At 40.2% G+C, this 61,268-nt stretch overlaps 1 protein-coding gene and 1 long non-coding RNA gene across 2 annotated transcripts; both read right to left on the reverse strand.

Moving 5' to 3' along the window:
- Window positions 1-218: 218 nt before the first annotated feature.
- Window positions 219-58,438, reverse strand: LOC115106852 (protein phosphatase 1H-like). Its single transcript, XM_065008126.1, has 10 exons — window positions 58,043-58,438; window positions 39,105-39,273; window positions 35,230-35,586; window positions 30,455-30,567; window positions 26,596-26,680; window positions 26,195-26,313; window positions 9,688-9,760; window positions 9,424-9,531; window positions 6,574-6,725; window positions 219-6,373 (listed from the first exon to the last, which is right to left on the reverse strand). The coding sequence occupies exons 1-10, from the start codon at window positions 58,270-58,272 to the stop codon at window positions 6,226-6,228; spliced, it is 1,554 nt and encodes a 517-aa protein (XP_064864198.1). The 5' UTR covers window positions 58,273-58,438; the 3' UTR covers window positions 219-6,225.
- LOC115106853 (uncharacterized) lies at window positions 21,406-23,078 on the reverse strand. Its single transcript, XR_003860113.2, has 3 exons — window positions 22,570-23,078; window positions 22,267-22,365; window positions 21,406-21,798 (listed from the first exon to the last, which is right to left on the reverse strand). It is a non-coding gene; the product is annotated as an uncharacterized LOC115106853 (long non-coding RNA).
- Window positions 58,439-61,268: the final 2,830 nt, after the last annotated feature.

Genomic DNA, 61,268 nt, shown 5'->3' on the forward strand with positions numbered 1-61,268 from the left:
TGATTTGTTTTTGTGCCTCAGTGCCATTTTAATGCCACTTCAGATTGATTTGTTTTTGTGCCTCAGTGCCATTTTAATGCCACTTCAGATTGATTGATTTGGACTGAAACTTAATGCTTTCTGGAACTATTGATTTCTGGCCAGGGCTGTTAACAGTCTCAAGTCCCAATAGACGTATCTTGCATTATTAGAGGACAAGACACATATTTTGGGTTCAAGTGTTCACATTTAATTAAATCTTTTATTCTCTGAAAAAAAAACACAAGGTAAAACATTTCCCCAAAGTCGTCATTGCACATAAATACATACCATAAACATTTACAAATATTATTTGAATGAAATTACCTATAGTTTACAAAATAAAGGTGTAGGAGGGTAAAATAAATTAGATTAGTCAAATTGTCATCAAAATGTGTAGTGTTTCACCACTCTCCTTAATTTGTTCCGAGAAATACACAGACATTCTTCAATCTTCTCATCACCAGGGAATGGCCTCAATTCCAGTCCCTTTCATTATCAGTCACATGGATGAGTGTGGGTTTGAGAGATGATTTGGAACAAAACAACAGCAACTGGTAGGCTACTAAAATATACAGCAGCAGGAGAGGCAAATATAGCCTGGTACCAGCCCAGTTTGTGCTTTATAACCAACTCCACTGCCGTGTAAGCAACAGTTTATGGCATACAAAGACTGACAGAGGACTTGGATTTTAAAAAACATACGAATCTGCTACCAGGCTAGGTTAAATATATCTGATACAAAGTAATAATGTCAAAATGCACTTTTCGTTTCATACCCTCTGTTTGACTCTATTCTACTCTAGAAAGTGTACAAATTCATATCAAACAAATACTTCATATCAAATAGTCCAAATAGCCTTCAGCAATGTATTCATTCCAGTACAGCTATTATATTTTTTACTTCCAAACTACCAAAAACTTGAGTTGGTCACCATGCACAGGTGTGGGTGGCACAGTCTTCATTCTTTCTTCCCATTCATCTAGTAGTTAAGGCTTAACACATTAACTATACATTCATACCACATAGTTAAGTATGAACAATCCATAAATAGGTTACAACTTAAGTTATATTACAGTACGTTAGTCAGTCTTTCTGGACACTTTGGGATAATAAATACAATACTGCATATCCAATTTCCACACTTTCCAAGTGTGATCACTTTCTTTGAAACCCCCATTCCTAGAAATACCCCCAAAAAACATACAAAAAGAAAAATATATTGTGGATCATGTTTTAGTCACTCAAAAGGATATTTTACATGGGAATCAGAATGATTGTTCAGGACTTTAAATCATGTTTTTTATTGTAATGGTTTATATGCAGTGGGGCAAAACATTTATTTAGTCAGCCACCAATTGTGCAAGTTCTGCCACTTAAAAAGATGAGAGATGCCTGTAATTTTCATCATAGGGACACTTCAACTATGACAGACAAAATGAGAAGAAAAAAAATCCAGAAAATCACATTGTAGGATTTTTTCACCTCACCTTTACTGACAGTTCTTGAAAAAAGCCTACAGTTGAAGTCGGAAGTTTACATACACTTTAGCCAATTACATTAAACTCAATTTTTCACAATTCCTGACATTTAATCCTAGTAAAAATTTCCTGTCTTGGGTTACTTAGGATCACCACTTTATTTTAAGAATGAAATGTCAGAATAATAGTAGAGAGAAGGATTTATTTCAGCTTTTATTTCTTTCATCACATTCCCAGTGGTTCAGAAGTTTACATACACTCAATTAGCATTTGGTAGCATTGCCTTTAAATTGTTTAACCTGGGTCAAACGCTTTAGGTAGCCTTCCGAGTATGCTTGGGATCATTGTCCACTTGAAAGACCAATTTGCAACCAAGCTTTAACTTCCTGACTGATGTTTGGAGATGTTGCCATTTATTGATGCCATCTATTTTGTGAAGTTCACCAGTCCTTCATGCAGCAAAGCACCCCCACAACATGATGCTGCCACCCCCGTGCTTCACAGTTGGGATGGTGTTCTTTTGGCTTGCTTTTCCTCCCCCATTTTCCTCCAAACATGACGATGCTCAACAGTTCTATTTTTGTTTAATCAGACCAGAGAACATTTCTCCACAAAGTACGATCTTAGTCCCCATGTGTAGTTGCAAACCGTAGTCTGTTTTTTTATGGCGGTTTTGGAGCAGTGGCTTCTTCCTTGCTGAGCGGCCTTTCAGGTTATGTCAATCAATATAGGACTCGTTTCACTGTGGATGTAGATACTTTTGTACCTGTTTCCTCCAGCATCTTCACAAGGGCCTTTGCTGTTGTTCTGGGATTGACTTTTCGCACCAAAGTATGTTTCACTAGGAGACAGAACTCGTCTCCTTCCTGAGCGGTATGACGGCTGCGTGGTCCCATGGTGTTTATACTTACGTACTATTGTTTGTACAGATGAACGTGGTACCTTCAGGCGTTTGGAAATCGCTCCCAAGGATGAACCAGACTTGTGGAGGTCTTTCAAAAAATGTTTGCCGGTCTTTGCTGATTTCTTTTGATTTTCCCATGATGTCAAGCAAAAAGGCAAAAAAAGGTAGACCTTGAAATACATCCACAAGTACACCTCCAATTGACTCAAATTATGTCAATTAGCCTATCAGAAGCTTCTAAAGACATTACATAATTTTCTGGAATTTTCCAAGCTGGTTAAAGGCACAGTCAATTTAGTGTATGTAAACGTCTGACCCACTGGAATTGTGAGACAGTGAATTAAGAGTGAAATAATCTGTCTGTAAACAATTGTTGGAAAAATGACTTGTCATGCACAAAGTAGATGTCCTAATCGACTTGCCAAAACTATAGTTTGTTAACAAGAAATGTGTGGAGTGGTTGAAAAACGAGTTTTAATGACTCCAACCTAAGTGTATGTAAACTTCTGACTTCAACTGTATGTCAAGCAACATGGACGCAGTGTTGCGGTGAGATTATCTCAAGTAAATTTGCTGGTACACAAAGCAATGGCACATGGTTTCACAAAAAATGCTCCTACAGACACTGAGTCACATGGCTTGCTATATAAAGTAGGCAGACAGGCATTGAGCCATTCAGTTTCTGTTCAATTGAACACTAGAATGTGCAAAACAAGTGACCTATGCAACTTTCAGCATGGTATGATCATCTGTACCAGGCGCACCGGATCCAGTATCACAGAAACGGCCGACCCTACTGAGCTTTTCACAAACGAGTGTCTAGGGTTTACCAAGATTGTTGCAGCAAACAAAAAATATCCAGTCAGCAGCATTCCTGTGGGCAAAAATAGCTTGTTGATGAGAGAGGTCAAAGGAGAATGGCAAGAATCGTACAAGCTATCATGATGGCCACAAACAGACAAATAACAGCGCAGTCCAACAGTAGCGTGCAGAACGGCATCTCGGAAAGCACAACTCGTCAAGGATAGGCTATTACAGAAGATGACTACACCATGTTCCACTCCTATCAGCTAAAAACAAGAAGCGGCGGCTCCCGTGGGCACGCCATCACCAACACAGGACAATTGAGGAGTGAAAAAAACATCCTCTAGTCCGAGGAATCCCAGTTCAGGAGTTGGCGTAAGCAGAATGGGTTTATGGACCTATCCTGCCTGGTGTCAACCGGTACAGGCTGGTGGTGTACTGGTGTGTGGAATGTTTTCCTGGCACATATTAGGTTCCTTGATACCAATTGAGCAACGATTGAACGCCACAGCGCATCTGAACATTGTCACTGACCAAACCTGTTCACAGCATGAACGTACCACACGTTCCGACGTCCAATCTGCTGCAACTGCGTGGTGCTGTCGTGTCAGCATGGACCAACATCCATGTGGAACATTTCCGACACCTTGTGGAATCTATGCCCCAATGAATTCAAATTGTTCTGGAGGCAAAGGGTGGTCTGACCCGGGACTAGATGAGTGTATCTTTTTTTTTTTTACTGTCCAGGGAGTCAGGCAATGTCCATATAGCATGACTATTAACGATAGTCAAGAAGTTTAGATGAATCTCCCGTTTGACATGTGTAATTACTTGGGTTTTGGGGAACCATTCCCCCGCTTTTGTTCCATGCTGGCTGAAGACCGAGCCAACCAGTTCCTAGCTAACACCAGACACAGATGAAAGTACAAACCAAAGTATATTTGCCTTAGATGAATAGGGGAAACATCATTGTATTTGCAGACATGCTGCAGTCAAATTGTAGCACCACTAGACTAGCTACCTAAACCACTCCCCTCCGCGATATTGGTTACAAGGCGATACCTATTTAAATTGGTGTATTAAAATGAGAGGATTTTGTAATGTCACAAAAAGCCCTTAATAATCCGCCTCCTGAATCCAAATGGGGGAATGGACCAGTAACTATATGATCAAACTTTCATCAATGTAGAAGCAATAGTCATTTTTCCTACTTTGATCTGGTTTCATCCAAATATCATCAAATTTCATAAACATGATTTGACTGTGCAAGACCTTTCAGGCCTATTCAATCCGTTTCAGCGTAAACCTGCCATTCCCGACAACTGCATAGCAATTTCTTTGCTTTTGTTTAGATGTCAGCGGTGTAACTGCGTTGGAGCAGCTCTTCTCACCATGTCACAAAACCACACCTGTCTATACAACCCACCCGCATTAGAAGTTCAGAATGAGAAAGTGTAGGCTATATAGAAAGTGACACTCAAATTGAAACTCATTAAACAAATGAATAAGGATTGATTTCAGCCTAATTGGGGTGTAGATTACAGCACACATTCCAGTGTTTGAGCTTGAAACAACAAGGCTGCATGGGATTTATACTAATGCGACTCGTGCATCCAATGGCAATGTCTGCGATAGGTATAATGCCGGGAGTCACTTGCTGATTTGGCAGCTCCAACGATGTTACACCTCAAAAATAATCCAAATAAAAACACAAACTGCTATGCAGTTGTCAGTTATCGTGGGTTAAGGCAGGTCTGATTGGAAATAGCCCTAAATGTAGCACATTGTATGATGGGTAGATGGCAGAGTCAAGAGCCAGAACTTAGTATATCATGTTAGGACACCATCTTTGAGCACGGCATCTGTGAAAACTTCATCCAGAACTTCAGCCACCATCAACAATACATCAAAGCTGACAATGTCACCAAAATATACAATGTAACATGTAGGAAATTATAGAGTATGTTCACATCAATTCATATGTTTTATCAATGGTATTTATGAAAATAATAAAATAATGGTGCAGTATGACATAAGTGGAATACTGGCACTGAATTGAAGGATCAAGTGTGACAATACATCATAAAGTATAAATAAATCCTCGTACAATATTGAAAAGTAAAATACGCATGGAATGGCACAGACTGAAGTGGCAATGGTGTAGGCCAACATACTTAATATTCCATTGAGTATATGAAACCCAAAAACATCCGTCAGCAAAGACATCTCTTGTCTTTGGGTTCAGTCTGAACCACTATATCTCCATCAATTTCCCAAAGCAAGCAGCATTACATGCAAATAAACATCTTGAACATTATCAGGCTAAAATAATGATCTAACAGAAATAAATATACAGCTACATCATAAGATTTGTAACAGAACGTGGGTCTTGGTCTATGAATACATTATAAGATAGAACTCTTAACTTATTGTTTTTTGAATGACTATGGCCATTTTTACACCAATGAGAAAAAACAAGATCAAGTCATACACAAACAGTACCATAGTAAACTATTGCACCTTGCTCAGTCAGATTATGGTGAGGGATACAGAATCTTCATTACGTAGGCTACACCAAGTCAAAAAATGTGATCTTCACTAAGTTCAGCCTCTCTTTCCAGTTGAGACGAGTGAGATGTTTTAGAAAACTACATACTACAAAAACGACATACTTTTAGTAAAAACCACTTTCTGCCAGACAAACACCTGTCTGTACTCAAACTTGGTAGGTCTGAAAGAAACACTGTACTTCAGGAAGTGACTCCTCTGAAGCCACACTGTGGCAAAGCAGGAAACAAAGCTTCACAGGTCAGCATCATATGACTGGGATCTTAGGTCACATAAGACGAAGAAGGGAACATTGTAACATCTTGAAGGATTATCACTTATAGTACAGCACTGAGAGGTGGGTGACACAGAGAGAGAGAGTCAAAAAGAGAGGGGTACAGTACTGCTGGTTGAGGAGGGAGCTTGCCATAGAGATGGGAGTCTGCTCCATTCATGGTCTGTAGGTGGTTCTAGGGCTGGCGGTTTCCGTACATCAGAGGGATGATGTAACAGGAGATGTCGTCTCCAGATCCCAGCCGTTCATTAGTGATCCGCCAGCCTCGGTCCTTCAGTACTCCCCGCGCTCTCATCACCAGATCCTGAGCAGCCATCGTGTACCTGGTCACAGACATGAAGTGGAGGGGTGTTGTTGGCAAAAATGGTCCACTGTCAATAGTTGCATTTACTTTGTAAGATGTTGGATGTTTACTCAATTTACAAAATTGCATAATACAATGTGCGAAGGATGTCATGGAAAACTATTGAAAAATGTACTTTTACACGCACGCAGGTCCACTTGCACACAGACACACACCTACCTGTATAAGTCGTCGGGGTCACAGTTGGCCAAGAAGGTGGAGACTGATTCGTTGACTTCCTTGTTGGAGAGGACGTCCCAAAGGCCATCTGTTCCCATCACCAGGACGTCGTCAGCACCATGCTCGTATTGGTTTAGGTTGTACACCGTCACCTAGAAAGAATAACAACAAAAATGGGTCAGGTTGTGCACAATGACAGCAATAGCAGACTGAGTTAGCACCATGCTCGTACTGAGTCAGGTTGTACACCAGGGATCATCAACTAGATTCAGTCGTGGCCCGACTGCAAATTGACTGCAAGAAGCCCGAACATTTATAAAACATAATCATTTCAAAACTTGCTTAAATTTGTATACGATCACGTGTATCTCTATTATACTTGGGAACAAATTTCCCAAATTAAATCATCTGGAGCTAATTTCCTGGTGTTTTTTAAAGTCTTATGTCCAACAATAAAAATGGGAAAACTTGGCGGTGCCAGATAAAACCACCCGCGGCCTGCCCACCAGTTAGGGAACCCTATTGTACACCTTCACCTGTAACAAACAACAGGGTCTTATTCAGGAGAGAACACCAATTACATATAGGATCTCTGAGTCTGATATCAGACAACCTTGGTTTGACCACAACAGAGGAACTGTGGTACTGTACACCCTGAACCCGTAGTGTATGTGCTTTAGCCAACTCTTCTATCATCATACCATACAACTGTGTGGGAGCAGGCTACTGTAGCTATTCTCTCTGCCTTTGATCTAAAGACGATAACACTATAATAATGGCACCATAATATGAGAGGGAGAGAGAGAGGTAGAGAGACCCTGGCTGAACTGCCTGTGTAATGAATAAAGAGCTGCAAATAATCAGACTGAATGAGATGGACTCAATGGATGGATAATGAGTGAGATGAAGAGCTGTGAAACTACCAGGGTCAGGTGGGCAAAAGTACTCCAGGAACCAAGCAAGGCCCAAAATATTATGCATCGCTCTTTCCTTCCTTGAACTATTTACGAGTCTGATAACTTTTGTCTTTACTCGCTGTTACAAACCCAGTTAGCCAATCCACTGAAAAAACAACACTTTCACTCGGTCGAGTTACTTGGATAATAAACTGAGCTATAATGTGTGCACAAGGCGTGAGCTGGATACAGTGGCTTGCAAAAGTATTCACCCCCCATGGCATTTTTCCTATTTCGTTGCCTTACAAACCCCCCAAAAATCTATTTTAATTCCAGGTTGTATCATTTGATTTACACAACATTCCTATCACTTTGAAGATTGAGTGAAACAAACAAGAAATAAGATTTTAAAAAATCTAACTTGAGCATGCATAACTATTCACCCCCACAAAGTCAATACTTTGTAGAGCCACCTCTTGCAGCAATTACAGTTCCAAGTCTGTTGGGGTATGTCTCTATAAGCTTGGCACATCTAGCCACTGGGATTTTTGCCCATTCTACAAGGCAAAACTGCTCCAGCTCCTTCAAGTTGGATGGGTTCCGCTGGTGTACAGCAATCTTTAAGTCATACCACAGATTCTCAATTGTATTGAGGTCTGGGCTTTGACTAGGCCATTCCAAGACATTTAAATGTTTCCCCTTAAACCACTCGAGTGTTGCTTTAGCAGGATGCTTAGGATCATTGTCCTGCTGGAAGGTGAACCTCCGTCCCAGTCTCAAATCTCTGGAAGGCTGAAACACGGTTCCCTCAAGAATTTCCCTGTATTTAGCGCCATCCATCATTCCTTCAATTCTAACCAGTTTACCAGCCCCTGCCGATGAAAAACATTCCCACAGCATGATGCTGCCACCACTATACTTTACTGTGGGGATGGTGTTCTCGGGGTGATGAGGTGTTGGGTTTGTGCCAGACAGACTTTTCCTTGATGGCCAAAAATGTTAGTCTCATCTGACCAGATACCTTCTTCCATGCGTTTGGGCAGTCTCACACATACCTTTTGGAGAACATCAAACGTCTTTGCTTATTTTTTTCTTTAAGCAATGGCTTATCTGGCCACTCTTTCTTAAAGCCCAGCTCTGTGGAGTGTACGGCTTAAAGTGGTCCTATGGACAGATACTCCAATCTCCGCTGTGGAGCTTTGCAGCTCATTCAGGGTTATCTTTGGTCTCTTTGTTGCCTCTCTGATTAATGCCCTCCTTACCTGGTCTGTGAGTTTTGGTGGGCGGCCCTCTCTTGGCAGGTTTGTTGTGGTGCCATATTCTTTCCATTTTTTAATAATGGATTTAATGGTGCTCTTTGGGATGTTCAAAGTTTTGGATATTTCTTTTATAACCCAACCCTGATCTGTACTTCTCCACAACTTTGTCTCTGACCTGTTTGGAGAGCTCCTTGATCTTCATGGTGCCGCTTGCTTGGTGGTGCCCCTTGCTTAGGGGTGTTGCAGACTCTGGGGCCTTTCATAACAGGTGTATATATATACTGAAATCATGTGACAGATCATGTGACACATATTGCACACAGGTGGACTTTATTTAACTAAAAATGTGACTACTGAAGGTAATTGGTTGCACCAGATCTTATTTAGGGGCTTCATAGCAAAGGGGGTGAATACATATGCTCGCACCACTTTCCAGGCTTTTATGTTTTATAATTTTTTGAAACAAGTCATTTTTTTCATTTCACTTCACCAATTTGGACTATTTTGTGTATGTCCATTACATGAAATCCAAATAAAAATCCATTTAAATTACAGGTTGTAATGCAACAAAATAGTAAAAACGCCAAGGGGGATGAATACTTTTGCAAGGCACTGTACAAGATTGTGTGTGTGTGTGTGTGTGTGTGTAGAATGGTGCCAGGATGCTACACACAGTGCATCATCATTGGATTTACCTCTGGACAGCAGGACAGGAAAGGCTTGATGTAGATGTTGGAATCATGGACTTTAAGATCATGGTCACCAAGACCTCTGGTCACGCCTATGGTGGCCATTACTCTGGCCTGAGGAAGAGATTTAAAGACACCAGTTAGTGTACTATTAAACTAAGATATACATACTTTTTTCCTATGTAATAAACTCTGTTATAAATTCTGTTCACATTCCACATTTAAATACAGACACACACACTCTCTCGCATTCACGCACGTTACACACACACAAACAACCTTTTTCCCTTCGCCGTAGACTAGTGGGAACCTCAGGTCCTCATCTTCTATGGTTTTATATGCCCTGTGTGGAAAGAGGAGACAATAATGGGTTTTTATTTCATGGTTTATTGCGCTGAGCATTACACACACTGTATTTGATGGTCCTCATTATACCTGTTGCTAAAGGAAGGAGAGGGAGAGCGAGGTGGAGAGAGAAAGCGAGATGACGGAGAAAGAAACAGTAAAAATCAGCTGAGAACGAGGGAAGCAGATGGAGACCTCAGAGAGATATTTCAATTATGTTAGAGTTCATGTCGTTTTTCCTTATTTCCTTTATAACAGGCCAGGGAGCCATTATGGTTCTTCAGAGCCACAGTCAGCAAGTTTAATCATGACCCTTCCTCTAGTTTCACATACACACACTGTGGTCTAAGGCACTGCATCTCAGTGCAAGAGGCATTACTACAGTCCCTGGTTCGTATCCAGGCTGTATCACATTCGACCGTGATTGGGAGTCACATAAGGCGGCGCACAATTGGCCCAGCGTCGTCCGGGTTTGGTCAGGGTAGACCGTCATTGTAAATAAGAATTAGTTCTTCACTGACTTGCCTAGTTAAATAAAGGTTAAAAAGGAGTTTCTGTGAATTTCACAGTAATTTCCAGGTGGCTCACTAGCAAGTAAGTTACTGTATTTCATATTGCAGTACAGGTATTGTAATCTAAATACTCAATACAAGCACTGTGTAATGACACACATTACAATACCGTAGAATTGACTGTATTATGCTGTAAAAAGTAAATGTGACCATAATCCTAATAAATAAATGGATGAAATTGAGGGGATTGGTGTTTGTATGGTGCAGTATACTGCTTTCAAAGTATTTTATTGTTGATAATACTCCAAACCAAATTGCGGGTAAAACATTTGATAATATCCCAAACCAAATCGCTGGTAAACCCCCCTATGGCGGAGAGAAACATTTGTTTTAAAGTTAATTTCCTGCAGTTCTACAAATTTTGTCATGGGGCAGACATTTTTGGCAGTTTTACAGCAAATTTCCTGCAATTCTACCCATTTTACCATGGAGGGAGTGGAGAGTTGTTTTTGCAGTTTTAATGGCTAATTGAGTCACTGTCAGTGACTGGTATGAGATAAAAAAATATAAAAAACTGCTGATGCACAACCGAATTTCAAAGTTGCACCCTGTATATTATACTATTCTAACTCTCTGCAATAAATGGAGACCTCGACTGACTTCCAAAAAACTGTCGTCGGCGACCACTTAGCGACCGCTTATGCCTGTGTTTACATTGAATTACATTGTCCACTCGTTTTGTCACACAAACTTTTGTGATAAATGACAAACTTGCTCAAACTGGTTTTCGCACATGCTCTCTAGGCAACAGTTCGCTGATAAAGTGGACACGGGATGGATAATTGTTTGTTAATGGCAGATAAGCATCGATCATCATACAAATTAAGACCCTTGATATTTATTGGAAAGGAGCATTGAGTTCATCACCGTGCACTTTCACCAACCTGTAGCCTAAACTGTGCATGCTTTTTCAATTCGCACACAAAGTAATATCACGTGACTGCAAATTTACCTTGAAATGATTGTGGTTCTATGTACATTTCGTTGCATTATTAATTTTACCTACACAAAAAGATCATGTCGAACGAAGCAAATTGTCTGTCAACATTTATGAAATTGTACCGACACTTCCTGTTTCCATTACACGTCTTGTTTTTTTCTTCTTCTTATATGCCAGGAATTTACTAGCATAAAAACGGTGGAGGAAATGTGGTTAGTGACTGGGAGGCTGTTATGAGGCCTTGTTTACTACTGTGACTGGGACACAAAGAACATTGCAGTAGTACACAATACCGAAGATGGAATAGAAATAAAGAGAATCTCATTCTATTCCTCTATTCCTACACTGGAAGGGCAGATCATGTTGACTACTTCAATAATAACAATAACAATATAATAACATTTAATGTGACCATAGAGAAACTGTACCATCCAGAGCAATAGCTTCAAAAAATACCAGTACACATCCATATAATGGAGAGCGATACTGAACAAGTTCCCCCTCCTCGTCTAGCCGCTATTGAACCTTCCTGAATCAGCTCACTGTGGTAATGATAATATACTGTACTCTCAAAACATCAAACAGCATATTTAAACAGACAGGCTCTGCTCAGCCCACATCTCTCCGTTAAGTCTACCTTTCTCTCGTGCAAGACCCAGGGCTCTGGGTACACTACAGAGATGAAGGTGAAACACTGTCTCACTCATTATAACCACTCTGCCTTCCCAAGGACATTAATTAGTGAATGGAGTGCGTAGACGCATGTACATCCCAGCAGAATGCCGGATCTCTCTAAACCAGCAAGATCTCACGGTCTCACTTCAGTATTGGCGTTTGTCCATAAAAGTCAAAACTCAACAGTTAAGTTAAGGCATTCGTTCCGACTGGTTAAAGTAAGGGTTAAGGTTTGGGACAGGGTTAAAACAGAAAAAATACAAACGAGGGCCTCGCACTGGGATTGAACCCGCAATCCTCTGAGCTGTAGCTCATGGTTTAGAGACGGTTAAAAGGGGGATTTCACCCTGGGGGACCATGGGTTGGTTTTGATCATGTCCGAGGGATTTCTAGGTCAGTGAGATGTTTCACAAATAAGTGTCCACAAACAATGCACCCTATGACAACTTTCCGTGTATTGGAAGGGGAGTTGCAAGATCTGAAAAAAAATCTATTCATGCTTGTGGCTATTTTATACTGATCGCACTGATCGCATGGTCATGTTAATGATATGAGAACTGAGGATAGACGAACAACATTGTAATTACTCCACAATACTAACCTAAATGACGGAGTGAAAAAAAGGAAGTCCGTACCGAATAAAAATATTCCAAAACATGCATTCTGTTTGCAACAAGTCACTTAAGAAATACTGCAAAAAATATAAAACAAGTTGTCCACTATCGGCATTGTAAGGGACTGCGTAACTGGCGGCAGGGAAGTCAGGCGCAGGAGAGCAAAACTGGGTAATCAACGGAGCAGTTTTATACATAAAACCACCGGAAACCAGAACAATAAAAAAATGGGTACAAAACCCGTTGCGCACCAGAGAAAATATGCACATGCACTTACAATAAACAATTCCGCACAAAGACATGGGGGGAACAGAGGTTTAAATACACAACATGTAATGAGGGAAATAAAGACCAGGTGTGTGAGAAGACAAGACAAAACAAATGGAAAATGAAAAGTGGATAGGTGATGGCTAGAAGACCGGCGACACCGACTGCCGAGCACCGCCCGAACAAGGAGAGGAACCGACTTCGGTGGATGTCGTGACAGGCATATTATTTATTATTGGCATCAAAATGTTAGCTCTTAAAATTAGATCCAACAATAATATTAAGAAATTAGAAATCTGTGGCTGTACGCTGATGATTCATGTTTTCTTTTAAAATCCCTCCACAGACTCGTAGAGAATCTAGATTATTTTGCTAACCTTTCTGGATTATAAGTGTACTATATTACTTATTGGATCACAAAAAAATTCAACTTTTACATTACTGTGTAGTTTACCAATAAAATGGTCTTGTCACGTTCTGACCTTTATTTCCTTTGTTTTGTCATTATTTAGTATGGTCAGGGCGTGAGTTGGGGTGGGCAGTCTATGTTTGTTTTTCTATGATTTGGGGATTTCTATGTTTCGGCCTAGTATGGTTCTCAATCAGAGGCAGGTGTCATTAGTTGTCTCTGATTGAGAATCATACTTAGGTAGCCTGGGTTGCACTGTTTGTTTGTGGGTGATTGTCTATGTTGATTGCTTGTTTCAGCACAGTTCGCATTAGCTTCACGGTTGTTATTACGTTTATTGTTTTTGTATAGTGTTTCAGTGTTCAGTGTTTTCTTTATTAAAATTAATGATGAACACCTACCACGCCGCATTTTGGTCCTCCGATCCTTCTCGCCTCTCTTCTTCAGATGAAGAGGAGGACGACCGTGACCGGTCTGACGGGGATGTGGGCATACTCAGTATACATGTCCCGAAAGAAAGAATGAACTCACTCCAATACATTTTTATAGAAAGTTAACAAAAATAGATACGATCTTGCTACCATGGAAAGGAAAATATACCTATTTGTGGAAAAATCACCCTGATTAACTCTTTAGTCATATCACAGTTGACCTATTTGCGTATGGTTTTGCCTACACCTAGTGACCTGCTTTTTAAATTATATGAACAAAAAATATCCAACTTTATTTGGAATGGCAAGCCAGACAAAATTAAAAGGGCCTAATCATATAACGAATATGAATTCGGAGGGCATAAATCATTAAATATTAAAGCTTCTCACTAAAGGCATCAGTCAAACAAAAGTTATACTTAAATCTGAAATAGTTCTCTAGTAAATTAGTAAGAATGTCTCACCCCATGTTCAAGAATGGCCTCTTTCATTTTATTCAGATTACAACGGCTCACTTTCGGTTATTAGAAAACGAAATCTCCAAAATATCGTTCTTTTTAAACAAGCCTTAGAAAGTTGGTTGCAAATTCAATTTAATCCACCTGAAAAGACAGAACAAATATTACAACAAATATTGTGGGTAAACTCAAATATGCTAATTGATTAAAAAAAAAGTATTTTTCAATCTTTTTTTTTTTTTAAAGATATCATTTTTGTAAATGATATCATAAATATGACTGGTGGAGTTATGCCACACATGCAGCTAACACAGACATGGAAATGTCTGCTCTACCCAAATTTTCAACCATCAAATTGCAGCATTACCACAAAGATGGAAGAGGCAAGTAGAAGGGGGAAAAGTAAGGAACTTGTCTGTCGGCCCTGCATTAAAGAACATAAATGGTTAAAGAAAATTGTGATGAATAAAAATATATACCAATTTAATTTAAGGACCAAAAAATTGACAGCTGTATAAACCATATAAATTGCAAAACAGTTGGGAAGAGATTTTCAATGTACCGATTCCATGGCACGTGGTTTATGAATTGACACGCAAAACAACAGCTGATTCAGAACTTCTTGCAACCAATAGAATGTTATATATATATGGATGATACAATCTTCCAAGCTCTGCAGATTTTGCTGCGAGGAGGCAGAGTCATTAGATCATTTATTTTGGTACTGTCCATATGTAGCTTGTTTTTCGTCACAGGTTCAGGAATGGCTGAAGAATTGCAACATTTACCTGGAGCTAACTCTGCAAATAGCACTGCTGGGTAATTTAAAAAGTCATAGTCAATCGATCAATAATATAATAATACTCTTAGCAAAACATTTTCTTTTATTTACAATATGTAAAATCTGAGAATAGAAAGGTTCAGAACTTTTGTGAACCATCACAGCGCGGTTGAAAAATATATGGAAAATAGAAATCAAACATGGATGGTGTTCAGATATACAGTGCCTTGTGAAAGTATTCGGCCCCCTTGAACTTTGCGACCTTTTGTCACATTTCAGGCTTCAAACATAAAGATATAAAACTGTATTTTTTTGTGAAGAATCAACAACAAGTGGGACACAATCATGAAGTGGAACGACATTTATTGGATATTTCAAACTTTTTTAACAAATCAAAAACTGAAAAATTGGGTGTGCAAAATTATTCAGCCCCCTTAAGTTAATACTTTGTAGCGCCACCTTTTGCTGCGATTACAGCTGTAAGTCGCTTGGGGTATGTCTCTATCAGTTTTGGACATCGAGAGACTGAAATTTTTTCCCATTCCTCCTTGCAAAACAGCTCGAGCTCAGTGAGGTTGAACAGCAGTTTTCAGTTCTTTCCACAGATTCTCGATTGGATTCAGGTCTGGACTTTGACTTGGCCATTCTAACACCTGGATATGTTTATTTTTGAACCATTCCATTGTAGATTTTGCTTTATGTTTTGGATCATTGTTTTGTTGGAAGACAAATCTCCGTCCCAGGCTCAGGTCTTTTGCAGACTCCATCAGGTTTTCTTCCAGAATGGTCCTGTATTTGGCTCCATCCATCTTCCCATCAATTTTAACCATCTTCCCTGTCCCTGCTGAAGAAAAGCAGGCCCAAACCATGATGCTGCCACCACCATGTTTGACAGTGGGGATGGTAGGTTCAGGGTGATGCGCTGTGTTGCTTTTACGCCAAACATAACATTTTGCATTGTTGCCAAAAAGTTCAATTTTGGTTTCATCTGACCAGAGCACCTTCTTCCACATGTTTGGTGTGTCTCCCAGGTGGCTTGTGGCAAACTTTAAACGACACTTTTTATGGATATCTTTAAGAAATGGCTTTCTTCTTGCCACTCTTCCATAAAGACAGTGCTCCTTAATTTCTCAGAACAAAAATAGACTGATGAGTTTCAGAAGAGAAGGGCTTTGCTTCTGGCCATTTTGACCCTGCAATCAAAACCCACAAATGCTGATGCTCCAGATACTCAACTAGTCTAAAGAAGGCCAGTTTTATTGCTTTTTTAATCAGGATGACAGTTTTCAGCTGTGCTAACATCATTGCAATAAGGTTTTCTAATGATCAATTAGCCTTTTAAAATGATAAACTTGGATTATCTAACACAACGTGCCATTGGAACATGTGATGGTTGCTGATAATGGGCCTATGCAGATATTCAATTAAAACTCTGCAGTTTCCAGCTACAATAGTCATTTACTACATCAACAATATCTACACTGTATTTCGGATCAGTTTGATGTTATTTTAATGGACAAAAAAGGTTATTTTCTTTCAAAAACAAGGACATTTCTAAGTGACCCCAAACTTTTGTAAGGTAGTGTATATATTTTCTATACATAAAGTACCACTCAAAAGTTTAGACACCTACTCATTCAAGGGTTTTCCTTTATTTTTACTATTTTCTTCATTGTAGAATAATAGTGAAGGCATCAAATCTATGAAATAACACATATGGAATCATGTAGTAACCAAAAAAAGTGTTAAACAAATCAAAATATATATTATATTTGAGATTCTTCAAAAAGCCACCCTTTGCCTTGATGACAGCTTTGCACAGTCTTGGCATTCTCCCAACCAGCTTCATGAGGTAGTCACCTGGAATACATTTCAATTAACAGGTGTGCCTTCTTAAAAGTTAATTTGTGGACTTTCTTTCTTAATGTGTTTGAGCCAATCAGTTGTGTTGTGACAAGGTAGGGGTGGTATATATAAGATACCCCCCCCCCCAAAAAAAGTATTGACTCAGGGGTGTGAATACTTATGTAAGTGAGTTCTATATTTCATTTTCAATAACTTTGCACAATTTTCTAAAAACATGTTTTCACTTTGTCATTATGGGGCATTGTGTTTAGATGCGTGAGGGAATAATAATAATTGAATCCGTTTTGAATTCAGGCTTTAACACAACAAAATGTGGAATAAGTCCAAGGGTATGAATACTTTCTGAAGGCACTGTATACAAGGTGACAATTGTTTTTCCAGTCTCTGAAAGACTACAACTCCTGTGGTGCAGTGCCTCCTGATCTGGACCCGTCCCTCCCCCAATACAGGCTTTGTTAAAAGGGAGGCAGACACAACACAAAATCCTTTGTGAAAAACAAATTACTGATCAGACAGCAATGGCTTCAAATGATTCCTCTCAACACAAATTTGACGAGGGAGTATTTTTTGATATTCTATTGACATTCAAATTATTGTTCTGTTTACTAACTTAGGTAGGTAGCTAGTCTAGTTAGCTAAGTTAGCTAAACAGCTACCGGTAGCCATATCTATGACTGAAAAGAGAAGAGGTTTTTACAAATCGGAGATCTATTTTATCTTGATTGTAAAACATATATTTTTTTTCATAGAAATTGCTAGCTACTAACATTACAACCAGCTACCTAAAGCTAAGTTTACCAGTAAATGTTAGCTTGCTAGTTTGCCTGGTGCCTGCTAACTTGCTATGTGCCAGCCTCGCATTTATAACCTGTTAGCAAACATGTGTAACATCAACAACTGTAAATAATTTTAATAGCTAGCTATGTAACATAATTGACAAAGGTTGACATTGAAATGCATTCACTATCATAATCATAACCAATCTAAAAACTATAAGCATGACACGTGATAGGATTCCAAACAGATGTAAATAACAATTATTGGCTTTCCAGACAGCTAGGTTAAGCTCTTCGAGATAGGGGGCGCTCTTTTAATTTTTGGATAAAAAACGTTCCCGTTTTAAACAAGATATTTTGTTCATGAAAAGATGCTCAACTATGCATGGAATTGACAGCCTTGGAAAGACAAAACTCTGACGTTTCAAAAACTGCAAAGATATTATCTGTGAGTGCCCTAGAACTAATGCTACAGGCGAAACCAAGATGAAGTTTCATACAGGAAATGCCCCAGATTCTGAAGGCGCTGTGTTCCAATGTCTCCTTATATGGCTGTGAATGCGCCAGGAATGAGCCTGCGCTTTCTGTCGTTTCCCGCCATTGTCTGCAGCATTGTGACGTGTTTGTAGGCATATCATTGGAAGATTGACCATAAGAGACTACATTTACCTGGGGACCCGCCCGGTGTCCTGTGTCGAAATTATTGCGTAATCTGTAGGTCCATGCGCGTTCCATTTCTTCAGAAGAGAAAGTAAACTGCCACGATGGATTTTATCGTCGATAGATATGTGAAAAACACCTTGAGGATTGATTCTAAACATCGGTTTGCCATGTTTCTGTCGATATTACGGAGTTAATTTGGAAAAAAGTTAGCGTTTTAATGACTTATTTTATTTTTTTCCTTACCCAAACGTGATGAACAAAACGGAGCGATTAGTCGACACAAATAATATTTTTTGTAAAAACGGAACATTTGCTATCTAACAGAGTCTCCTCACTGAAAACATCTGAAGTTCTTCAAAGGTAAATGATTTTATTTGAATTATTTTCTGGTTTTTGTGGAAAATGTTGCATGCTGAAATAGAGGCATAATCCTATGCTAGGCTAATACTAATACTAATACTGTTACACAAATGCTTGTTTAGCTATGGTTCAAAAGCATATTTTGAAAATCTGAGATGACAGTGTTATTAACAAAAGGCTAAGCTTGAGCGCAAATAGATTAATTTGATTTCATTTGCGATTTTCATGAATAGTTAACGTTGTGTTATGCTAATGAGCTTGCGGATAGATTTACACAATCCTGGATACAGGTTTTTTTTCGTAGCTAAACGTGACGCAGAAAACGGAGCGATTTGTCCTAAAACAAATAATCTTTCAGGAAAAACTGAACATTTGCTATCTGAGAGTCTCCTCATTGAAAACATCCGAAGTTCTTCAAAGGTAAATGATTTTATTTGAATGCTTTTCTGGTTTTTGTGAAAATGTTGCCTGCTGAATGCTAACGCTAAATGCTACGCTAAATGCTACGTTAGCTGTCAATACTGTTACACAAATGCTTGTTTTGCAATGGTTGAGAAGCATATTTTGAAAATCTGAGATGACAGTGTTGTTAACCTGTTACTCCTACCCTCTACTTTTTTGAACATTCTGTTAAAAATCGCGCAACATTTCAGCGCCCTGCTACTCATGCCAGGAATATAGTATTTGCATATGATTAGTATGTGTGGATAGAAAACACTCAGACGTTTCTAAAACTGGTTAAATCACGGCTGTGGCTATAACATAACGTGCGTTTCATCGGAAAGCGCAGGAAAAACTGATCACTGAAAATGGAAAAATATATTGCTGCGCTACTTGAACCCATTGATAAAGGCTGAGGTTGCAGTACCTACAGCTTCCACACGGTGTCTAGAGTCTTGTCACTTGCCTACGATTTGTTTCTTGGTCAAACACATGCAAGGCAGCACAGTTCTTCAAGGTCTAGGACCGGATATTTTGGTTGAGTTTCTAGCCGGACAGTTTTCCAGACGGACAGCTATAGAATATACTTCGTCTTGTGATTAATTTGATCGCTTATTAACGTTTACTAATACCTAAAGTTGCATTAGAAAAGTATTTCGAAGTGTTTTGTGAAAGTTTATCGTCGACTTTTTGAATTTTAAAAAACGACGTTACGTTATGAAACGCTGTTTTTTTTCGTTGATCACACAGTCTACATATAATGATATCTAGGCTATATATGGACCGATTTAATCGAAAAAAAGACCCAATAGTGATTATGGGACATCTAGGAGTGCCAACAAAGAAGATGGTCAAAGGTAATGAATGTTTTCTATTTTATTGTGCGGTTTGTGTAGCGCCGAATATGCTAATTATTTTGTTTACGTCCCCTGCGGGTCTTTTGTGGTGTTACATGCTATCAGATAATAGCTTCTCATGCTTTCGCCGAAAAGCATTTTAAAAATCTGACTTGTTGCCTGGATTCACAACGAGTGTAGCTTTAATTCAATACCCTGCATGTGTATTTTAATGAACGTTTGAGTTTTAACTAATACTATTAGCATTTAGCGTAGCGCATTTGCATTTCCAGAGCTCTAGTTGGGACGCAAGCATCCCGAGTAGAAGCAAGAGGTTAACAAAAGGCTAAGCTTGAGAGCAAATAGATTAATTTCATTTCATTTGCGATTTTCATTAATAGTTAACGTTGCGTTATGGTAATGAGCTTGAGGCTGTAGTCACGATACCGGATCCGGGATGGCTCGACGCAAGAAGTTAACTAACAGTGGGGAGAAACAATAATGCAATAATTTACTGTTGTAAATCTTTTTTTGTCTAAGAGACAATACCATGTGGTACCTGGGCTTCTTCCTGGAGTGGATTCTAGATAGAGAGAAACACAATTCCTTTGCCTGTGTGTTTTCATTGGAGCAAAACTGTATCCCTCTCAATAGATTGGACATTATGCTATATTTCAAGCAATAGATGACAAGAGGAGCTGAATGGCAGTTTAATCATGACAACACCCCTCCCATCATTTGCTGATCAACAAATGTCTGCACTTTACACCTCAGACATATATTTCCTGCACTTTACTACATTGATCATACTGTATTTTCTTCCTGAATGTTTCTTTGTGAATTTGTCAATTTCATCATGACCATCTCTAACATCATCTGCTGATCACCCAGTTCTCATTTTGAGTTAGCATTAAATAGTGCACATTCACCTGTATTTTAGAAATTGACAAATCTTTTTGGGGGGGATATCTGAATGTCTAAAGGCCAGTTTATACTCTGGTGGTGGAATATCTGTAAACATGAAAAAAAAAATAAGTCTCTGCGACTGTCGCAATGGACGTGGTTACCGGACTGCCACAGCAACCAGAACAAATCCTCCTGAGACCAGATGATGCAGTAGTTCTAAAATTGTCACATAGAATGACCTACTACCTACTTTATTTCATCACACTGTGGCAGTAACTTATTGAGGTAAGCTCGCCATTAGCTTGTAAATAATGATGATGTGGGTTTATTTACCTGTAATAATGAATCAAAAGTAACTAAAGTCTAGAAGTTTAGACACTAGCTAGCAACAAACCAAAATATTGTTTAGAAAATTGCTTTTAGTTGCCTGGCTTGATTGGTTGACATTTACTGAATATATTTTGTAACAAATTTGTTTAATCTCTATTATTAAAATAGAGAAAGTATGCTATTTGGAGCACCGGACTGCTGATGTCATGCAGAGGCTGTCATTTTGTGTTTATACTTTTTCAGAACGACAACGACAAGTTTGATGTCGGACGACAATAGAATGTTCATGATGTTGCTACGACAACTGTCTACAGGCATGTCAATATACGGACTGTAAACTAGCTTTAACATCTGTTTGATGCTATAAAGCCCTGTATAACTTAAATACAAATATTCTGTGATTCCATAAAGGCAGACACATTTTTAAGATTAATAGAAAATATCTGTATTTATTTTATGGTGGTTCTACATTGTCTTATGTTGAGCTACACTGTCCTTTATCCGGCATCGGTACACTGGCAATGGTGTTTGGCATGGTGGGCTGGGGAAGCTGAGACTCTTTGTGCTTGTGGTGAATGGTTTTGTCCTGTCTGCGGCATACAGCCAGCTGGATAAGACTCTGCCAGAAGTTGTGAGTGCAGAGCTCGTAGACCTTCTTAAACACCAACTGTTTGGATCTCTTGCAGAGGATTTGCTGGTACTGCACGTCTCCTGGAAAGACATGGTTGTGGTGTTAGCATTTTACACTCATTTGGGGGAAGGGACGTAGGGCACTGCTTTATTGATAAAAGTGTCAACTGAATGGGACCTACGTGTTTAGAGACAGGCTAGTGTATTGTTTGGGACAATGAGGGACATTGGGAGCTGCATTTGAGAGGAAAGGCTGCAATAGGTCTGAAAATTCGTAGGAGGGCAGTTCTGATTGAGGAGAAATGGCACCTCAATAGCTCTCATACACAACAGTACATTTTCTGTCTCTAAACAAAACCCTGCACAACCAAAAAAACCTCCCTCATCTCAAAGACCTGTTTGTAAACTTCCCCCAGCCCATTGACTTTGACATCTCATTCTTGTCAATAGTTGCCCTTGGCAGGGAGATTTTTGTAGTAATGTTTTTGTATTGTGTTTTTTGAGAATCTGCAGAGAGAAGAATGTGGTGGTTGTGTCTTGATTTTATACCTTTCAGTGTCCCTAGGTGGTTTCTGTCCCACAGTCTTGTGATGCTCTATAACTGCAAGGTGTGTCCGCTCCCTGATGCTCCTGTGTATTTCAGCAGGACTTGAGGATAACCAGAGTTTTACAAAGAGAAAAGGTAAAAAGAGAAAAAGAGTAGACTAAATTGATTACATGGTCTGGGAGGTACTCTGTGGTCCTACATCTAACCCCATAACACAAACCCATACAAACACTACCCAATTCATGTTGCTTACTGTAAATTGAGCTATCTTAGCCTTCAACTCGTAAATATTTTTGCCAACTTACCTTCACCTTGTGGAGAGCCAGCGGTTGGAAAATCATCCTGGTGGATTCTGTACCATATAAAACAAAATACATACCAATACACAATTAAACCACACCACTAATTGCATTGATCTGTATTGGACTGGCTAGCTTAGCACACCTAACATGGACATTTTAATATTGTCAGCTTGCTGTTAGCTAGTTAGCATCACTAAATTGGCAGCAAGATGTCTAGCCAGCTGAGAACCAACAAGCTAACCAACCATTGATACACATTAATCATTGCTAACAACACACAAACAGAGAGTTAGCTATGTTGTCAATTCTATTTTTAGTAACAAGTGTTTTTCAGAAAATTCTGGCTACAAGATTTCAGATACTCTTATTTGCAAACGTTAGCTAGCTTACATTAACGTTAGTCAAATATGTTTAATCTGCTGAAGGTAGCTACCAGTCTAGCAGTGACTAGCATTGCTTAGGCTAAATGGTTTGACAGTAGTACAGTGGGGCAAAAAAGTATTTAGTCAGCCACCAATTGTGCAAGTTCTCCTACTTAAAAAGATGATAGAGGCCTGTAATTTTCATCATAGGTACACCTTAACTATGACAGACAAAAATGAGAAACAAAATCCAGAAAATCACATTGTAGGATTTTTAATTAATTTATTTGCAAATTATGGTGGAAAATAAGTATTTGGTCACCTACAAACAAGCAAGATTTCTGGCTCTCACAGACCTGTAACTTCTTCTTTAAGAGGCTCCTCTGTCCTCCACTCATTACCTATATTAATGGAACCTGTTTGAACTTGTTATCACTATAAAATACACCTGTCCAGAACCTCAAACAGTCACACTCCAAACTTCACTATGGCCAAGACCAAAGAGCTGTCAAAGGACACCAGAAACAAAATTGTAGACCTGCACCAGGCTGGGAAGACTGAATCTGCAATAGGTAAGCAGCTTTGTTTGAAGAAATCAACTGTGGGAGCAATTATTAGGAAATGGAAGACATACAAGACCACTGATAATCTCCCTCGATCTGGGGCTCCACGCAAGATCTCACCCCGTGGGGTCAAAATGATCACAAGAACGGTGAGCAAAAATCCCAGAACCACACGGGGGGACCTAGTGAATGACCTGCAGAGAGCTGGGACCAAAGTAACAAAGCCTACCATCAGTAACACACTACGCCAGGGACTCAAATCCTGCAGTGCCAGACGTGTCCCCCTGCTTAAGCCAGTACATGTCCAGTACATGTCCAGGCCCGTCTGAAGTTTGCTAGAGAGCATTTGGATGATCCAGAAGAAGATTCTCCCAATGTCATATGGTCAGATGAAACCAAAATATAACTTTTTGGTAAAAACTCAACTCGTCGTGTTTGGAAGACAAAGAATGCTGAGTTGCATCCAAAGAACACCATACCTACTGTGAAGCATGGGGGTGGAAGCAACATCAGGGCTGTTTTTCTGCAAAGGGACCAGGACGACTGATCCGTGTAAAGGAAAGAATGAATGGGGCCATGTATTGTGAGATTTTAAGGGAAAACCTCCTTCCATCAGCAAGGGCATTGAAGATGAAACATGACAATGATCCCAAACACACCGCCCGGGCAACGAAGGAGTGGCTTCGTAAGAAGCATTTCAAGGTCCTGGAGTGGCCTAGCCAGTCTCCAGATCTCAACCCCATAGAAAATCTTTGGAGGGAGTTGAAAGTCCGTGTTGCCCAGCAACAGCCCCAAAACATCACTGCTCTAGAGAAGATCTGCATGGAGGAATGGGCCAAAATACCAGCAACAGTGTGTGAAAACCTTGTGAAGACTTACAGAAAACGTTTGACCTCTGTCATTGCCAACAAAGGGTATATAACAAAGTATTGAGATAAACTTTTGTTATTGACCAAATACTTATTTTCCACCATAATTTGCAAATAAATAAATAATAAAGATCTTCTGGATTTTTTTTCTTTCTCATTTTGTCGTCTGTCATAGTTGAAGTGTACCTATGATGAAAATTACAGGCCTCTCTCATCTTTTTAAGTGGGAGAACTTGCACAATTGGTGGCTGACTAAATACGTTTTTGCCCCACTGTATGTATCCAAAAGATAGCTATGCGATTTAACTGATGGCTTTCAGAGTTCAATACAGTACTGTAGCGAGCTAGCTAATTTAGTCCAGCTAGGCTATCAAGCTAGCTAATGGTAGGTTACCTTAAATTGAGAATCTTCTGTTTTGTTGTGAAGGAAAAAAAGCTGGCGTCGAAATGAATTCCCCATCAATTCAGCCTAAAACAATCCCTCTGATAATCTTTGGTCACCGTAAACATCATTCCTCATAGCCACAAGCCACTGGAAGTATCAGGGTAAATCTCTGGTAGGTAGAACGGTGAAAGATAACTCATTTTTAATTACAACAGCACACCACACTGGTATGATGACAAACGTTATCAAACGTTTCTCCAAGAAATCTGGTATAGAGAAGTACTGAGATTACTGTGTGTTGTTCTTTCGAAGTAACAACACCATCTAAATCCAAGTTTGTGGGCACGCCCCATCTACCTAGCGGAGCGGTATCTGCATTCGCTATGAATGTCGAACTTTGTGGTTCCATATGAGCAGACAAATAAACAGGAAGTCAAAACTTCCTGACTACCAGTGAAATGCTTGTGGTATGGATCATTGTTTATGTTTATGACAAAAACGTAATGTTGTTAACATAGTAATGACTATATGCAGAGCCAGGGTGAAATGTCCCTTTACGTTAAACATGAATTCAAACTGGATAAGGTAAGGGACAGGGTTAAAACAGAAAACATTTAAACAAGTGCCCAGCACCGGGATTGAACCCGCGATCCTCGGAGTCGTAGCGTGGTTTAAGCCATTCCTCTATGGTAATAGGTGCGTACGTTGCCCCTAGTGACCGGTATTGAAGGCATCTCCTGACATCCTGGGGACCCCGACACATGTTGAATACTGAAGTGGATTTGGTGTGACCTGGCTGCTCTAAATACAGAGGATTAGACATAACGCATTATGAGACATGGCCTGCTTCCCCACAGTGAGTTGTCTAGTCCATCCTGGTCCACCCTGAGCTGCATGCTGTGTTCCAGGAGAGCAGAGCTTCACCACTGTATAAAGGAGCTCCACACTGTAGCACCAGCCACATGCTGCCTCTGCTCCCTCTGCCCTCATCCCCAGCCCAGCCTCTCTCCTCCTCTCCCCTACCCATGCATCTCTTTACCTCCCTCTGTCTCTCCCCCTGTTTCTCTCTCTCCCCTTCCTCCACGGTTCATCTAAAGAACAAGGAGGAAGGGTGTCTGTACACGCACTAGGCACACACCATCCATCCCTTTAACACACTGCAGAGACACAAAACAGAGAGAGCACCGCCCATCCTGCCTGGTGGAAAAGGAGGGTGATAAGTATGATAAGGGTGATAAGTATAGCTATATAGGGTGGTTAACAATGAAGGAGATAGGGTAGAGAGAACAGGCGCACAATAACTATAGGTAGGCCTACATACAGTACAGTGGATAAAGATGATGGAAAGATACCCATACAGAGACTGCTTTTAGAAGGCTGTATTGTTGAGTTTACATGTGTTTTGTAACAAATTGGGAGGATTCAATCTGGTAGATGAAGTGTACTGACCATCCATTCATTGTGAAGTCTCTGTAGAGCATCCTCTTGCCCACCTCCTTCCTCTGTACTCTCCTAGGGAACTCCAGATGGGTGAACTCTCCTCCCAATAGGTGAGGCTGCATGAAGCCCTGCACACAGACAGAAAAGGTTACATTACATTAGGTAGGCTATGTTCAGACAGGGCCATCTATGCCCTGACGGCCAATGCAATCTGTCAGACATTTCTAAAATATCCTTGAAGCTCAAAAGACAAATCAACAAGGGAGTCTCATGATATTGTATAGAATCACACACTGTAACCTTTCATGCAGAGTCCAAGGTATCCTGACTTATAATCATAGCTAGCTATATATTAAAAATGTAAATGACTGGTGTCCATGAAAAAAGGTGAGCCACGGTTCTCTTCTCACCAGGAACTGTAGCCGTTGTCTCTCTGACTCTGGAGTGAACTCTGTGGACATGGGTATGACCTTCCCGTCCCTTATAATGATCGCCCTGGGGATACACGCACAAACGCACGAGCACACACACACACAAAATAAAGATATTAAAGGTCCAAACAATAAAAAATATAAAAAATCAAGCAGAATGGTGCAAATCCCCAATTGAGGTACATTCTGCCAGAAAATAAACATCAAAAGAAAATACGGATTGTGCACATTTCCTTTCATTTTTTAGATGATTTTATTTAACGTTTATTTAACTAGGCAAGTCAGTTTCCCTAGCAGCCAACCTGCTTGAACCAAACCCTTGTAATTATAGTAAAATACACAAATACAAACCCCTCTTCTCTTAAGGAAGCATTGACTTTTTTACAGTATAATAAAGTCAATTTTATGGTATTGAACTGTGTCATTACCCAGTACTTGCTTTGCTACCATATTTATATTACAGTAGGTGTACTGTACTATTAAATACTTAATTTTACTTGCCACTGAGCTGCCTGTAAATTGCTGTCAAATTCATGGTAACCCCTTTACAGTGTGCATGTAGGCAGTATATGGTATATAGTACAGTATATACCTGGATTTGACTGGTTTCACTGAGCATAATATTATGTTCACTCCTGGGTGAGTACAGTACAGTGTCAGTGGACCCGAGGTATTTAGACATCCTGTAACTGCCAGGCTTCTCCACACATACTCTTTCATTTACAACACAATATATTATGGTGCCTTCAGCACTTAAGGGTACAATTAATAATGTACACACAGATTTTCTTTCAGCAGGGGATGGCAAATGTAGCCAAAATGCATGAAAATGTAATTATGTAGGACCACCTGAAATAAAACTGATGAATGCCTCTGCACTGTAGGGCACTCATTCGCGCCACTGTTCGCTCTGTTTGCTAAACATATACAGTACTAGTCAAAAGTTTGGACACACCTACTCATTCAAGGGTTTTCCTTTATTTTATACTATTTTCTAAATTGTGGAATAATAGTGAAGACATCAAAACTATGAAATAACACATATGGAATCATGTAGTAACCAAAAAAGTGTTAAACAAATCAAAATATATATTATATTTGAGATTCTTCAAAGTAGCCACCCTTTGCCTTGATGACAGCTTTGCACTAAGTCTTGTCATTCTCTCAACCAGCTTCATGAGCTAGTCACCTGGAATACATTTCAATTAACAGGTGTGGCATGTTAAAAGTTAATTTGTGGAATTACTTTCCTTCTTAATGCGTTTGAGCCAATCAATTGTGTTGTGACAAGGTAGGGATGGTATACAGAAGATAGCCCTATTTGGTAAAATACCAAGTCCATATTATGGCAAGAACAGCTCAAATAAGCAGGTTACTTTAAGACATGAAGGTCAGTCAATTCTGGAAAATTTCAAGAACTTTGAAAGTTTCTTCAAGTGCAGCAAAAACCATCAAGCACTATGATGAAACTGGCTCTCATGAGGACCGCCACAGGAAAGGAGTGTTAACTGCACCTCAGATTGCAGCCCAAAGAAAATGCTTTACAGAGTTCAAGTAGCAGACACATCTCAACATCAACTGTCCAGAGGAGACTGAGTGAATCAGGTCTTCATGTTTGAATTGCTGCAAAGAAACCACTACTAAAGGACACCAATAATAAGAAGAGATTTGCTTGGGCCAAGAAACACGAGCAATGGACATTAGACTGGTGGAAATCTGTAATTTGGTCTGATGAGTCCAAATTTGAGATTTTTGGTTCCAACCAACGTTTCTTTGTGAGATCCAGAGAAGGTCTCCGCATGTGCGGTTTCCACCGTGAAGCATGGAGGAGGATGTGTGATGGTGCTTTGCTGATGACACTATCTGTGATTTATATAGAATTCAAAGCACACTTAACCAGCACTGCTACTACAGCATTCTGCAGTGATACGCCATTCCATCTGGTTTGCGCACAGTGGGACTATAATTCGTTTTTCAAAAGGACAATGACTCAACACACCTCCAGGCTGTGTAAGGGCTATTTGACCAAGAAGGAGAGTGATGGAGTGCTGCATCAGATGACCTGGTCTCCATAATCACCCGACCTCAACCCAATTGAGATGGTTTGAGATGAGTTGGACTGCAGAGTGAAGGAAAAACAGCCAACAAGTGCTCAGCATATGTGGAAACTCCTTCAAGACTGTTGGAAAAGCATTCCAGGTGAAGCTTGTTGAGAGAATGCTAAGAGTGTGCAAAGCTTTCATCAAGGCAAAGGGTGGCTACTTTGAAGAATCTCCAATATAAAATATATTTTGATTTGTTTAACACTTTTTTGGTTACTACATGATTCCATGTGTTATTTCATAGTTTTGATGCCTTCAATATTATTCTACAATGAAGAAAATAGTAAAAAATAAATAAAAACTCTAGAATGAGTAGGTGGTCTAAACTTTTGACTGGTACAGTATGTTGTAACCTGTCACTATGAACTTACAGAGATAATTGACAAAATCTTGCACTAAATCGAGAGCTTGACCCTGAACTGGCTTGTCCCAAAAATACACAAACCTACTCATAACATACTGGCGGTACGCTAGGCTAGTCTAAGATGTCAGTGTTTCCCCTACATTTTTTCCTATATTTTAAAGGGATAGCACAATATTTTGTTTCTACTTACCCGGAGTCAGATTAACTCATGGATATCATTTTTATGTCTCTGTGTGCAGTTTGAAGGAAGTTGAAGGTAGTTTTGCGAGCCAATGCTACATAGCATTGGAAAATGCTAGTCTACAGAAGTCTACAGAAACAGCTAACTTCCTTCAAACTGCATGCAGAGACATGAAAATGGTATCCATGAATTAATCTGACTCTGGGTAAGTAGAAACAAAATATTGTACTAACCCATTAAAGTCTAAGGCCGATCTAAAATGGGGTGGGGGGGTTCTACTAAGCTACATGGAAGGTCATACCAAGGATTCTTTTGCTATTTGATTTTTAAGACTGCTTGAAGTATAAAAAAAAGATATCAAAAATTAGTTGATACATTTTTTTGGGGGGGCCTTACTGCTATTAGCCCATACAAATGCATTGCATAACAGATTCCATACATGGAACAACAAACAGTCCCCCCCCAAAAAAACTAGAGGACGTTTGTTCTGAAGTGTCTGTCCTATATCTGAGATATAAGATTATATATATATATATACATATATATATATATATATATATATATATATATATATTTTTTTTTTGACATGTATCTAACCCCTTATTTTGGCACTAAACTGTCTCCATATATACTTTCATAGATTTTTTTTAACAGGTAGTGAGGACCTTCAGACGAGTCTTGTGGTGCCTGTGGGCATTAGCGTGTAGCCCAAACTGTTTTGGACCCAAGACGCTTGTGGGGGTGAGATTCTCACCTTTACATAGAGGGGTCATAATAGTTTGTAGTCAAAACCGTTCGGACACAACAGACGATTTTGTAAGAAGACAGATTTTTGGGATGTCTCATGGTCTGACAAACACTGCTCTAGCGCTGTCACAGATCCATGGATTGAGATTCATCCAATATCTCCATCTTAAATTGAGGGATTTTTATGTGGATTTTTGTATTATGCTAATTAGATTTCCATGGGGGCGAGTACATTGACCTTAATTGCCAAAATCTCACACTTATCCCTTTAAAAAGAGCCTCTTGGAAGAAATATTAACAAAATGAAAAAAATGAATATAGGAGAAACACTGACATATTAGATTAGCCTAGCGTACCACCAATATGTTAAGAGTAGGTTTGTGTATTTTTGGGACAAAGCAGTTCAGGATCAAATCAGGATAGATACAACACACACACACTAACCTGCTGTCTCCTGCGTTTCCCACATATAGCTTTCCAAGCAGATAAACAACACACAGTGCTGTGCATCCTCCAGTGATGTTATACATCTGCTTCTCCCTCTCTATCTGGGCATCCTGAAAACACACGCACACACACATTAGTCAACCTGAAATTAGATGTGAATACAGAGGAAAACATGTTGGTTTTTAATTTGCCCCCCCCCAAAATCTCTGAAACTAATAGGTGACATAATACAAATATAACATGCAATTAACACCTAGTTAAAGCAATAAGACTTCATTCAGAGGTTTCTAAGGAAGAGAATCAACTAAAAGGCAAGAAACATTGATCTGGGGCTAAGCAGATGCACTGAACTGTGAAAGGTGTTTGTGTTTGCTGTGTGTGCCGTCTGTGCAGAAGGTGTCTGTGCGGGAGAGAGGAGCTAGGGGGGGGTTTCTCTCCTACGCATTCTGCTTGGATGCTGATCGGCCATCTGATGACTCTGAACAGCACAGACGGGGGCAGCTGAGGGCAGTGCCATGATAATGCCCTTCCACCCCCACCAGACCGGAGTTCAAAGAGTACATACATTTTTTGCTGGGAAATGCGAGTAAAGATATGCAACAATAAATAGATCCTTTCAAACTCTGTGGGGGTTGGAAGTAGAGGTTGACCGATTAATCGGGAATGGCCGATTAATCAGGGCCGATTTCATAACAATCGAAAATCTGTATTTTTGGGCACCGATATGCAGATTTTAATTTTAATTATTTTGTATACCTTTATTTAACTAGGCAAGTCAGTTAAGAACACATTCTTATTTTCAATGACGGCCTAGGAACGGTGGGTTAACTGCCTCGTTCAGGGGCAGAACGACAGAGTTTCACCTTGTCAGCTCGGGGGATCCAATCTTGCAACCTTACAGTTAACTAGTCCAACACAATAACGACCTGCCTCTCTCTCGTTGCACTCCACAAGGAGACTGCCTGTTACGCAAATGCCGTAAGCCAAGGTAAGTTGCTAGCTAGCATTAAACTTATCTTATAAAAAACAATCAATCATAATCACTAGTTAACTAGTACACATGGTTGATGATATTACTAGATATTATCTAGCGTGTCCTGCGTTGCATATAATCTGACTGAGCATACAAGTATCTGACTGAGCGGTGGTAGGCAGAAGCAGGCACGTAAACATGAATTCAAACAGCACTTTTGTGCGTTTTGCCAGCAGCTCTTCGTTGTGTGTCGAGCATTGAGCTCTTTCTGACTTCAAGCCTATCAACTCCCGAGATGAGGCTGGTGTAACCGAAGTGAAATGGCTAGCTAGTTAGCGTGCGCTAATAGTGTTTCAAACGTCACTCGCTCTGAGCCTTCTAGTAGTTGTTCCCCTTGCTCTGCAGGGGTAATGCTGCTTCGATGGTGGCTGTTGTCATTGTGTTGCTGGTTCGAGCCCAGGGAGGAGCGAGGAGAGGGACGGAAGCTATATTGTTACACTGGCAATACTAAAGTGCCTATAAGAACATCTAATAGTCAAAGGTTAATGAAATACAAATGGTATAGAGGGAAATAGTCCTATAATTTCTATAATAACTACAACCTAAAACTTCTTCAGCCGGAGTAAGCCTACCAGTGTACTCAGTCTAGAGAAAGGATATGTTCATATATTCATCTCCCATACTACTGTACTATACATCCTTTCTGCCCTGATGGATAGTTTAACTGAGCCCTGCAGCAGGTAATGCTCTTTAAAGGTTACAGTATCTTGCTCCTGTGTGATTGAGCCTCAGGCTCTTCAAAATGCAGGCAGTTTCACTGGCCTTAGCCTTACTAAATGCTAGGGAAATATGAGATGGGATAAGCTTGAGTAAGGCAGATTACATTTACATGGGAAGAAGCTCAGGGTGGGAGACTTGAGAGCATCCTATATTAATTTATATTGCCATCTAGAGGCCATATACAGTATACCATTTCTGAGAGATGAGGAGCGTTAAGTCTGAATATAAAAAATACTATGAGTAAAGCCTAGCTTTACTATGAGGAAGCTGCCTAGCTGCCTAAAAAACAGCTGTTGGTAACTGACTGTAATCAGGGCTGGGTAAAAATTACAGAATACAATGACAAAATACCATTAAGATCAATGTCTCAAAATAAACTTCAAAATGCTTGTATTTTAAAATCTATTTAATAAAAAAATGAGGCAGCGTTGTGGACGGAAGCTGACGTGTGTCTAGAAATAGGGGTGGGGACAGGTAAATGTCACATGACAGGTAAATAACTATATACAAAACAAATCTACAACATTATCACGTCATGAAAAACATTTAAAAAATGAAGGCAACATGAAAAATAGCACACAGGAATGTATACAAAGGATATGGGTATCAGAGTTGCGTGCGGAAAAGACAGACTATGCACTGGTGCATAAAATAAATTGTATAAAAACACACAGAATCCATGGCGATAATCAGAAACTCAGCAGAGCAAGGAATTACACAAAAGTGGTCAGTATAGGAAAAACTATGTATACTAGAGGAAACAGTTCAGCTCCAGTTGTTTGTTTAGTCCATAACGGTTACAGAAACATCTTACTTGCTAGGACTGTGATATATTGTTGTTTATCTACCTTAGTTGAATATACTCTGGATAAAAGAGTGTGCTAAATGAACAAAATGTAAATGTGAAAATAAACATACTTCTATTGGCCACGTTTCAGGCGGAGCTCACTAGAATAATTCTCAGCATGCCGTTGCAATTGTTCATTTTTACATATACATTTATATTTAGTTAACTCAGTAGGCTTTCTTATCACGCCATAGTGCATTATACCTCTGATACCAATGCAGGTTGAAAGGGGGGCACAAAATTGTGAACCATTATTTAAAAAATGCTATAGAAAATTATGTTGTAACAAAATACATTGGGGTGTAGTTCAGCCAAGTGTATTACAAATGACAAAATACTTAGAAGTAATTGAAGTACATATCTCAAATACATGCAACACAAATACTGCCCATCTCTGACTGTAATCATCTGCCACTTGGGATTTTATATGAATGTGTTGCATAAAATGCACTTAATCATTTGTGTTGTGTCATGAAATTGCCCTGCTGGGTGGGGTTTATGACCCCCCATAAATACATTTCCCCCTTTTCTTGCCACTTTAGAGAATGGACTCTTGGAAAGCTTTGTGTTACCACAGAGAAAGTACGGTAGCATCAAAAGGCTGGGGAATGGAACAATATTTCCCTTTCTCAACCAGTTGAAAGTGTCCGTTGGTACTTAAAGAATATGATGTCAGATCAGTTGGTGTCTGGGACATTATAGCTGATGATTGGACGACATAAATTGTATCTTGGAAAGTCTACACATTCTGGTGTAGATTCACATGGAATTGTTGTGCATCAGATTCACATGGAATTGTTGTGCAATTTAAATGTTTAAATATGAAACTATTTGTGAAATGATGAAATGTAATTTTAGCCTCCTCAACAAGATTGTTTCATAGTAAAACGTAGGCCCAGTCAGTGGCCACACCCAAGTGAACAGACATTGGTTGAGAATTATGAAACACGCCCTTCTCTCCCCCAATACAAAAGCCCGTTGACGGATGTAAACCTCAGTTCCCGATGACGTGAGAACTGGTGTCCGTACAATTAAAAGGGCTAATTTTAACTACACCCTAACAAAATTAACATTTAGTTCCACAAATGTTAGGACTGCCGTCCTAACATTTAAAAGGGCGAATTTCAACGTGGAGGTGACGATCACCACGCGGGAATGGTGCATTTCGAATAGACCAGCCAGAATACAGCGCGAGCGGATTATGGCAACTTGGTATGAACTTTGAACTATTATTCACTAAAGAAGAAGTTATACCTCCTAGACATTGAGTTATCAGCTGCAGCTGTAAACGTACGTGGCCTAGGAAAGGACAGACAATCTCCTAAGAACAACAGGGTTCTTTAACGTATCTGCTCTACAACACTACGACCAGAAAGATTCTTCAAAAGGACAATGGTGATCTCTGCTGGGAAAACCAGTCTTCAATCTTCGACCCATCTATCGAAGTGCAGCTCAGAGTAAATATATATCTTGCATTTTCCTTTCCTGAAAGGGCGGTTATTAGAATGCATAATATTCTGTATTTACGGTAGCATAGCGTCTCGAGGTCCGATAGAGACCCAATCCCTTTGTCCCTCAGTCTTCCCGCTCTTTCATTCAAACCCAACCCCCTTCCTTTGTGTAACCAGCCGTCATATCGGGTTAGCCCACTAGGGGCTTTTCATGACATGATTAGTAATCGATGTATGATCTATCCACAAATTGGTATAATTATTTATTTATTCTGATTGTTATACCAATTTGTGTATTTCTGATTCAACTAGGGTTCATGCAGATAACCAAGAATGAATCAGAATGAGACCGATCGAGGTGACGATTAATAATTGACTGCTATTGATACAAAAGATCTTCAGAACTTTAAGAGAGTGGATTCAGGAGATAACTGCTCTATATAAATGAATGCTTCTGTGGTGCCCCAGGTTATTAATGGTTTAATTGTTGCAAGATTTAATTCAATCACGTAATCAATTCAACGTTAGGTAAAGAAATGGGTGAAGGTGGTGGTGGGATGACGGGTCGGGGCTGAGGTAGAAGGGAGAGGTCTGTGAGGAAAAATACCTACAAGGCACATCTAACCAGGACAGAGGCAACATCTCCGCAACTCTGATATTCTCCCTCAAACAATAGCGTCTCATTGAGATGCACACAACAACAGCCATGGCAGGTACTCACCATTTCCTTGAAGGCGTTCTCCATGGCTCCCATCACCAGGCTATCGTGCTGGATCTTCTTCTCTGTGAAGAACCTCTGTGGTGGAGGGGTGCAGGGGGAGCTGGGGGCGCCAGCGGCTCCACGGAGTGACGCGGCCCGAGTCAGGGTGGCCCGGTGGATCCCTGGGGTCATGTGGTGGTTAGACTCCTCACCGAAGATGGTGGGCGGTAAAACGGCATGGTTCCTTAGGACCTCGAGGACAGACTGGAGATGCTCGACGATGTGGTGTTGGAGGAGCTTGGAGGCTGCTACTGCAGCCCCGGAGCCGGCGTGGCCATCGAACAATGCCCAGTAGTAGAATACCAGACTCTCTGAGTCCTGTAGGGGTGAGTGTGTGAATAGAATAGAATGGATACTTTGTAGTCTGTTTTTCAATAGCATTGATTTGCTATCAGAAAAATAAATAAAAAATGTAACCTTTATTTAACTAGGCAAGTCAATTACAGTGATGGCCTACACTGGCCAAACCCGGACGATGCTGGGCCAATTGTGCGCCACCCTATGGGACTCCCAATCACAGACGGTTATGATACAACCTGGATTCAAACCAGGGTGTATGTAGTGATGCGATGCAGCGCTTTAGACAGTGTCTTAGACCACTGCGCCACTCAGGAGGCTATTGTGTGTTTCATTTCATCAAATATTTTCCTGGAGGTGGCCGGCGGGAGCATATCAGATTAATGTGCTTAATCTAATTTAAACTGATTATTTTCATGGTGTTTAATCACAGTTCATCCTTCATTCGGGAATCAAACTACCGTAGTTATAACTGGCCAACTGTTGCTTTAATACAGTATGTACAAAATCTATCGTGCCAGTCAATGTTGTACCAGGCCCATGTGTTTCTGGCCAAGAGCCAAACCTGTATGTTTGGCCCTAGAAGGGCTCTATAAGAGGATCAGTGTATACACATTCAATTCTACATAATAAACCATCCCCACTCATTCACCCACACTAGTGTTTCAATGGACTTGCCTGCTATTATTAGATATATCAGCACAGCTTCTCAGAGAACTAAGTAATCAAATGGGAGAGAAAGAGTTGCTTGAATGACAAATTACCCCTGTTGAACATTCAGTACATAAGGGTTATTGAGTTCTGCTCTCTCGCTCTGTGTGTGTGTGTGTGTGTGTGTGTGTGTGTGTGTGTGTGTGTGTGTGTGTGCGCGCACTGTGGGTTTGCAACAAGCCCCATTCAACAGCTGCGAAAAAAGGTGAGGCAATTATATCAGAGTAGAGACAATTATGGCATCAAACAACTGGAGGTTACATGTGTACCCTGCTCCTTCAAATACAAAAGCATTGAAACTATGGCAGAAAAGATGAAGGGAATGTATTGCATGAGTGGATAAGAGCAATGAAAAACAAAGCTGAAATGTTGGTGTTAAGACATTTCGGTTTGTTTTGTCATTTCGTAGGAGTCATGTAACGAGCTCGCTCTATAAGACAGCAATACTGGAGTAACGCATCATGACTCACTCTGACCAATCACATGTGTACGCTACAGAGGTCAAACCAATCACTGAGCAGCGCTGTGATGTGCCTCCTGGCACTGGCTGAGTGACAGTCACCCCCGGCCTGCTCAGGGCAATAGGCAACACAGGAAGCAGTAGACCAGAGACCACTGACATCGTCTCTAGACAAGGTATACGATTCTGAGAAAAAGAAAGGCCAGTGGATGTGCATGGCCTATTGGTTAAATCTCAACAGTATCATGGATTAAGGGAAAGAGACAACTGTGTCTATGTACTTACGCATAGATAGAGAGAATGTGTGGAAGAGAGAGAGAGAGAAAGTGTCACGCCCTGACCTTAGAGAGCCTTTTTATTTCTCTATTTGGTTAGGTCAGGGTGTGATTAGGGTGGGCATTCTAGGTTTTCTGTTTCTATGTTGGTGTGTTTGATTCCCAAGATATTAGTTGTCAGTTTCCTTTTGAGTTTTGTGGGATCTTGTCTTTGTTTGTTGCTTTATGCACAACTAGCTTTACGTTCGGTTTGTGTTCATTGTTTTTTCCCGGTGTTACGTTTTCAAATAAAGAGAGAATGTATGCCTACCACGCTGCACCTTGGTCTCCTTCTAACAACGGACGTAACAGAGTGTGTGTGTGTGTGTGTGTGTGTGTGTGTGTGTGTGTACACTGCACACTGCATTCGGAAAGTATTCAGACCACTTGACTTTTTCAAAATTTTGTTACGTTACAGCCTCATTTTAAAATGTACTAAATTGTTCCAACCCTCTCATTCTACACACAATGCCCCATAATGACAAAGCAAAAAAATATTTTTTAGAAATGTCACATTTAAATAAGTATTCAGACCCTTTACGCAGTACTTCAGTACTTTGTAATCGCTGCCAAAGATGCTTCAACAATCTCGAGTCTTCTTGGATATGACGCTACAAACTTGGCACACCTGTATTTGGGGAGTTTCTCAAATTCTTATCTGCAAATCCTCTCAAGCTCTGTCAGCTTGGATGGGGAGCGTCACAGCACAGCTATTTTCAGGTCTTTCCAGAGATGTTTGATCGTGGTTCAAGTCCGGGCTCTGGCTGGGCCACTCAAGGACATTAAGAGACTTGTCCCGAAGCCACTCCTACATTGCCTTGGCTTTGTGCTTAGGGTCTTTGTCCTGTTGGAAGGTGAACCTTTGCCCCAGTCTGAGGTTCTGAGCACTCTGGAGCAAGTTTTCATCAAGGATCTCGCTGTGCTATGCTCATCTTTCCCTCGATTCTGACTAGTCTCAGAGTTCTTGTCGCTGAAAACCATCCCCTAAGCATAATGCTGCAGCCACCATGCTTCACAGTAGGGTTGGTGAAGACGTGGCGCTTGGCATTCAGGCCAAAGAGTTCAATCTTGGTTTCATCAGACCAGAGAATCTTGTTTCTCATGGTGATGAGAGTATTTAGGTGCCTTTTGGCAAACTCCAAGCAGGCTGTCATGTGCCTTTTACTGATGAGTTGCTTCTGTCTGACCACTCTACCATAAAGGCCTGATTGGTGGAGTGCTGCAGAGATTGTTGTCCTTCTGGAAGGTTCTCCCATCTCCACAGAGGAACTCTGGAGCTCTGTCAGAGTGACCACCGGGTTCATGATCACCTCCCTGACCAAGGCCCTTCTCCCCCGATTGCTCTTTTCGGCCTGGCGGCCAGCTCTACAAAGAGTCTTGGTCGTTCCAAACGTCTTTCATTTACGAATGATGGAAGATACTGTGTTCTTTGAGACCTTCTTTTGGACCTGCAGAAATGTTTTGGTACCCTTCCCCAGATCTGTTCCTCAACACAATCCTGTCTTGGAGCTCTAGGGACAATTCCTTTGACCTCCTTCCCCAGATCTGTTCCTCAACACAATCCTGTCTTGGAGCTCTAGGGACAATTCCTTTGACCTCATGTCTTGGTTACTGCTTTGACATGCACTGTCAACTGTGGGACCTTATATAGACAGGTGTGTGCCTTTCCAAATCATGTCCAATCAATTGAATTTACCACAGGTGGACTCCAATCAAGTTGTAGAAACATCTTAAGAATGATCAATGGAAACAGTAGGCGCCAGAGCTCAGGTTTGAGTCTCATAGCAAAGGCCCTGAATACTTATGCAAATAAGGTATCTGTTTTTTTTTTTTTTTACATTTGCAAAATTTCTAAAAACCTGTTTTTGTTTTGTCATTATGGTGTATTGTGTGTCGATTGATGAGGGACATTTTTTATTTATTCAATTTTAGAATAAGGCTGTTACGTAACAACATGTGGAAAAAGTCATGGGGTCTGAATACTTTCCGAATGCACTGTACATGTATGGGCACCCATGTGTGTGTGCCTGTGTGTGTTTGCCTCTGTCTCTCACAGCGCTGTTCTCCTTCAACCCCAGGCCTTCTCCGTTGGGCAGCGAGGATCTTCTCTTGGCGGTGGGGGTCTTAATGGGGGTGGTGGAGTCTCCTGTTCTCTTTCTCACCACCACCACCTCACAACACGCCTGGTCCTCATTCAGGGAACTCTTACCTGCGTTGATCACCCTGGAGGAGAGGGGAGCACATACCAAACACACAGGATTAGCTACTTACACTCTTAGAAATAAGGGTAAGGGGTCATTCTATTTGATTATAATCACTTTTTGACCTCATCCCATTTGATTTGAACAAAACTTGCATGCGAAGAAATGGTCAGAAAGTTACATTTTTGAACTGAATGCCAAAACATTAAGAATATAGAGGTGTTCAAAGTTGAACCATTTTGCATACCCCACCCTACCTAGACAGATTGACTTTGATATAATTTAAAAGCTTGAATAATTGAATATTTGAATAATTTATTGAAAAAAGGGTTTTCATAAACATGCAATTTTTAAACCTTTAAACATCAATTTTCAAAAACGCAACTAAAACAAAATTCACCCTACGGTTAGGCTACAAATAGTTCCCTGGGCCCAGTTTTCCAAATAATTAAGTTTTCTGATTTGGATTTCAGGAATCGGATAGGATTAAATGCATAGAAATAGAATGAATAGAATGGGAGTCCCAATTATAGTCAATGATACGCCCATTCTATTAATTGTATTTCTATGCATTTAATCCTATCCAAGTGCCAAAATTTGATTAGATAACATTTTAAAAGACTGGGCCCTGTGGTACAAAAAGATCAAAATACACATCATGTATCTTCAGAGGCACACAATGATCTCACATGGTTCTGTTTGGTACCTTGTTGGGTACTTGTATGGATAATCTAGTATAAATGGTTAATTTCTGTGACCAATATTTTTAATACAAAAATGGAACAATCACACTCCAAGGTGAAGGTACATTTCTGTTTCCCAGGGTACAAACATATTTTGTGAACCCTCAATACCCATCATAAAGTACAATGAGGACTTTATTCCACTTAAAAGGAACTAACGGCTTTGTCACTGTGGCGGTATCTTAAAAGGCAAATATGTATTTCCCAGCATGCTCTATATAAGGTAGATCTTTGTTGTTGTTGAATATCTGTGCTTTTGCATATACATTGATTGATTGATTAATCTTATGCTACACAAAGATAAATAACATATATTTTTCTAAACTAATCCAATCAGTTAGGTGGATATTTTGCACCAGTTACTGAAATAGTTCCAGTTTAAATGGCTTAGGTACTATCCTGTATATTTCTAACGCTGGCAGACATACAAATTCCAACTGTTGGATAGCCTAACTCTGGCTGGAGTCCAATAGGAATTACACATAACTTTGTAAGCAGAATAATGTGACTTGCAGGTAGGGTAACTACTTACAAGCCTGATATGACCCGTAAACCATGAGTTTCAGGCCACTGAATTAGGGTAAATCTAGGCCTCAAAATAAGGTCTTATGCGCTATGTAATTTGTCATAAAGAGTTACATCTGAATGATGTTTGCCTAGGAACTCACTTGGTGAAGGCCACAGGACTGAAAATGAACGAATTAAGAACCTTCACAAAAAACAGTCATGAGTGGTAATTAACAATTCACTTAAAAAGGCACACTGGGAAATTATTTTGGAGGCGTAGCTTTCAGTCAGTTATTTTTAGCCAACCATTAGTGGAAGTGTTGTACCAGTTTAAGTGGTCTATGGTAGAGTGGTCACAGGTACATTTTTGCCATTTACAATAAATAAATGGCTCTTTCACTGTGGTGGTAACCTACAAAGGCTAAATGTACCTATTATAAAGGCATTCTTCTGTACCTGTGGCCTATATGTAAGAAAGGTCAAATCTTAAGTAGTATGTACCTATAACTAAAGGTACAAAGGTGTATCTTACATGGTACCACTACAGTGACTAGTGTTTGTACCCCTTTAAGAACAAATCTAAACCTTTGTTTCTAAGAGTGTAGCAGGAAAAAACATAAACTGGTCTTGTAAAAGCATCCAGAAGTTACAGCCGTACAGGCGACAGATGATAAACATGAGCGGGCAAACGCACAGCTCTGACTCATCCTTCCCCTATAAGGAGATACCATCTAAGAGTTTTTTCATGAGTTTTCATCCTTTTACCTTAGCACATTTCATTTCAACTATGATGGTGATACAATATCGATTACAATTATCATCATGAATATTAAGGCTATACGCACTACATGTTACACACATAGACACTCAACCATGCAAATGGCGGGGTTATTATTTATTTGGACAGCACGCATTATAGTCTTACTCTTATACAGACATTGTACACACTCTCACTAAATCACATCCAATATCATTCACTTCAACTTACTCAGATTTACTACACACAATATTTTGTCTCACTTTTCTAACATCTGTGGCATTGGCTCACAGGCAAACAGGCAAGAGAATAAAACATATATTGCTAGAACCTATTTCTTGAATTCTAAATATCAGACATTTGAAAGCTCTAGTTGACATAATACCTCTGATGGCAGTAACTTTACAAGCACTAATTATGGTCAATTTAGCCTGAGAATAGTATCTAGTTATGATAAGGGGTGAAATAAGTATAGCTACTTATAATTGTAATGGTTTATCAGATGATAAAAAAAGATGATCAGTCTTTACGTGGCTAAAAGAAAAGGAATATAACATATACTGTTTACAGGACACTCACTCTACATCCTTAGATGAAGTTGTGTGGAAAAAGGAATGGGGTGGTGAAATAATTTTCTGTCATGGACAAAGGAACTCAAAAGGTGTGATATTAATTAACATACATTTTGATCTGAATGTGCAAATTAGTTAGGAATGATCTTTTTGAATATGAAAGTCGATGAAAAAGAGATTTGGCTCATTAATCTATATGGTCAAAATCAGGATGATCCATACTTCTTCGAACAGTTAGGGGTGTACTCACTTTTGTTGCCAGCGGTTTAGACATTAATTAACTCTTGTAACTACCAATCCCGGATCCGGGAGCATAATCATCAACTGACACTAATTAGCATAACTCTGTGTGTTGAGTTATTTTGAGGGGACAGCAAATTTACACTGTTATACAAGCTGTACACTCACTACTTTACATTGTAGCAAAGTGTCATTTCTTCAGTGTTGTCCCATGAAAAGATATACTCAAATATTTACAAAAATTTGAAGGGTGTACTCACTTTTGTGATATACTGTATATATATATATATATATATACGTGAATTTGACCAAATACTTTTGGTTCCCTAAAATGGGGGAATATGGATGGAAATACCTCAAATTAAAGCCGACAGTCTGCACTTATAGTTATAGTCATTGTATAATTTCAAATCCAAAGTGCTGGGGTAGAAAGCCAAAACAACAACAAAAAACTGTCACTGTTCAAATACTTTTGAACCTCACTGTAGCACCAGTCTGTGGGTGTCTGCTCTGCAAATGTAGCAGCATCACCCATACTCAATATCTACTGCTCAGAGCAGAAACCTTGTTTCTGAAACCTTGTGTGTGAGTGTGTGTGTGTGTCTTTGTGTGTGTGAAAATCACCCAAGGGTCAGACAGAGCGAGAGAGATAGTGTCACCTCTGTCAGTCAAACACTTCTCTCCTCTTCACTGATAGCTCAATGAGTCTCAGGGATGCTAGGCCACAATGTGATTACTCTAGTGGCTGTTCTCCAAGGATTGTGTGAGGTTATGATTGAGAAAACAGCCACAAGGCCACAAGGAGAAAAACAATGGTATGGAGTAGTCTGGATGAACCCCACAGTTTCTTCCAGATCAGACAGTCAAATTGTCAGATTACTCATTACTGCCGATTATCAGCCCTCCTCCCATTACATAATTTAGCAGACGCTCTTGTCCAAATCAATTTACAATCAGTGCATTAAACTAAGGTTGATTAAAAGGACATCACAATAGTGTAAAATTATCCTACTATACTTGTAGAAATTAAATGCTACTGTAAACTTAATATTAGTATTTAACAGTAGTTGACTGTAATTACATGGGATTGGTGCAAGCAGGTTGGCTATTAGGCATTTGTATATTATAGAATATTTGGTTTTACTATCACTTGCAGTTATAGAGGCCTAAACAAAGGCTCCCAAACAGGCAGTGATTACAGAGCAAACCACTCAACCTTAAGGTTTAAACCTTGCTGACATTTCGATCTGTCCCCTATAACCATACAAAAGTGTTAGGGCACTGCTACTATATATAATTAAAATTGGTACATGATTCTTACTAATGGTTGCAACAAATAGCGCCACTTACAAGGCATGCCTCGAAATCGGTTAATGAGCCAGCAACTCTTTACCCTCCCACAAAATGTGTCCACTGTGCACCGTAATTTACAGAATGCTGCAGTAAATAATACAGTACTTTTTAAAATAGTAATGTAATAAAATTACAGCAATTGCTAACAGTGAATATGTAATCATATATTACAGCATACCAATAATATGTGGTGCTTTATATCACTTGCACTTGTAAAGGTCTTAACAAAGGCTTCTAAAGTGGCAGGGACTAAACACTCAACCATTTACGGTTTGAGACTCGCTGCCACTCTGATATGTTCCTTATACACATTACATTGTTAGAGAACTACTACCACATTTCCGTTACATTGGTACAACACTCTCACTAACAGCGCAACAAATATAGCCCCTCACAAGACACGCCTCAAAACATATTAATGAGACAGAAACAACAATATCATGCACCCACTAATGTTCAAAATGTTTTTGGCACTCAAAAAAATACAGTTTGGTACTATATTCTGTGTGGTGCTATTGAGTTACAGCAAATTACTGGCAACACAGTAGCAGGTAAATCACAGTAGATTTAGAGAAAAAGGTTTTCACATACCAAAAATACAGCATGGTACTGTAGTCTGTGGGGTAGTGCTGAATTACAGTAAATTACTGGCAGCACAGTAGCCAGGAAGTTACTGTAGATTTACAGATCAAAGATTTTAGATTAAAATAATATGGTATTGCACTGTATTCTGTGGGGTACAGCAGTCACACTAATGGATACAACAAATATAGCCTCATACAAAGCACGCTTCAAAATATGTTACAGAGGAGTAGCGGAATGCCATTGAGTCCCCATAATGCATTGCTCTTTACAGTACTGTAATATATAATTACAGTAGCTAACTACATTTCTTTTGTTGGAAATGTACAGCAATTTGTTAGTGTAAGCTTTCTAGATGGTGTCTGCCTAAGTATTCAGACCCCTTGACTTTTTCCACATTCTGTTATGTTACAGCCTTATTCTAAAATGTATTCAATTGTTTTTTTCTTCTCACAATACTCCATAATGACAAAGCAAAAAAGTTTTAGACATTTTTGTTAATTTATTTAAAAAAAGGAATATCACATTTACATAACTATTCCGACCATTTACTCAGTAATTAGTTGAAGCACCTTTGGCAGCGATTACAGCCATGAGTCTTCTTAGGTATGACGCTACAAACTTGGCACACCTCTATTTGGGGAGTTTCTCCCATTCTTCTTTGCAGATCCTCTCAAGCGCTGTCAGGTTGGATGGGGAGCGTTGTGCACTGCACATGAGAAGCCACTCATGTGTTGTCTTGGCTGTGTGCTTAGGGTCGGCTAGCCAGTGGCTAGCTAGCTAAAATGGTCCCTTTCCTAAATGGATGGAAATAGGGATGACTTAATTCTCCTTACTGGCCAATGATTATAACAGCGATTCTGATCCAACTATAAATTCATACCTTGTGCCCCTGGACTGAGAGGATGGAAGTTCAATATGTAGCTCGATGTAGAAGACTAATGTTAACTAACTAATGTTGCACATGACAGGAAGTTAGGCTAGAGAGCAAGCATTTTAGCCAGGGAGCCTAGGACAACAAAAAATAAAAGTATAAAAGTGTGTACTGTATGACAGAGTCATAGACCGTTTCATCAACATGAAAGAAAGGAGGATGGCATTGGCATTTCTCAATATGTGGGGTGAGTCAACATGTTTTTTCTACTTGCACAAACGCGAACACACACACACACACACACACACACACACACACACACACGAAACACAACCATGGACAGCCATCATCATATTTAGCTTACGTTGATTGGACTAACTCGTTTTTGGTGTCTTTTAGTTGTAACTGTATTAGACCAAGCATAGGAGCAGTGGCGATTTCATCATATAAATCTTGGTGGGGCAAAAAATAAAATGTGTGGGATGCATGCCAGCAAAGCCACTACACAACACAACACTAAACAATACATGAATTGCACTATACCACTGCTACACCTGGCTATCAGCGGAGCCTTGTCCGGCATAGAAATAGTTAATTCAGCCTCATTTATTGCCTTTATCAAAAAAAAAACATAGCTGATATGGCTGACTTGTGGTTTCTACTGACAATTGAGATGTACAAACTACGGCATAAGGGGACAACAAGCGAATAAGAGGCAATCTGTAATTTTGATTAAGACATTATTAATGAACGAGCTAGGACGGACGGAGTCAATATAACTATTTGTTCAGCACTTTTGAAATGTACAGGGACAGAATTCTTACAGTGTTCTCCCTGTACATTAAGTCAAAAATGTAGGATAACTAAAAAGGGCATATGTGACTGACCGGCTCAAATCAGTCTTATGTAGCAAAATTTGAAATGTTTTTTGTTGTTGTTGCATTGGATAAAATTAGAGACTCCGAGCTACAAAATGGTATATCATACACTGCATTTTTGAGGAGCAATGGGAAAGTTATTCTGCTTTGAAAGTTGATAAACTTGTAAACTCACTTTTGAGAAAAGGGCATTTTAATGTTTTTGTACCTACGAGAGCTCGAGAGAGCTCTCCTTTTTCAACACCCATTCAGCATAGTTCACACCCTCTTAAGCCAGCTCCACCCATCTCTTTAAGGATTCACATGTGAGGTCATGTGCTAAACAGTGAGTACTGTAACAAAGATTAAGACTAAAAGTGGTTGTAGTCTACAATAAGGAAACATTCCAGGCAAACAGAAAGTGTCCAGATGAAAATATTTTCTAAATATTAGATGACACTTACCCAGACACGCTTGTCTAAATTGATGGGTCATGTGAAAGAAACGCTATAACCCCCAGCCACATCCAGTCGTGGAAAAAGTACTAAATTGTCGTACTTGAGTAAAAGTATAAATCATTTCAAATTCCTTATATAAAACCAGACGGTAGAGTTTTTTGTTATTTTTATTGATGGATAGCCAGGGGCACACTCCAACACTCGGACATAATTTACAAACAAAGCATGTGTGTTTAGTGAGTCTGCCAGATCAGATGCAGTAGGGATGACCAGGGATGTTCTCTTGATAAGTGTGTGAATTTGACAATTTTCCTGTCAAAATGTATACGAGTACTTTTGGGTGTAAGGGAAAATGTATGGAGTAAAAAGTACATTATTTTCTTTCGGAATGTAGTAAAAGTTGCCAAAAGTATAAATAGTAAAGTAATGTACCGATACCCCCCAAAAATACTTAAGTAGTACTTTACACCACTTTCCAAATGCCTTCTGTCATGGAAATCTCCTGTATTACCAAATCATGAGAGAGCAAACCACACACAAGTCAGAGTTATATCATAAAGTCCATATTTAATTATATGAGCTTCATAGCCCTGTGACTCTCAGATCAATTCAGTGTCTATAAATGAATGCTTACAAAACAGTTCTTAGTATAATTTATAGCCAAGACACACCCATCTCAACTCACATGACGAATAACAGATCTTAAGAACATTACAAAGGAAGACTTTACTTGAGAGAGGAGTATCCCATAGCCAGACAGCATTAGCTATAAATTATCGTTCAGTTTGCTCTCCTAAAACGAGGTTCTAGTTCTCGTTCTTGGTACAACATAGTACCAAAACATTACCTCATCCAATGGCATATATCAATTGTCAATTCTTGATACCCCCATCTCAAATACAATCCCTCCTGGACAAGCTCACGGAGAGGAGTGACTGGCACACAGACATTGTGGAGACAACTAACTGGTTCCCCGTTAATCACGCCATCCCTTCACATGGTTTAAGAATAGTTACAGACACATCCACAGATAAGACTAACCTGACCTCTCCCCTCTCTGGGCCCCAAGTAACTGAGCCCTAGCAGAGAAGGGATAACTGCAAACTGCCAACAGTATCATCCAAAAAGAAGACATCCTAATGACAAATATCTCACATAAGCATTATTATGTAAATAAAACATCTTATTTATCAATGTTATCTAACTAATTCTGATTCGTCTATCACAATTCACACCAAACATTAGCATACTTTATATACGGTTACACACGCACCCAGTTAATTAGAACTGTCAGCTAAGTGGTGATCGATAATGGTGAGAGGTCAAGAGTTAATTCAGTTATGTTGTGTGTCCTCTGTGTGTGTGTTAGTGAGTTGGAATGAACTTTTAAACTCACTTAATTCTAGGTCGGGAGGAGGGGATTCATTCTAGAAGCAATAAAATGACATCATGTTATTGTATATAAACTGTTGCTTGTGGTAACGTGGCAGCGCGCTCAGAGAATAAATTCTATTATCTATTATTGATAAGACTGGTTTCCGTCTATTTTATGCAAACAAGAATCTTACAAATTCTCATAAAATAGATGAAGGGAATTCAATGAATGAAAACATATTGGAATAACTAAATTACAGTAACAATTGGTCCTACGAGCGGATTCCACAAACTTGCCTCTGTCGTCCGAAGGGAGAGCCGTGCACGGACGGGTCTGGACTCGTTATTTAAAGACCTGGCCTCTGAATTGAGGTTTAAAAGAACAGGTCGGTATTAGATCTAAGGGCGACAGAGAAGGTGACGGAATCGAACCGGCATTGCTTTTCCCAGTCTACAGGACGACGGTAAATAGTCTTTATTCTTGAATTTGGGAGGAATGATGAAAGTTATCTTTGATTTGTTGTTCTAAAAATATTTAGATTTGATGAATAATAGTAGCTTCGCTATTCCAAACAGATGTGTTGGGTTACTTGTATGACCAATATACAAGGATTGTGTGTGTGTCACGATCGTCGTAAGAAGCGGACCAAAGCGCAGCTTTAGATGACGAAAAACACTAAGTAAACTGTACAAAAACAATAAACAAATAACGACCGTGAAGCTATAATAAGAACTGTGCTGACAAGCAACTAACATAGACAATCACCCACAAACAAACAGTGAAACCCAGGCTACCTAAGTATGATTCTCAATCAGAGACAACTAATGACACCTGCCTCTGATTGAAAACCATACTAGGCCGAAACATAGAAATCCCAAAATCATAGAAAAACAAACAGACTGCCCACCCCAACCATACTAAATAACGACAAAACAAAGGAAATAAAGGTCAGAACGTGACAGTGTGACAGGTCTGACATTACCTGTGGTAAGGTGCTCTACCGTAATTAAAATAGAACTTAATTAATAGATCCTGGTTTTGTCAAGCCGAAGGGTTATTAAGGGTGGGATATAGTAAGTTTTGTTAGATAGGACGGTCGTTTTGTACAAATAGGATAAGCATTAATTCAAAAGACCTAAATGAGGATACATTAGGCTTGGTGAGAAGGCAGGGTAATCCTAGGCGAACGGAATAACTGAACCTATTCAATACAGAAAGAAATAATATCCAAAGGAGTGGGAGGGAAACTCAAAAAAGCGAAGTGAGATTGGATAAATAAAACCGGAGTTTAACCAGGGATATGTGTCCCCTGGGTAATAACTGATAGATGTGGAAGTGAGATCTAATGTCCGGTCGATAGCAACGCTATGGATAAGTTTCCAGGGAAGAGAATCATAGAAATACATACACATAGATTGTAACTAGGTAACGGTATATAGCACATTCATAGATCATAGTAATACACACATAGAAGGTAAAAAAAATGGAAAGGCATAGATAAGTGATTAAATACGATAGCTACTAGTAAAGGCAAGGATTTATCAAACATGGGAAGTAAATCCTCAAAGGAGGTCCCGGTGTTAACAGGGGACCAACGGTGGATGGAGCAGAAAGATAAGAGAAACATAGAATTCTGTCCAAAATGGAGTAAGCCGTATGAATTTGATGAATGTTGAATGATGAATGTTGAATGATGAATGTTGAATGATGAATGTTGAATGATGAATGTTGAATGATGAATGTTGAAAAATGTTGAAAAATTAGAGTTGCTTATAAAGCAGATACATAAGGAATGTGGAAACGATGTGAAGAAGCAGAATAAACAGGGGTTGTACACAGCCGGAGTTTGGCTTTCAGAAGCAAAAAAGAGAGTTGAGGGTGAAAATAGGAGGAAACCCAAAAAGAGCCAAGATGCGCTGCCCTCCGCTCCCGCAGATAAAAAAGTTAGCCAATTGGGCGGGGGTGAGGGTAACAAACTATATCCTTCTCGAGTATACCAAGAATACAGAGGTAATCCAGTCGATGAAATAGTGGTTGTGAGAATACGGCTGCAGGAGCTACCTGCAATATCACCACCCATATATGTGAAGCCTGCTGAAGCCGAGGGAGGGATAATTGAGGTAGAAAAAGGAAAAAAGTCGAGAAAAGTGGATAGGGTGAGTCAAAAGAAAAAGATCAAATGTTTTAATTGTAAACGAAACTGGACATTTCGCCCGAGAGTGTAACGCCCCTGCAAACGTTACCACCAAGATTGTAATTTAACTGAGGGGAAGATCAGAGGCGACAATCGGGGGGGAAAAAAGGGGTCAGATACAAAGAGAGCGAGATTCATGAGAATCCTCGCTGAGGAAAACTTTGGGCTTTTAAATTAGGGCTATTTTCTGTTGTCCCGATGCCAGAGTTACGAATACAGACAATTGTAAAATGGGTATTTTTGCGGAGAATCTTAGTCATTTACATAGCGTTGGTGGTATAGTGGTGAGCCTAGCTGCCTTCCAAGCTGGAGTCACAGGTTTGGTTCCCAGCCAAGGCGTTGACTAAATTCAGAGTTTTTGATTGTAATTAAACTAATTGTATGTTTTGCCGAGAAAGATATGGTCGCTAGTGTTTGTATAAGATATAAACTGAACGTTTTAATAGCTTTTTTGGTTCAAATTGATAGAAGGGATAAATTGAACGTTTTTAATAGATTGTTTAGGTTAAATTAATCGACTAATTCATTCAGTTTAAAATAATAACGAAGCAAATTGTGATACAAGATGATGTCTGTTCACTAAATTATCTGTTTGAATAATGTATTGGGAATAGAGTCGTAATTAAAATGCTGAATCAAAGACGAGGCAGTTACTTAAATCTAATTCATTCTAAATAATAATGAAGAGACAATTACGATAGATTTGTGCCCATCGAAATGTTGTCATATATTTAGCGAATTGAGAGATGTTGATTGATGTTGTAAGTTCTAATTCAAGATTCAACAGATGTGATGAATTAGGTTTGGTTTATCGAACCCATACTACTGTTGCTGCAGACAGCCAACAATTATTTACAATTCATTGAAAGTCGTTGCGGCTTGGGTCTAGGTTGAGCGCCTGTTGATGACATCACTCGCAAGGCACTTTTGTCGTGACAGAGAAAATTGTTTGTGTAATTTAGAGGGAAAATGTGTGCATTATTGTTTTGAGTCACTTTTTAAAAGTTGATAAACATTTCCAAATACATTTTTAAAAGTTGTCAGGGTAGTCAGGAAAGATGCTAAAAACTAGCAGCAGATTCGCTAGGTGGGCATCATTGATTTGTGGCGTTTATTGGACTATATTTGGCTGTGAGAAAGGGAGATTTGAGTTTCTGAATCGATGTAGCATAGTGAATGCTAGTTAGGTGTTTTGTGTTTTTCTGGGAGAATGGGAGTTTTATTGTCTCTCTTTTAGATGTTTCCTGGGACTATAATCTTGGGGAGAGTGGATGAGATTGAGGCCATAAACGACCAAATTGAAAAAGGCCTGGAAGTTTTTGTTTTTCATTAAGGTTTGCAAATATACACACATAAAACATTTGCTCTGACTATTTGTTTTAGTGCAAAGGTATTTTAAAGGGGCACGCTCACATATGGAATTTACTGAGTTTTTATTTTCTGAGTTTTAATTACACAATGTGGTATGGAACATGACTATAAAAAGGGTGGTATGACCTTTGACCTTATAATGGCTATCTCTTGGGGTCTGATCAGCCGCAGGGGAGAGCCATTTGTATAATGAATTCGTGGTCATTTGGGATAGTAGTTTTAAGGTAAATTAATTATAATGGAGTTTATAGTTTTGGGATATAATTATAGTTTGAACCACAGATGAGAAAGTGGTTCAGGATTCTGTTTTATAACATTGGTTGTGAAGTTTTTCAATGGGCTATTATTGATTTGTTATTTCAACAGAAAAAAAATCCTATTTATCATTGATAATAAATAGGGGGAGATAAGATACATTGAAGTTTGGATAGGATATATATTAAGCCAATAGGTCAGGAAATTACATAGAAAAATAGTGATTTTATAAGCATTAAAAATTATTAATGAAAATAAATAAGTTTCAGTTCTTAGGGGTGATAAATGACTGTAGATAATGTATTCCACACTATGCAACATATTTTAATTTATTGATGAAACTGATTTTAAGGTTAATTCATGTTATTGTCAGAAAAAATACTGTGGATCCCTGAAGGAAATAGCTTATTAGTGTAGGAAGGATTTGATATGGTTATCATTTGTTTTGGCTTTGTTTGACTATTAGGAGGTTTTTATTTAAATAGTATTAAATTTAACAGGGATATATAACATCTGTGATGATTTATGATTATTGTTAGGATCGAGATAGATTGATTAAGGATATGTAAGGACTTTAGAGATTGCCACTCATAGACGTTTTTTCTAAAATCAATGATTTTAGATAAAGTCAAACAGTGAGACGCTTAGTGGTATTTGAAAGATAGGAGAGAAAAGGGTTACTGTTTAAATCGATAAATATATATATTTAAGAACATATACACTGCTCAAAAAAACTAAGGGAACACTAAAATAACACATCCTAGATCTGAATGAATGAAATATTCTTATTAAATACTTTTTTCTTTACATAGTTGATTGTGTTGACAACAAAATCACACATGAATTATCAATGGAAATCAAATTTATCAACCCATGGAGGTCTGGATTTGGAGTCACACTCAAAATTAAAGTGGAAAACCACACTACAGGCTGATCCAACTTTGATGTAATGTCCTTAAAACAAGTCAAAATGAGGCTCAGTAGTGTGTGTGGCCTCCATGTGCTTGTATGACCTCCCTACAACGCCTGGGCATGCTCCTGATGAGGTGGCGGATGGTCTCCTGTGGGATCTCCTCCCAGACCTGGACTAAAGTATCCGCCAACTCCTGGACAGTCTGTGGTGCAACGTGGCGTTGGTGGATGGAGCGAGACATGATGTCCCAGATGTGCTCAATTGGATTCAGGTCTGAGGAACGCGGCCAATCCATAGCATCAATGCCTTCCTCTTGCAGGAACTGCTGACACACTCCAGCCATATGATTGTCTAGTATTGTCTTGCATTAGGAGGAACCCAGGGCCAACCGCACCAGCATATGGTCTCACAAGGGGTCTGAGGATCTCATCTCGGTACCTAATGGCAGTCAGGCTACCTCTGGCGAGCACATGGAGGGCTGTGCGGCCCCCCAAAGAAATGCCACCCCACACCATGACTGACCCACCACCAAACCGGTCATGCTGGAGGATGTTGCAGGCAGCAGAACGTTCTCCACGGCGTCTCCAGACTGTCACGTCTGTCACATGTGCTCAGTGTGAACCTGCTTTCATCTGTGAAGAGCACAGGGAGCCAATGGCGAATTTGCCAATCTTGGTGTTCTCTGGCAAATGCCAAACGTCCTGCACGGTGTTGGGCTATAAACACAATCCCCACCTGTGCACGTCGGGCCCTCATACCACCCTCATGGAGTCTGTTTCTGACCATTTGAGCAGACACATGCACATTTGTGGCCTGCTGGAGGTTATTTTGCAGGGCTCTGGCAGTGCTCCTCCTTGCACAAAGGCGGAGGTAGCGGTCCTGCTGCTGGGTTGTTGCTCTCCTACGGCCTCCTCCATGTCTCCTGATGTACTGGCCTGTCTCCTGGTAGCGCCTCCATGCTCTGGACACTACGCTGACAGACACAGCAAACCTTCTTGCCACAGCTCGCATTGATATTCCATCCTGGATGAGCTGCACTACCTGAGCCACTTGTGTGGGTTGTAGACTCCGTCTCATGCTACCACTAGAGTGAAAGCACCGCCAGCATTCAAAAGTGACCAAAACATCAGCCAGGAAGCATAGGAACTGAGAAGTGGTCTGTGGTTATCACCTGCATAACCACTCCTTTATTTGGGGTGTCTTGCTAATTGCCTATAATTTCCACCTGTTGTCTATTCCATTTGCACAACAGCATGTGAAATGTATTGTCAATCAGTGTTGCTTCCTAAGTGGACAGTTTGATTTCACAGAAGTGTGATTGACTTGGAGTTACATTGTGTTGTTTAAGTGTTCCCTTTATATTTTTGAGCAGTGTATATATATTTTTTGTTGTTGCTAAAGATGTGGGGCTCAATGACGGGTCACCACTGCATAGGAGATTTGATGATGTTGAAGTTGAAATGGGGCTGGAATAGTGGAGGCCGCTCCTGTTTTCTTTGCGTCTTGTGGTAACTCTCCATGGTTCTAAACCAATAGATGTTTCGTAAAATTTCGTAAACATGAACTTGCTTGACCATTCTGTAGGTCATGTAACTGTTTGCTACATGCAATATGGTTGGTCTATTTCACCAACCAGAAGATGCTCTCCAGTTTTGTGATGAAACAAAGGTGTGGTTGAATTTATTCTGCAACTGTGTCTTCTTCTTGTCTTTTTTTATTTAACTAGGCAAGTCATTTAAGAACAAATTCTAATTTACAATGACAGCCTACCCCGGCCAAACCCAGACAACGTTCTGCTAATTGTGCACCATTCTAAGGGACTCCCAATCACGGCCATATGTGATGCAGCCTGGATTCAACCCAGGGACTGTAGTGAAGCCTCTTGCACTGAGATGCTGTGCCTTCGACCCTGCGCCACTCGGGAGACCAATATATATATACAGTGGGGCAAAAAAGTATTTAGTCAGCCACCAATTGTGCAAGTTCTCCCACTTAAAAAGATGAGAGAGGCCTGTAATTTTCATCATAGGTACACAAGTATGACAGACAAAATTAAGGGGAACAAATCCAGAAAATCACATTGTAGGATGTTTTATGAATTTATTTGCAAATTATGGTGGAAAATAAGTATTTGGTCATCTACAAACAAGCAAGATTTCTGGCTCTCACAGACCTGTAACTTCTTCTTTAAGAGGCTCCTCTGTCCTCCACTTGTTACCTGTATTAATGGCACCTGTTTGAACTTGTTATCAGTATAAAAGACACCTGTCCACAACCTCAAACAGTCACACTCCAAACTCCACTAGGGCCAAGACCAAAGAGCTGTCAAAGGACACCAGAAACAAAATTGTAGACCTGCACCAGGCTGGGAAGACTGAATCTGCAATAGGTAAGCAGCTTGGTTTGAAGAAATCCACTGTGGAAGCAATTATTAGGAAATGGAAGACATACAAGACCAAATAGGTCCACAGACGATGCAATCTCAACCACACTGCACACTGCCCTAACCCACCTGGACAAGAGGAATACCTATGTGAGAATGCTGTTCATCGACTACAGCTCGGCATTCAACACCATAGTACCCTCCAAGCTCGTCATCAAGCTCGAGACCCTGGGTCTCGACCCCGCCCTGTGCAACTGGGTACTGGACTTCCTGACGGGCCGCCCCCAGGTGGTGAGGGTAGGCAACAACATCTCCTCCCCCTCAACACGGGGGCCCCACAAGGGTGCGTTCTGAGCCCTCTCCTGTACTCCCTGTTCACCCACGACTGCGTGGCCATGCACGCCTCCAACTCAATCATCAAGTTTGCGGACGACACAACAGTGGTAGGCTTGATTACCAACAACGACGAGACGGCCTACAGGGAGGAGGTGAGGGCCCTCGGAGTGTGGTGTCAGGAAAATAACCTCACACTCAACGTCAACAAAACTAAGGAGATGATTGTGGACTTCAGGAAACAGCAGAGGGAACACCCCCCTATCCACATCGATGGAACAGTAGTGGAGAGGGTAGCAAGTTTTAAGTTCCTCGGCATACACATCACAGACAAACTGAATTGGTCCACTCACACTGACAGCGTCGTGAAGAAGGCGCAGCAGCGCCTCTTCAACCTCAGGAGGCTGAAGAAATTCGGCTTGTCACCAAAAGCACTCACAAACTTCTACAGATGCACAATCGAGAGCATCCTGGCGGGCTGTATCACCGCCTGGTACGGCAACTGCTCCGCCCACAACCGTAAGGCTCTCCAGAGGGTAGTGAGGTCTGCACAACGCATCACCGGGGCAAACTACCTGCCCTCCAGGACACCTACACCACCCGATGTTACAGGAAGGCCATAAAGATCATCAAGGACATCAACCACCCGAACCACTGCCTGTTCACCCCGCTATCATCCAGAAGGCGAGGTCAGTACAGGTGCATCAAAGCTGGGACCGAGAGACTGAAAAACAGCTTCTATCTCAAGGCCATCAGACTGTTAAACAGCCACCACTAACATTGAGTGGCTGTTGCCAACACACTGTCATTGACACTGACCCAACTCCAGCCACTTTAATAATGGGAATTGATGGGAAATGATGTAAATATATCACTAGCCACTTTAAACAATGCTACCTTATATAATGTTACTTACCCTACATTATTCATCTCATATGCATACGTATATCCTGTACTCTACATCATCGACTGCATCCTTATGTAATACATGTATCACTAGCCACTTTAACTATGCCACTTTGTTTACTTTGTCTACATACTCATCTCATATGTATATACTGTACTCGATACCATCTACTGTATGCTGCTCTGTACCATCACTCATTCATATATCCTTATGTACATATTCTTTATCCCCTTACACTGTGTATAAGACAGTAGTTTTGGAATTGTTAGTTATATTACTTGTTGGTTATCACTGCATTGTCGGAACTAGAAGCACAAGCATTTCGCTACACTCGCATTAACACCTGCTAACCATGTGTATGTGACAAATAAAATTTGATTTGATTTGATTTGACCACTGATAATCTCCCTCGATCTGGGGCTCCACGCAAGATCTCACCCTGTGGGGTCAAAATGATCACAAGAACGGTGAGCAAAAATCCCAGAACCACACGGGGGGACCTAGTGAATGACCTGCAGAGAGCTGGGACCAAAAGTAACAAAGCCTACCATCAGCAAGGGCATTGAAGATGAAACGTGGCTGGGTCTTTCAGCATGACAATGATCCCAAACACACCGCCCGGGCAACAAAGGAGTGGCTTCGTAAGAAGCATTTCAAGGTCCTGGAGTGGCCTAGCCAGTCTCCAGATCTCAACCCCATAGAAAATCTTTGGAGGGAGTTGAAAGTCTGTGTTGCCCAGCAACAGCCCCAAAACATCACTGCTCTAGAGGAGATCTGCATGGAGGAATGGGCCAAAATACCAGCAACAGTGTGTGAAAACCATGTGAAGACTTACAAAAAACGTTTGACCTCTGTCATTGCCAATAAAGGGTATATAACAAAGTATTGAGATAAACTTTTGTTATTGACCAAATACTTATTTTCCACCATAATTTGCAAATAAATTCATAAAAAATCCTACAATGTGATTTTCTGGATTTTTTTCCTCATTTTGTCTGTCATAGTTGAAGTGTACCTATGATGAAAATTACAGGCCTCTCTCATCTTTTTAAGTGGGAGAACTTGCACAATTGGTGGCTGGCTAAATACTTTTTTGCCCCACTGTATGTATGTATGTATGTATGTATGTATGTATGTATGTATGTATGTATGTATGTATATATATATATATATATATATATATATATATCATGGTAACAAGGCATATGAACTAACAGGTTATAAAGCAAACAATGCAATTGTCACAACACAATAGGTTGTAAACAAATTATAGCTATTTTTTTGGTTTGACTATCGCAGTGATTTTACTCACACACCGCTACTGGTAAAGACCCAGCTCCCAGGGCAGATGAGAGCTAGCCCCCTTTTCTGAAGTGGAAAACTGCTGCATATTGGATGATGTAACTGAGTGAGATCTGATGGAATTTCGCCCTGTTGATGTTGACTTGCGGAGAACAGGCGATAAATGGGAGAATGAAGCATGTGGGCCATTAAAATCAGCATAATAGTGTGCAGTATAAAATAACTGCATAAAGACAAAGGATTATGCTATTTCAATGAGCTATTATGGCAAACATTTCGCTATTATCACACATTTAAGTTAGGACTTCAGGATTGTTTTCGTTTCCAATAAATGCATGGGTCTACACAAGGAATTTCTATTAGGCCTACATCTATCTACAGATGAGCAGGCTACATTGGAAGGTTTATTCTCATGCGTCTGAGCTGAGCTGTGCGTGGGAGCAGACAGGCAAGGAGCTGTCAGTGGCACGCAAACTCCATGGCCATAAATAACATGATAATTCCCAGATGCGGTCTTCTCTCCTCCATCCTCATACATGCATACACTCTCTCTCTCTCTCTCTGTTTCATGCGAATAACATATTGGACTGTGACACACAACACAAATCTACGATAGGCAATAGCCTACATGTTTCATTCTATTACGTGGCACGTATTTGAATCTAGTTCCAAAACCGTTATCTGTAAAAGGCAGCGGATGCTGAGGCAGAGATGGGCTATGGGTGCAGCCTTGCAATGAAACTAAAGAAAGGGTTGACAAATCTTGGAAGATGGACGTATCTATAGGCTACATCAGTTTAGGCTAATGTACTTACTCTGCGTAACCAGTGGCCCACGGCAATCTCTCCGTCTCTTTGAGGATGAGAATCGGCCGCCCTATGTGATCTGCGGAGCACTCGATTTCATCCTGGGTCAGTCCTAGGAACTCGGGTCTCGTGTATGGGAATTTCAGCGGCAGTTCTGATCCGGAATAGTCACCTTCAGCGCCACCAGCCACAACGCCTCCCATGAAATTGGCCACCGCAGATTTAACCCGAGTGAGCATGTTTGTGCCGCGTCGTGTGTCGGTGCTGTGCGGTGCTCCAGCGCGGCTCCCCTTTCCCGAATTTCCCCCCAGCTCGGCGACACGTTTCGACGACAGCGCGAAGGATGCAAAAAATACCTCCTCCTATTCAGGATTTTATTCAAAGCCGCTGGAGAGAGAGCTAAAGTCCCCTTGTGGACGCGGAAATACACTCGCGATTAACAGAGTCATGTGATTCCAGCCTATCAAGCTGCTGGATTTGGTCGCCAGGGCCACCGCACGAGCACTGAGCTATAGGGTTGACTAACAGTTGAGGGTCAAATGTATCACTTATCCTGTGATCTTGAGCATTGTAGACAATGTCTACAACCTGTCAGGGACAACCCCTGGACTTACACACATCGTGGACTTTCCCAGAGGTGTGTGTTATCATGGGGCAACTTTTGTTTTAGAAATGGGGGGGACATTTATATATCTATATTTTTATTTTATTTTTATAAATGTTTTATCCAGTTGGTTAAACACTTCAAAACACCCTACCTGACCATTCGGAGGGTCTGCATGGTCCTAAAAAACACTGTTGCCTTGTTTGGTATCACATTCAAATTATAAAACTGGAGGAGATAAAAATGCAATTTCTGAATGTTGTCCCCAGTGAAAGTTGCTCCCCTGTGTGTTATTATAATTGGGTCCGCAATATGCCAAAATGCACTAGCTGGCACTAGCTAGCCCTACCTGGTTACTGGCTATAGTCATGCTAGCTAGTCGTAGCTAGCAGTGACAAAAAATAAAAACATTAACTGTTCTTCTGTGTTTCATGGAAACACCCAAACATTACACTTGAAATCAAAAATATGTATTTAATGATAGCCTCATGGAGAACCAGGCTTCCCTAATATGGGTAAGCCTGGGGAGGTTCTCAATAGAGGTGGAACCCTGGTAATATGCTGCATTCAAAACAACTGAGAACTCAGATCTTGGAACTAAATCTCTGACTTCTGACTTCAGTGCGTTCAAGGCAACTGGGATCTCGAAAGAAAACAAGCTCGGACTGGGAACAATCGCTTTCAATGGTCATCCAACTTAGAAATTCTGGCATCTTTCTAGAGCTCCGACTTTCCGACCTGAAGATCACTAACGCCATGATTTTACCTCATTTGTTTCAGAGTTCCCAGTTGTCTTGAAAGCACCAATAGTGCTCACTAGATTAGTATCGTAGGTGCAACAGTGCATGACAATTCTTTTTACAGTCTATAGTGAGGATGGCTGGGAAATCGCTGATTACAGTTTTTCTCAGTCGCTTTGGTGCATTTCTTAGATCAAAAGTGCAATTCTTGATACTACTTGTACAAATTCCAAATCATCTAGTCACTTGTGCATATCATTAAAGCAATTTCTTATTCCTTTGAACAAATTGCAATTGATAATGTACAAGTGTCAGCTTTTTTTCCACATTATCAATTGCTCATGTCATGTTGATCAAAATATAGTAGATGGTTCTCTGTTGAATAGTCTTACCCCTCAAAACATCTAGGTATTAGGTCCTTGCATAAGCCATTACATGCAAAATTGTTGAACTATTTGTCATAAACTGTCAAGCATAGTTTTACCCATTTCTATTAGACCTTTTGTACAAAAACGTGAATTAATGAATCGTGCAGGTGAAATTGACCCTCTCCCATGAAGGAATGGAAAGTGTTAGTTCAACAAACAATCAACCAGTTGTCTAAATTGCTCAAAGGTGCATTTCATGAAGAATCATTTGGCAAGCATATATAGACAGACCACAACACAGAGTTGCAATTTTCCAATAATGGATGGACCAGGAAACGAACAGGTTCAACAGCCAAGAGGAGGAAGAAGAGGAGCATGGATGCGTGGTGGAAGGCAAAACAGAGGATGAAGCAGAAGAGGACATAGGCGCATATCTGATGACATAAGGGCCACTATTGTAGACCATGTTGTCAATCATGGCCTTACAATGGCTGAGGCGGGTCGAAGGGTGTAGCCGAATATTGGGAGATCAACCGAGTCCTCAATAGTTCAAACGTTTCGAAGAGAGAACAGTGTACAGTGCACTGTTACTGTATATAAGCAGTATACTGTATACTTCCTACAATGCTTCATATTACAGTAGTCCACTTGTATTTCACAGCATACAGAAATATACTCTATACAGATACATACTGCACCTTACATGCACCCACCTGTATGTTTTTGTCACGCCCTGGTCGAAGTATTTTGTGTTTATCTTCATTTATTTGGTCAGGCCAGGGTGTGGCATGGGTTTTTGTATGTGGTGTGTATGTATTGGGATTGTAGCTTAGTGGTGTGTTCTAGTTAAGTCTATGGCTGTCTGAAGTGGTTCTCAATCAGAGGCAGGTGTTTATCGTTGTCTCTGATTGGGAACCATATTTAGGCAGCCATATTCTTTGAGTCTTTGGTGGGTGATTGTCCTTAGTGTCCTTGTTCCTGTCTCTGTGTTAGTTTACACAAGTATAGGCTGTTTCGGTTTTCGTTACGTTCATTACGTTCTTTGTTTTGTAGTGTTTGTATTGATTCGTGTTTTACGTTTGTTTATTGAACATGGATCGCAATCTACACGCCGCATTTTGGTCCGACTCTCCTTCACTACAAGAGAACCGTTACAGAATCACCCACCAACCAAGGACCAAGCGGCGTGGTAAACAGAGGCAGCAGCAACAGCAGCAGCAGGAGAAGCGACAGGTGCAGCAGGAGCAACAGCAGCAGCAGGAGAAGCAGCAAAGGCAGCAGCAGGAGAAGCAACAGAGTTAGCAGCAGCAGCAGCAGCAGTGGGAGAGGCTGCACTATTTGGAAAATGGACTTGGGAGGAGATCCTTGACGGGAAAGGACCCTGGGCAGAGCCAGGGGAATATTGCCGCCCCAAAGCCGAGCTGGAGGCAGCGAAAGCAGAGAGGCGGCATTATGAGGAGCTAGCACGGCAGAGCGGCTGGAAGCCCGAGAGGCACCCCCAAAAATCTCTTGGGGGTGGCACA

The sequence above is a fragment of the Oncorhynchus nerka genome, linkage group LG23, assembly GCF_034236695.1.
Source record: "Oncorhynchus nerka isolate Pitt River linkage group LG23, Oner_Uvic_2.0, whole genome shotgun sequence".
Classification (NCBI taxonomy): Eukaryota; Metazoa; Chordata; class Actinopteri; order Salmoniformes; family Salmonidae; genus Oncorhynchus; species Oncorhynchus nerka.

Excerpts from the sequence above, each read along its gene's own strand:
- LOC115106852 (XM_065008126.1), bottom strand. The coding sequence starts at position 58,272 with ATGCTCACTCGGGTTAAATCTGCGGTGGCCAATTTCATGGGAGGCGTT. Across the intron at positions 30,568-35,229 it reads AGAACGCCTTCAAGGAAATG|GATGCCCAGATAGAGAGGGA; the intron begins GTGAGTACCTGC and ends GTGTGTTTTCAG. Across the intron at positions 9,761-26,194 it reads GACTTCACAATGAATGGATG|GGCATATAAAACCATAGAAG; the intron begins GTCAGTACACTT and ends CTTTCCACACAG.